General features: G+C 34.8%; 1 protein-coding gene across 3 annotated transcripts; it reads left to right on the top strand.

The window, feature by feature from the left end:
* Nucleotides 1-3,614: 3,614 nt before the first annotated feature.
* Nucleotides 3,615-54,350, top strand: LOC136041168 (integrator complex subunit 6-like). Of its 3 annotated transcripts, none has more exons than XM_065725696.1 (4): nucleotides 3,615-3,783; nucleotides 26,228-26,361; nucleotides 45,229-45,457; nucleotides 50,404-50,949. In XM_065725696.1, the coding sequence occupies exons 2-4, from the start codon at nucleotides 26,257-26,259 to the stop codon at nucleotides 50,463-50,465; spliced, it is 396 nt and encodes a 131-aa protein (XP_065581768.1). In that variant the 5' UTR covers nucleotides 3,615-3,783; nucleotides 26,228-26,256; the 3' UTR covers nucleotides 50,466-50,949. The 3 variants fall into 3 exon arrangements, with proteins under 3 accessions (XP_065581768.1, XP_065581769.1, XP_065581767.1); XM_065725697.1 differs by lacking the exon at nucleotides 50,404-50,949 and adding an exon at nucleotides 51,885-54,350 and having other exon boundaries at nucleotides 3,617-3,783; XM_065725695.1 differs by lacking the exon at nucleotides 50,404-50,949 and adding an exon at nucleotides 48,807-49,726 and having other exon boundaries at nucleotides 3,618-3,783.
* Nucleotides 54,351-72,089: the final 17,739 nt, after the last annotated feature.

A 72,089-nucleotide genomic window follows, 5' to 3' on the forward strand; every position in this document is an offset into this window, starting at 1 on the left:
TTAATTGTTGAAAAAAAGGTGGGACCCTTTAAAACCGAGTGACCTTAGTGAAAATTGCACCCTTAGATTCAGCATATCTTAGATCCCTACAGTAGAGGTGTTAAGCTCCTATATAAAACTAAATAAAAAGAAACAAGTTTTTTAACTAAAGGTAAGGAGTTACATTAAAACTTTTCGTATTTTGTTTAACGCAAAATAGTTCGTGTTGAACAAACCTAGCGCTATTATTAAAATAATATTTGCAAATATCAATCTAAATGTATATCAAACAGTTCGTGGTAACGAACTGTAAGTAAGTGTCAACGTAAGTAAACAAACAGTTCAGTGTAAGTAAGCAAACAGTTCGCGGTAACGAACTGTAAGTAGTTATAAGTAGTTATAAGTAGTTAATAAGTAGCAAGCGAAACCTTCAAAAGAATTGAATTTTTGTCCTTACTCAAAATATATAAATTTCACCAAGTTTAATAGCACCCACCAAAAGTTACGAGCCTGAGAAAACTTGCTTAATTGTTGAAAAAAGGGGGTACCCTTAAAAATTAAGTGACATGAATGAAAATAGCACCCTTAGATTCAGCATATCTGAGAAGCCTACTGTAGAGGTGTTAAGCTCTTATACAAAAATGTGGAATTTAGTTAGTTTTTTTTCCAGAAGCCAGATCACAGATGCGTGTTTATTTGTTTGTTTTCTTGCTTGTTCTTCCCATGTGTAATTGTATCGAGCAGTAATCCTAGAAGATCGAAAGAGGATTCCAAAAGAGGAGTGCCTTTTTTAAGTGACCAACAATATTTGAAGGCAGCTATCCCCCCTCCCACGTCCCATTTTCTCCAATGTCATCTTATCAAAATTGAGACTGCCATTTTGTTCAGCATAGCCAAGAGGTTTAACAAATATGTCTTTTAGGATGACTTGACCCCCCCACAGCCTCCAGGGGAAGGGCTCCAAGTTATGAACTTTGGCCATTTTGCATATAGTATTGGCTATTGGGGTTCATACATATATTTACAGGGATATTTTCTGGAGGAGGCGTTATGTAGGAGGATCTTTCCGTGGAGGAGTTTTGCGTGGGGGAAGGGAATTTTCCATTGAGGGGGAGCTGGATTGGCCTGCATTAATATAAAAAAAACGATAAGAAAGTGAATAAAAAAGTAAAAAGTTTTCAACTGAAATTAAAGAGCAACATTTAAACTTAAAAGAAACAGCTCTTCACATCAATCTTTATGCTAAAGTTTTTTTTCAAACTTTTAATTAAGATTATTATTTTAATTAAACGGCCCTTGTGTTTCATTAGTCATTCCTAATAGTTGAAACAAAGAGTCAAACTCTAACGAAAACCCCTTTATATATGTAATAATTTCTGTTTACAACAATTAATAATTCAAATAATTCAAACAATGTTTGCAAATATCAATCTGAATGTATAGCGAACCGTTCGTAGTAACAAACCCTAAGTAAGGATCGATGCGGTTCAATAGTAATCGAAACCTTCAAAAGAATTGAATTTTGATCATTCCTTCAACCCCCCTATGTTTTCTGTTTGTTTACCGTTTTATGTAACAAACAGTTTTTAATTGTCACTAAAGATGATGGTTACATAACAACGTCTACTAAAGAGGCAGGCGAAGTACTTTTCTAGAGGTGGTTTGGAAAAGATGATGTAAGTAGTGATACCCAATATCACACAAAATTAAGAAGCGTAGTTACAGGCGTCTTGACAATGGAAGACAATGATGAAATTAACATCACAGAAGAAGAATTAAAAGAAGTGATTAATAGCATGCGTCCTTTACATGCCCCCGGTCCAGATTGCATTGTTAGCCTAACTTAAACAAATAATATAAATGTTATAACACCATCACTATTAAAAATATTAAACACATGCATAACACTCCGGTATTTCCCGTCAGCCTGGAAAAAGGCAATTGTGATATTAATTCTAAGGAGAGGTAAAATAATAATCGTAGTCCCCAGTCTTACCGCCCAATTAGCTTGTTTTCAAATGTAGGGAAGGTCTTTGAACGTTGAATCATGTATCAACTTCATGACTTGGGCTTCTAGAACTGGATCTCGAGGAACCAGTTTGGGTTCATGAAAGGCCGTAAGACTTTGGGTGTTATATATAATCCTGTTATAAATACTGAAAAAAAAAGCAACATAAACTTCTCACGCTGTGCCTGTTTTTTGACATTCGAGGTGCATCTGACAACGCTTGGCACCCTGACTATCGTATAATAATGAGTTTTTTTCAAAAATTGAGAAATCCTATCCACAAGGTGGAATATTATCGCCATTTTTATGGAATAGTAATATTATTGACCTATTAGATTTAAATTTGCCCAAAAATTCTCACATTCAAGCTTATGCTTGCAACACTAAAAGTGATTTAGATTTTACAACATCTGAGGTTTTTCGAATCTTTGATCGTTGGGTGAGTAATAATAAATTAGTTTTCAATTCAAAGAAAACAGAAGCAGTTATTTACACTAGTATAAGAATATTTCCTAAGCCTGACCTTGTTTCTGATAGTAATGTAATTGAAATAAAAGAAAAAGCTAAATATTTGGGAGTTACCTTAGACAGGAAGTTATTCTGGACGGAACATATACAAAATTGGTGTGTGCAGCTAAATGTACTTGGGGACTAAAACATCTTGCTCTTAAAAAATTTTATCTGTCTGTTACAGAAAGCCTCATTCTATATGCAGTCCCTGCATATGGGGACCAACCCCCCCCCTAATTTGCAAATATATAACCCAAATTAGAAGTCCAATGTATGTTGTCACCCGTCACTTGTCTATTTGGCTATGAAACTGGTTTTTACAGATCTATAGATCATAATTCTTGAGTTTGTTCTGAATAATTATCAAGTATTAATGGCATTATTCACGTAGAGTAAATTTTCACCCAAAATTTAAAAGCTTTGTTATTTTTCAGTTGCCAAATCTTAAAAGATTTAAAAAATAATTAATGCGAGATCAGATGATATTTTATTGTGATGAGAACCAAGATGAATTCAGTTGAACTATAATTCACTGATATTCCACGTTCTAGAAAATTAGGTTATAGTTTTTAATAGTTTATCAGTGAAGTGACGTTTAATCTCTGTCAGAATGAGCAGGGGGACCAAACAGGCTGGCGACCAGCATCAGGCTGGCGACCTTGATATCATGAGGGTTTGCCAAGTTTGAGGATAATCAAATACAAGTAAAGAAAAGGAAATCAATTGGAAAGCCAATTTGGTGGTAAGGCTGTGAGGTGGTAAGGCGGCGAGGCTCACCATTTCAATAAGAAAATTTCCAGATAAGCACTTAAGCTTTTATTTGGATATTTTTTATAGTCAATCACGGAATTTTCCATGGAAATTCTGGAAATAAATTCCTTGAGGATGGCAAATGTTTTTTCTTAACACTGGTTTTCTTAATCCGTGTAATCTTTTATATTACAAGTTTTTTTTGTGGGGATATCAGCCAACTAATTTTATGTTGCTTTCATTTAGGGTGTTTATTTGGTTTTTCGCTAAAAGAATTTATCTTGGGGGAAGACTATGTTTCGGACTTTTTTTTGTGGATTGAATCCACAACTTTACATTGGTGTATCAATCTTGGAAAAGAACCCGGCGACACGTTGAAAACCTGATCTTAGATTATTTTATACTTAAGTTGTTCTGTCACAGACTTTTGTCAGGTGTAAATAATTTGATGCTAGTTGTTGTTGATTGTGATTTGTGATCCAGTCAAGAATCAGGATAACATTTTCAGCTGGTCAGAGGTGTCAGTTAAGAAAAAGGTCTTTATATAATCGCTGTATGATAAATAAAATGCATTAATAATTTCTTTCTTGTATTAATTTGCAGCCATATAAATTTACTCTATTAGATGGACGATATTTTTACAAACCGTTAATTTTGTGAAAAACTAAATTTGTTAATGTATTTGCTTTAGCATAAATTATCTACAAGGGACCAAGGTCCCATGTTAAGCCCTAGTTAAAAATGATAGGTAATTGATTGATAACAATTCTATCTTTTCTTTGGTTTTGGTGGCCATTTTTGGTTTGAATAGCCTCCTTCTAGCTAAGTTATTTATTAAGGGGTGCACCCCCATTAAAGTATACTATTTGTACCAATGAATAAAAATGAGAGGGAGGTGATAGTATTGAGAGTGCTTGTACAGGACATCGATTCTTGTTGATAGATGAGCATTGCCAAGTGTCGAAAACCATGTAGTGACAAAGATATGCCCAGGATTGCACAAAGCCTCCATTCAGCTATAGGTTGCACAGAATTTTTGCCGTCCGGATTGCAATCAGCTTGGTGTAGACTTGACAAAACGTATTAGTTCCTGACCTGAACTAGTCTGAAAGCAAAAACATTGCTTTTTTTTGAGGACGCAACTATTCTAACAACTTAAAATAATATGAAAGTTGCGACTTGGAACCTTTCAAATCTTAACATGACTATCGTGTTAAACTTTAAACTGGACAAATTCAAACGTTTTGGACTAGACTTGTTTAAAGTTTCAAAACCCTATTTCCTAGGAGTAGAAAAATTCAATTAAGTAATATGAATTTATTTACTCAGGCAGGAAGGATGGGGTACATAGGCAAAGAGAAGGGCTTATGATGAATTAGAAATCTTCTAAATATTGCTTTGGTTGGGAAGGTATTAATAGTAGAATTCTAGTTTTTCATTTTACCACTAAAATTTGCAATGTATCAGTCATAGTAGTGTATACTCCGGAAAATTTGGTGTGGGAAAATAAAAATGGCAACGGATAAAGACTGCTACAATTTTGAAGGTATAACAATCTATTACAATCTATTACTACTACTACCATTACTACAACTACTTTTATTACTACTAACAACTCGCTACGGCACAAAGCCACCTGAGGTCAATACAGATAATCACGCTCATCTTCCATCCCAATCTACTCAAAGCCTAACTCTGTACATCCTCCCAAGAAGTTCCCATTTCCTTTAAATCTTCCTTATACGATGTCTTCCCACCTCATTCTGGGATGACCTGCCTTTCGCTCGGAATGAAGTTGTGAGAAAAAATTTAAATGAAATTGAAAGTGCTTGGGAGAGTGTAAAAAGGGAAGCTTAAAATAGGTTGTGATGGAGAAGGAGTTAGTGAATCTGTTTCGGTCTCAGGTAGCTTAGCGCTGCAGTGACTTGCTAGTAGTTGTAGCAGTAGTATCAAAAACTCTACGATTAATGACTCAAACTTTTACACCCTAGTGCCTACCCCTCACTAGCTCCACCATTCCCCATGCATTACCAAACTCTACCAAGCCAATTTACGTTCTACCATAGCAATTGGAGCTCTGCCATGCTCTACTATTTATTACCATGGTCTACAAAATTATGGAGCTGAATCAAATGTCGCAATGTCTGAGAACAAATGGCTTTTCATAGGCAGCGCAATGGCGCTGCCCAAGTTAAAAGTGATGTGGGCACTATGTATAATTTATTCATTTATTTATCCATTTTTGTTGTTGCTTTTTTCTGACCAAGGCACTTCGTAGAAGGAGTTGTTGTAAAAACTTTGAAAGAAGCTCATTCGGTTGGAAATTGAAAATTCTTGGCCCTTTTAAAGAGTCAAAAATAATTAGAGGGCGACAGCCCCCCCCCCAAACCCAATTTTTTAGATAGTAATTACGTTTAGCATGGTTGAAAGGTCCAGTAATTATGGTTTTGGGGACGACAAGTCCCCGCGGCCGTCAGGACAAGAGCTTTAAGTTATACTATTTGCCCATTATTAACATATACATGACATACACAAATATATGATCAGAATTTCTAATGTCCCTTTTAAGAGCACATAATCAAATATGACACATGTACACAATAACATAAAACATATGTTGTACATAATCAGAATTTCTAGTGCCCTTTTTAAGAGTCAAAAGTGATCGGGGAGAAACTAGCCCTCCCCCTTCCCTCTACGTCCTCTTTTCCCCAGCTGCATCTGATAGAAATTTGAGATCGAAATTTTGTTCAAACTAGTCCATAAATTATATAATAAGGCCTTTGTGGTTGACACAACACCTCAGAGCCAGGGGGCAAGGATTGTAAGTTATATCCCTAGGGTATATAAGTTTTTTTTTATGGAAGGGATGGTTATACAAGCTTTAGAGGAGGCTCATTTGATTGGAAATTAAAAGCTGAGTTCTCTTTTAAGAGTCAAAAGTGATAGGGAGGGTAACTAGTCCCTTTTTCCGACGGCCTATTTTCCTCAAAAGTTTCTTATCAAAATTGTGAGATATCCATTTTGTTCAAAATAGTCAAATTACATATAGCAATGCCTCCACGGATGATACCCCCCCCCTAAGGCCCAGGGGCAATGAATGTAAGCTATTCCCTGCGGTCATATAAGGTTTAATCTAAGGGATGGTTGTATAGCTTTAGAGGAGGCTCATTTGATTGGAAATTAGAAGTTCTAGTGCCCTTTTAAGAGTAAAAAGTGATTGGAGGGCAGCCATCCCTCTCCCATCATGCCCTTCATTTTCCAAACCATATCTTGTACAAATAATTGCTCAAATAGGGATTAATCGTTTTACTACACAGTGAAAAACAATGACAAAAATTATGGATATTTCGATTACATACACACTGACCTGCACATGCAATCACCTGCAGATAAACACTAGTTCGTCTGCTAATCTGCTAAGAAAAGAAAATATTTCAGTTTGGTGTCTAGCCACAGCTCAACTATGCTCATGCTTTGTCTCATTGTCTCATGTTTTGTCACGCTAAGCTCGTGCTCAGCACAACGGCACTGCCCGAGTAAAAATCAATGTGTGCACAATGTATTATTTATTTATTCATTTATTTATTTGTTGTTGTTTTTTCTGACCAAGGCACTTCGTATAGGAGTTGTTTTAAAAACTTTGAAAGAAGCTCCTTCGGTTGGGAATTGACACTTCTTTGCCCTTTTTTAAGAGTCAAAAGTGATTACAGGCCGACCAGCCCCCCTCCCCTAACCCCAAAAATTTTTGAGATAGCCATTGCGTTCGGTATGGTTGAAAGGTATTGTTGTGATAATGGTATTGGGGACGACAATTCCCCGCAGCCTTCAGGACATGGTACTTTAAGTTATACTATTTGATCATTATTAACATATACATGAGATACACAAATACATAATCAGGATTTCCAATGTCATTTTTAAGAGCACATAATCAAATATGACACATGTACATAATAACGTAAACATATGTTGAACATAATCAGAATTTCTAGTTCCCTTTTAAGAGTCAAAAGTGATCGGAGAGAAACTATCCTCCACCCCATACCCTCTTTTCTCCAAATGCATCTGATAGAAGTTTGAGATTGAAATTTTGTTCAAACTAGCCCATAAATTATAAAATAAGGCCTTTGAGGTTGATATAACACCCCAGAGCCAGGCGGCAAGGATTAAAAGTTATACCCCTGGGGGATATAAGGTTTTTATGGAAGAGATGGTCATAAAAGCTTTAGAGGATACTCATTTGATTGGAAATTAAAACCTGAGTTCTCTCTTAAGAGTCAAAAGTCATAGGACGGCAACTAGTCCCTCTTTCCCAGGCCCTATTCTCCTCAAAGCATCTGATCGAAGTTTTGACATATTCATTTTGTTCAAAACAGTCCAAAGAACACATAACAATGTCTTCAGGGTTGATACACCCCCCCCTCTAGAGTCCAGAGGTAAGGGTTGTAAGCTATGCCCTGGGGTCATATAAGGTCTTATGGAAGAGTTGGTCCTATAAGGTCTAGAGGAGGCTTATTTGATTGGAAATTAGTAGTTTTAGTGCCTTTTTTAGAGTACAAAGTGATTGGAGGGCAGCCAGCCGCTTCAGTCCCTGCCCATTATTTCCTTTCAAACAGGGATAAACCTTTTACTAGACAGTGAAATTTACTAGACAGTGAGTTATTTCCAATGAACTGTTTCCCAGATGCAAGTGACGCAACATTCCAATGTCACGAGGGTAGGTATTTTCGAACCCGATGGTTATTACACAATTTAGACTAGACTAGTGAATTTATGGATTTTAATTCTTTCAATGCTAGAAAAAATATTTCTAAGAGTAGGTCTAGGTTTTTCCTAGCTTCCAATATGCCATAAGTAGTTAGGAGTAAGATAATAATTCATTGTACACAATAAAAAATATACAAATTAAATAAAATATATACAAGAATATGGTTTCCTTGTGAGAAATTCAGGAATGCTGGAGAAGAACCCTGTAAATAAAAATGATATTAATGATTTGCGCAAATGCAAATGATATTAAGAGAGCTATTTCGGTAAAGGGGGGTTACATTCTATTTGGCAATCTTGGTAATTACATTTTAATGGTCGGCAAACAACGGTGTTATCAACAGTTCGTGGTAACGAACTGTAGTAAGGAGCAATAAGTTTTGTACGGTTTTAAAATGTAGAGTTAAGAGAAAGAGTCAAACTTTAGCGTAAAGAGCGGGGCGTTGAGAAGGAAAAGCCCCTTTCATATACGGAGTAATTTCTGTTCGTTTTAAGTTTTAATGTCGCTCCTTACTTTCATTTAAAAAACTTGTTTTTTTATTTAATTGAAAACAGGGTTAGACATATTTTGCAATTGTTGGTATTTCTGCATTCCGATGATCCAATAGGCTATTGGATTTTCCAATCAGAATTGGGAAAATGGGATTTCCCAATATTGCATAATCTGGTGTGAAAGCTATAAAAGGCAAGGGTTTAAAGGTTATTGCATCAGTTACAGTTTTCTTACGATAAGAGAGTTTTCAGTGATTTATTATGGCAAGTGAAAATTTCAACAGTGGAAGTAGTCAGGGTTCTGGATTTTCAGAACCACCGGAAACAAAGATAAGATTTTCAATCAATGGTAGCAACACACAAACCAGTGTTGACTCACTAATCCAGAAATTTTTAGATGCTGACGATGATGATCTCTTCTTACAAGTCGATTTATATCAACCGGGTCCTTCTAATCAGTTTGGAGGGGCTCAATTTGAATTGAATGGTAGCGACACAAAAACCAGTGTCGACTCGCTAATCCAAAAATTTTTGGATGCTGTCGACGATGATCTCTTCTTACCAGTCGATTTAGATAAACTGGGTCCTTCCAATCAGTATGAAGGGGCTCACTTTGAATTGAAAGACCATGCCATTCGCAATTACTTAAGATCATATAGCTTTAAATGCAATTTTGCCTTAAAGACTCAAAGATCTGGCGAACTAGTCAATATTTTACGCCAAACTATCGGTGGAATAATACGGCAAGTTCAAGAAAAAGAACGTACTAGTGTAAGAGCTCAACTGGCAGTTAATGCAATTTTTAGCCAGGGAGATGAAGAGGATATGACTGTCCCTTTGCTTTCGTACAAGGAACGTTTTTATAGAGGTGGGGATATAGATACTGAAATTAATAAATGCATCACAAAAATCAACGAATCAACAGAGAAGTATACAGAAAATAGAAGCGGATATTATCTTACTGGGATCCAGAGTCTTGACATTCATATTGCGAAATTTTACGGATATTTTCACCTTTCTGTCGGCTGGAAAGGACCTCCAGTCCCCCAAGTCCTTGCTAGCAAAAGAGCAATTTTACAGATATAGTTCGAACAAGGATTGCAATGTTTCAAATGGCCAGGCTTGGCAGCAGGACATCACGTTTTAAAAGACAATTCCAGTTAGTCTAATTTACTAGAGTTAAATAGGAATGGGCTAGAAGGAAGTCATAGAAAACCCAGTATTTTTCCAACAGTTACATTTGACTGTTTTGTGGGAAAATGGCCAATCAGAATCAACGATATCTCAAAATGGGAGCAAGAAAACGCCTCTGCCTCAGTAGGGGTAGGTGTATTATATTATAATGAGCTAGAGAAAGCAATTTGTCCAATTCGTGCCCCATTTAATTTTAACGTAAAATATTATACCTATTTATTGTACGGAGAGTCGGAGGATTCCAACTACGCTCATTTTTGGCCTATCGTAAATCTACGCTGTTTTACTATCTTCAGAAATAATTGGCGTAACTCGATTCTATTGCCCATAATGCCTGTCACCAACAAGGACCAAGGATAAACTAAAAAACCATATCGAAGCCTGTTCTCGTCACGGTTCACAAACAGTGTCTTTGCCAAAGGGCGAAAAAGCAGTAGCCGAATTGAAGTATTTCTATGATAAAATGCCCTTTCAATTTAGGATTTTCGCATATGTTGAGTCAATCATCAAAAAAGTTGACGAACCTATTCGAAAAGGAGTAATTTCAAAGCACCAGCCAGCAGCGTACGGACTTGCCGTGAAAATTGGCAGTTTAAAGAAGAAAAGCAATCAGTTAACATGTTCAAAATTGAAACACCATTTTGGATGATTATTGCTGGCCCATCGACGTCGGGGAAAACTGTTTTCATATCTAAATTAATTCAAGAAAACAAAAAAGTATTTGAGAAGCCTCCAAGAGAAATTTACTATTGTTATCGATCATGGCAGACAATATATTATGAAATAAAAGAAGAAATTTCATATGTCCATTTTATTCAGAACTTCGAGATTCTTGAGAAGCTCAAAGCAAATTCCTTAATGATTTTCTATGACCTTGCAACGCACATGGAAAAGCACTTTGAAAAGTAGTTGGAATTATGGACATTCGAATCCCATCATATGAACATTTCAGTGATATTAGTATTACACAATCTTTTTCAACAAACAAACAGTATTCGAACAATAAGTTTAAATACAAATATATTTGTATTATTTCGACAAACACGAGGTCAATCCTCTAAATTTTCCAATAAGTCAAACGTATGAGAAACGATTTAACTGCAAGTTTCTGACCGCTAGCTGTGTTGAAACAAGGTTAATTTAAAAATCAAGGAGGCACACTCGTGCCTCTATAAAGAGGCGACACACGACAATGTTAAGCGATCTTCGGTTCCAGTGGTCGCAGAGGGATGGGGAGGGATGCATTTCGTAGCCCGAGCTCCAACTAAGAAACCTGCAAAATTTCATCCCCCTCCAACTTTTCCTTCATGGGGAAAATCTGGCCGAAAGTTTCGACCCGTCAACCCCAGCCCCCCTTTAACGTTGTCCGATCGGGCTGAAATTCACAAGTTAAGGTCCCCTAGGGCCCAGAAGCTTATCCGCGAAATTTCAGCTTGATCCGATAACTCCTTCCCTGTTTTCCAGAAACCACGCATAGCCACTTAAAATTCATTTACTTTTTTTTCCTAGACGCCTACAGGTCACATCCGACATCGGATCTGGGTGTACGAAGACTCATTCGATGCGGAATTCTCCGAGTAATTTTCCTGGAAAGTTTCGTAGGAAAATCTTAACCCCCCGAAAGTTTCGACCCTCCAACCCCCCCCCCTTTTAACGTTGTCCGATCGGGCTGAAATTCACAAGTTAAGGTCCCCTACGGCCCAGGAGCTTATCCGCGAAATTTCAGCTCGATCCGATAACTCCTTCCCTGTTTTCCAGAAACCACGCATTAGCTATTTAATTAACGGATTTCTCTCCATAAGAGCCCATGTTAATTTGAAATTTTTAAAAGTTATTGAGAAGTTATATTTACACACATGCAAGTTACTAGCTCAGTTGGTAGAGCGTGAGACTTTTAATCCTCGGGTCAACGGTTCAAGTCCCTTACGGGCGGTTTTTTTTCACAACATCAAAAAAATTTTGATAACACCTGGACAGCTTATCATTTGAGAGATAACAGAATATTAGCTTCTTATGAGCAAAAGAAACATTTCGGTCATTCTATCTATTTTTTTTTCTATTTTATACAATGATTTAAAAGCGGGGGGAGGGGGGGGGGTTCCTCTCCTAATTCCTGTACGAGGAGTACAGGAATTATTAAATTACATCCACCATGGATTGTAGAAAAACGTACAGAAATAATATGAAAAAAACTTTGTTTTCTTAAAGAGTTAAAGAGGCTGCGTCCCAAAGTCGAACCTTAAAACGTACAGGAATTAGAAGAGGCAGTGGGGGGGCTGCCGCCCCCCAAACCCCCAGCTTTTAAAGACTCTTTTGTACAGGTTTTTCTTGTGGGGGGACTTCATTGTTACTAATTACTAGTTTCGGCGCAATTGTTCTCCTGTCCTCTTGTGTTTAACATTTTTCGAAGTTATTCCATTATTCATTCATTTCAATTTTTTGTAAATTAAAAGAGGGCCTTTCCGAAGCCAAGAGCGGGGGGTTAGCAAAAAAACAAAAAACCTGTACAAAAGAGTCTTTAAAAGCTGGGGGTTTGGGGGGCGGCAGCCCCCCCACTGCCTCTTCTAATTCCTGTACGTTTTAAGGTTCGACTTTGGGACGCAGCCTCTTTAACTCTTTAAGAAAACGAAGTTTTTTTCATATTATAACGTATAAAAAACGATTTAAGCATTGCCCACAAGGTTCGACCGCTAGCTGCGTAGAATCCAGGTTGTTTTAAAACTGTATCGGGTCATACGTAATTTTTCCATTCTTTTAATTAGGAATACGTGAATAAGAAATAAAAATCAAGAGTAATGTGGGGTGAGGAAAAATGGGTAGAGAATGGAGGATCATTTAGTAATTATACTTCCTACCTACTTATGCCATATTGGAAGCTAGGAAAAGCCTTTGACCTACTGTTAGAAAAATTTTTCTAGCATTAAAAGAATTTAAATCCATAAATTTACCAGGCTAGTCTAAATTGTGTAATAACCACCAGGTTCGTAAATACCTACGCTTGCGACATTGGAATGTTGCGTCACTTGCACCTGGGAGATAGTTCATTGAACATTAACCTTGGGGAGGGGGCAGGGCTTGAAAAGCTTATCCTTGTCGTGTGAACTATTGCAGCCTATAGTACCTCCCGTAAAACCCCCTCCAGACAGTAAAAACCCACCCCCCGTAAATTTTCTTGCAGTCGATTCAGCCTGAAAATTCTGCTGTGTATGCTTTCATTTGAAAAAGACTAATTTTCAATCCTTTCCTCGATCACTTCGGACATCCTCACTTTCAGTCAAATTTGTTTCCTGGAATTCCAAATATGCTGAAAATAGTCCCAGGATAATTCTTCCGGAACCATCATTACTACAACACTGACTCGGCAAAGAGAAAGTAGAACAATTAAAAGAATTTTGAACAGGAATTCTTTCAAATTGCCCCAGGTAGCATTTCCCATGGAAAATACCACCCCCCCCACTACCAGAAATGTCCCTCTACAAGGAAAATTCTACCAAAGAAACCCGCCCCTTGCACCAAATCCCCCCCCCCAAAAAAAATGTATATTTCCCCATAACAAATACTATGCGTAAAGATTAGACAAATTTCATAGCTTACAGGCGTCTCCCCGTGGCTTTTGGGGTGTAGTTTTACTCCCCATAGTAATTATTACTATTTTTTTAGTATTTATGCTGACCAAAATGGCTATTTCAAAATTTTGATCAGTTAACTTTGGAAAAAAGGGACTAGTAGAATATTGTACAATTTCAAATTGTATTTTATGTTGATATACAATCGGTTTGTCAGAAAAGGCTTTAAATCTAATACATATTTAAGATACAAATTGTATATTTTTCCCAACAAAGATACTTAGGGATATGCGTCCGTTTTTCAGCTGTTTCTTCGAGTGATCATAACAGTAATATTTGTTTTAGGATGTCAAGATCGAGCTCATTCCAGTAAAATCTAAAGATTTAGTCATTTTTAAATAACAAAATGCCACAACAAATTTATAATTTTTTGCCCTTTTTACTCCTACAAAACAGTAAATTTGGATTAAAATTTAATACAAATAAGTCCAAACTGTTATCGAAGGTATTTTGAGATATACGATCAGTTTAAAACTATCAAACGCTTATATGGAGCATCTAAGTTTCAGGCCACATTAGTGGTTCAGTTGAATATTCATCTTCAAAATTTATGGAATCCATAAGGAAAATAATAAGCCTAAGCATTTTTTTCTATAAGTAACGAGCGACTCGGGCCAATAACAATCGAAAATAAAAAATGAAGTTTATCCATCAAAAGCTACGGGCCTGAGGAACTTCACCTTATTTTTGAAAAGGAGGAACCAGCATCAAAATGTCAAGTACATTAATATTCAGTATGTTGGACAGCACAAGTGTAGAAGTTTCAAACTTCTATTTTCTATGTAAAATATAGGATTTTGCACTTTTTGCTAGAAGAGATACTGGTTTTTATGTTTTCTTTTCCCCGGGCACAATCGCATCAAACCAAACCTAGAAGATTAGAATAGGGCTTGAATGATCGAGAATTACAAATTTTAGTGATGTCTGAGAGTAAGGTAAAAGATTGTAGGGTAGCTAGCTCCTAACCCTCTTTTTACACCTATAATAACATATCTAAATTTGACGAATTTCATCTTTGGGGAGGACTTGATCCCCTATAGTCCCTGAATAAGGAACTTCAAGTTATGTAGTTTGACCATCGTTCCCATATAGTATTTCTTATCGCAGAATATACAAAATTTTATCATGGAGAGGGGTGTTTTTGTGGGAAGGGGGATCTTTGGGTGGTATAAGGACCTTCCGTGGAAACGATTTTTATGACAAGCAGATTAAGAAGAAATTTCAATGGCAAATTTTACACAGAAAACGGGAAAGGATTTCTTGTCAAAATTTGAAAAATTATCAGAAAGTCAATCAATAAAAACAAAAGTTTTAAACTTAGACAAACAGAAGCCATTTAAAATATAAGTGGGGCTGCCGCTTTCTCAATCATTGCTCTTTAACCTTAGAAACGACGTATGAACGGAATATAGATAGAATTATCTATCAACAAATGAAATGACATCATTTTTATACAATCCTAAAAAGGGCTTATCCCACATTTGCCTCTCACTAACTCGGACTATCTGTCTTGGCTTTTTCTACAATTAGTCATGGCTTGATGCATGCCTGCGACAACTTGATTTTAATCCATTGAATTAAATTTCGATTGAAGTAGTAATATTTCAAAAAGATTGGTGTTTGCTTAGCCTAATTAGTTGCAGCCATTTAATTTTTTTAAATTAAAGAAATAATATTAAGAGACATTAAGTACGTGACAAAAAATTATATATTTTGTTGGTTTTTTGAAACATGTATTTTGGAACATTTAATTTGGCAGCCAAAAAAATATTAATTTGGAATTACCTTTTGAACAATAGGTTAGTTAAATTGAGAATGTATGGCATATAGGCTATTTCCATTGAATACTAAAAATTTTTTGTCAGATCTAAGTTTTATTTAAATACTGGGGATATAAAAAATATATTTCCTTTTTAATTCCCATTATGTGGCAAGAATTAAAACCCAAATATATGGAGAGAATTTCTTTGTTTCAACCTACTATTCGTAATCTGAATATGTTTTAAAAAAGTTAAAAATAAAAATAAAGAAAATATATATGACACAGAGATCGAATCATGCTGCAGGAATGCACTGTAGGGGCGACGCAGGGACCTTAGTAGTCAAGGAGCGTCGTTAATCTGATACAATACAAGAAAATATATATAAAAAAAACTTATAGATGGCAGCCTCTACAAAACATGAAACCAACTTTTTTTATTGAACAAATTTACTTTTGTCAAGATGGAAAATATACTAATTTTGTAGATATAAATACCTAATTTGATTGTCCCGTTTGAAGCTTCTTCTTTAACCTAATGAGCCAAAACTACAATAGAGATTTTCACATAATAAAAAGGCAAAAAAAAGAAACACCACAGCTTCATTAACTTATCAGAATCGGCAGCTAAGCAAAAGAAATCATTAAAAAACATGCAAGCTATAAAATTTCAGAGAATAGTTTGACACTACAATCCTTCAAAACGTTCAGCCATTATTACGCATTATTTCTTGCTTCATTCATTCTTTCCAGTAATCTTTTAGGGTCTTTATCAATCTCAATGTCCTGCCCTGTTATTAATTAATTGCTTAATAGTATAAAAGACTTTTCCAGAATCAAAATTTCTTGCAACTTGGCATCTAGAAACCTTGACTAGAGGCTCACATATTCTTCCGATTCTATACATGGACTAACATTTAGTATTTTTCCGCTACTTATATGAAAACTTTTTTAATAATAAAATTAATTTAAGCCCAAGTGAAAAGACTTTTTTAAGAAAAAATAATTGTAATGGAATTAGTGTGAAAAAAATCCCATGAACTGATTCTATTGCTCCTTGGCCCATGCAACGAACCTATAACTAGATAAAACAAATTAACTACTGAAGATTGCATATACTTGTACTTACGCAAGACAGAGCTTTAGCCGAAACCAAAACCATCTTCCCCGATAATATACATAATATTTTGCAGAAAGTTTCTTAAGCACCCCATAGACAACAAAGACTAAGCAGTAAAGTGATAATCTAAGTGTTCTATTTATTGTTGTTGTTTTTTTTCTACTAATGCACTTTGGCTTAAGGGCATATGGACAGAATATCTCATAAACCAGAAAATCATTTTTATTCTGGATAACGTAATATACAACTAATTTGAAATTTAGGAAAGTGTAATTTTAGTGAAACAGTAAGGACTGTCGCATTCTGAGATGATATAATGTCAGAGAAAAATTTAATACAGTAATGAATTAGCAAAATAAAAAAATTTCTTATGGCTATTTCTTATTATCTTTCTATCGAAGTTCCTCAATCAACATGTTTTAAGGCTTGTTCATATGTTTCCCAGACACTATACGGATCTCATTGAGGGAGGCTAACGCAAAATTACATTAATGTGTCATTAATACGAAAACGTAGTACAACTCAATAACCATTTTGTAGCCGCTTAAGCTTTTTTTCCTCCCGGTTCCATCTTAAGTCTAATCAGCAGTTTTATTGGTCGCTTCTAATTGTTTGCTATGGTTATCTCAGGACCATTATAACATTATGTAGGTTAGAATCCCAGCTTAAAGCTTCACCAAACAAAGTGTTTCAAAGTAAATTAAAGGTCTTTTTCAGATGAAAGCACTACAAGGAGAATTTTTCAAGTGGATTCATCGGGATAAAATTTTAAGGCGGGATTTTCAGAGTGGATAGAATTGTCCGTAGTTAATTTTAAGGGAAGGGGTAGTTTACATGAGAGAACTTTTCCATTACAAGCTTCCCGTGAACGAAGTGAATTTTTCACGAAGGGAAGACCAGATTTATCGGTATTAACTGCAAAATTTTCAGAAACTCAATAAAAAAAAATTTGACTGAAAGTAAGGAGTAGCCCTAAAATTAAAACAGTGGGAAATTATTCCATATATGAGGGAGTTTGACTATTTGTCTCAACTTTTTAAGAGCAACTCCTGAAACCCAAAGGATATTTTATTAGAATAAAAAAACTCTTCTAAAAGGACTAAGAAAACTAGCATAAATAGCATTGTATCGAGGAGCAAGGTAAAGAGCAAAGTATTACCCTCAAACAGTTCAAGGAATAGACAGTTCATAGAATAAAAATAGGCACCCACCACAAATTGAATCTTTGATTCAATCAGTAATTTAAAAGTTTCAGAATCAATGAAAGATTCAATCAATGAAATAAATTATTTTTGAAAAAAGATTCAAACAGTACAATGTATTGTACTGTTTCGACGACCAAACTTGTAGAACTAGGAACAATTATGTGAACAATTTAGAGAGCATTAGCTGGAATAAATATATTATTCCATTTATTAAATCCATCCATTTATTAAATCTATTCGAAGATTTAATCGACTACGAGTTTTGGGGAGAGGGTAACTTCAAAATTATAATTGCTGTTTACGTTAAACATCATTGCATATACCTTACAATACATTTAGGCTGTATTGTTTGCGTCAATAAGCCACTTATTCCGACCTACTCCGTCAAATATATACAATGTAACTTTTTAGGTCTTTGATAGACGATAACAATGGACGTAGTAGACGGTTCTTATTGAATTACTATATAATCAATAGAAAAATTCGTGAATCTAAAAGAAAGATATTTTCCTAGGCTCGTAGATGCTTTGTCAACATTCATTAAATCTATTCGAAGATTTAATCGACTACGAGTACTGGGGAGAGGGTAACTTCAAAATTATAATTGCTGTTTACGTTAAACATCATTACATATACCTTACAATACATTTAGGCTGCTTTGTTTGACGTCAATAAGCCACTTACTCCAACCTATTCCACCAAATATATACAATGATACTTCTTAGGCCTTTGATAGACGATAACAATAGACGAAACAGACGGTTCTTATTGAATTACTATATAATCAATAGCAAAAATTCGTGAATCTAAAAGAAAGATATTTTTCTAGGCTCGTAGATGCTTTGTCTTATAGTCATACCCATTGGCTGAAGCCCTCAATTTCCTATATGACTTTGGTGTCATGAGTTTTTAGTTTATGCAGCTCGTATAATGTGAGATATTGTTGCTAGTGCTCACCAACATTCTATTTATGTGGAGACTGATTGGACGAAATAAGTTAAACAATGCAATTTTAACACCATTAGTAAAACTTGAATGTTCATTGTCAGAATTCTTGATTTACTACGCATGTAAATCTATAAATGTAGAAGACATATCTAAGAAATAATCTTCATTGGAAAAAAATTGAAAATGAATTGATGGGTATCCTTGTGTGGTAAATATATTATTTGAGTCTGGGTAAAGAAATCTGTTTTTGATCTAACAATTTTCTTCCCTGGTTTTCTTCTTCTTCTTTGATAAGAGTGATATCTTTTGTGTCTGACCTGAGCAAGGACTAATAGGTGATGGAGTGTTTTTGGACCTTTTTTAACTTATTCCATTTTGTTGAAATTTCAATCACTTGCCAAGAATACAAAAGAAAATTCAATCACTTGTATTCTCGAGAATAGAAAATCTGCGGCAGTCGTTACAATATATGTTTTATCCAATGGTATTGCAGAGCAAGACAACTTAGCAAACCAACTGCCAAGACCACAGCCCAACATTGATTAGTGACCTTAGTAATAGCTTCTAACATTACCCATTTGTCTTTGACCAAGAATAGCAGCAGAGTACTTTATATTAGGACAAATGAATGTCATTTCATCTTATACAACTTACTATTTAATGGGTTAATACTGACTTCTAATCACAGCTATAGCTTTTGTCATTCCTAAAGGATTACCCAATTCAGCTCCTAATGTTAGTAGGCGGAGTTCCAAATAGGAAATGTATGGAGGGATATAGTTAAGATGCCTTATATTGTAATGATGAATCTGATCTTCACTGGTTGTTTGTTCAAGAACAAGTAGGAGAGGAGTAAAACCATTACCATCTCTCAATGTTTCGACGAATTAAGCGTAAAGTAATATATGATTTTCTGGGGAGAAACCTAGTGGGTAGTGAGAAAATATGACACGGTCCATGCCACTAGTATTTCAAGCCCCTCTACCATTGATTATATTCTGTTTAGAACAAAGAACATCTTTCAAAATGTCATTGAAGATAAACCTCTCATTGCCAATGGTATGAACTAATGTTGATCTTGCCCTGTTCCATTGGATAGTTGAATTTAAAGACATCGTCTTTACGATCGGCGATTCTTTTATTGTTAGCAAGAAACAAATAATTCATGCAACCAAATTCCTTGTATGGTGATATGAAGAAGGGATATTCACTCGAGTTCATTCTTTCTATCAAATCCGTGCCAACGAGTGACCAATCATGTTGTCTAAGTTTAATGTCATGTGTACGATCTTTTATCAGGATATCATATGTATTTTTGAGTGAAGTTGACTAGGGCAACCTCATACTGACCATCAAATTTGATGGTAGGAGAGAGTTTTGTCTAAGAATCACTTGTTTTATTCAAATAATTGTAGAGTGGATTAGAGACATTAGACAAGGATATAACATATAAATCATTGAGCATTACTTATGTCTTCAACTGCTACCCAAGAACAAAAATTAGACTTATATCCTTGCCAACAAACAAGCGACTGTCTCTTGCCATTGTATGTAAGAATCTTTAACATATTTTCAATTTGTTAAATCTGATTTTTATTTTCAACTTTTTGAGGTTCACCATCGTAAAAACCACCAAGAATGTCTTCATTTTTTGGTGTGTCGTACACTATAAATTTCAGGTTTAGTGTCTAAGATTTTTTACACTTAAAAAACTTCAGTGGATGATAAGCAATTCTCTTTTTCAAAATTTTAGTAGTCCTATTAATTCAAACAATATCATTGGTATTGACTATTCTTTACAACCTTTCATTGAAATGTGGTTCAAGAAAAGTTTCAAGTGTGTTATGTTTTTTTTGATGAATTTCCAGAGGTTTAACATTTGACAGAGATCGACGGGGATGTTCATTATTAATTTGCAAGGTTTTATCAACATCTCGAATAAAAACAGAATTGTTTTTCAATGTACAATATCCTGAAATTAAAAGTCGAATAATTCGACCAATGTAAGTTCTATAGGACTGTGATTCTGACAGAGCATTGTACTATATTTGAACAATACCTTCTCTACGCGTGGACTAACAAAATTACTAGACCGATCCGTTTGAATTTTCCTATAGTCTTGATTAAGAATACTTTCTCTAGCTTTAGCAACTCCAACACCTGTCAACTGTAATCAAATTTTGTAATTCAAAATCATAATCAAATTTTTCGGTAAACCACAAAAAACTATTGCTGCAGTGTTCGGCAAGAGTCATATGACAAAATAAAGGCTATTGCACCAGACACAAAAGTAATGCTGGGACTTGATGTGTTCAACATTATTGAACCAAACTTTTCGTGGATTATTAATGATTTAGTCGAATCAATTGAACAATGCTCTTAGTAAATGGTACAATTGCTTACTGTCCGCTCAAAATACGAGCAGAGTATTGTATCTCTAGCTCAAGACAATCCGTGCACATTTCTCTGGAAAACGTCTAATAAATTCTCTTCGTTTTTCGGAAAGCCCAAGCCTAAGAACCATACATGATCACAGTCATCGCTGTAGCTTCCAATATTCTAATAATGGTTCACAGGCTTATTTCCGTTGTCTTCTAAAAAAAAAATCAACTGTGAAAATACATATCAGGTGTTGGCTATTCTAAATTTTACATCTTAACTGCACCCATCATCTTTCCTAATAATTAGTTTATAAAACTTTTTCCCCAAATAAGTTTTTCAAAGATAAATAGCCAAAAGAGCTCCATTAGATCAACAATGAGCAAAAACAAAATCGAATAGTCTACCAAGCGTTAAACTACCACGGGTCACCAGCAACAAGCAAATGAAAGCCAAAACGAGCAAAAAGTACAATAAACAATCGAGAGCTCAAAACGAGCAGAAATTAACATGAGTAGAGTTGACAGCCCCTGTTTCATCTCAGGACCAGAACTTCATTTGCCATTTATTGAAATTTGAAATGCATTTTAAACGTTTCAGTTGTTGTTTTAATTTCTACTCCTTTTGGGTTTCATTTATTTATTTATGGTGATTTGTGGTAGTTTAGTAGATTACACGATTTTGCTTCTGCTCATTTTTGGTTTAATGGAGTTCTTTACTTTGAATATTTTGAGGAAAAAGTTTTTAAAATGAATATCTGTTCATTTTTTTTATTGACATAGTCTTTTTCGTGGAAAAAAAAAATATTTTGTCTTTTTGGTTTTTTCGGTAAGAAATCAAAGTTTAGCTTGCTATTGGTATGTTGGAGAACCTTTTTCAACAATTTTTAACGACTTTCACACTTTTGAAAATTTTGACACAAATAGTGTTGTTCAATTTAGTTTTATAACTCCTCTAGTTGACCTGAAAAAAACTTAATATCATACCCAAAAAAATATATCGTAGTTGTAGTAGCATTAGTAAAAACAGGACTGGTAGTAATATGAGTTGTGGCATGTACACATTGTATTTTGTTAATTCATTTTCGCCTTCAACCTTCTCTGAAAGCTCCAACTTAACACCCAAATTCATTCTTGAGATGTGTCCTTTTGACGATCTGCATGCACATATGGTGTTTTGATTTAGTTCAAATTCCCTTCAATAATCAGCGAAATTTTCACCTTCATACACGTAGCCTTAATTGTACTAGAATCATAGTAGTACTGGTAGTTGTAGGAACTGTAGTAACAGAGGTACTAATAGCAGTAGTAGCAGTTACCTATTGCCTTCCGTCCAATTGAACATCCAATCGTGATGCCCCAGAGGTTTACTCCTGATATGGTAAGCTGTTCCCAAAATATTGCTGAAAGGTCAATGTCAGTAATCTGTATGCACATAATGTGTTTTGATTTAGTTCAATTTTCCCTTAAACACTTCCTCAGATGCTTATTTCAATATCTTAAGCCTTGGTATTAGTGCACGCTAAAAAAGTAGCAGTTTTAGTGGTAGTAATGGTAGCAGTAGCAGTAGTGGTGGTGATAGTAGCAGTAGCACTGGTAGTCGTAGTAGTAGTAGTAGTGTTCAAATATTGCCTTTTGGTCCGTTGATCATCTCCCTTACCATTTCGTCAAAGTTCCAAAGTACTACACTCAGTCATTCCTCAATTACGACCTTTTGATAACCCATACACACATAACGTGTTTTATTTAGTTCTGTACTCCCCTCAACATTCTCTGAAAGGCACATCTGAATGCCCTTTGTCTTTTTGGAAAGTAAAAGTCAAACAAGCCAAGTCAAAAGTATATACTATGTGCAAACAATGAATGAATTGTCTAATTTATAGCTCTTGCCCCGAAGGGTATAGGGGATTTGGTATCCCCAAAGGCATAATTACTGGACCTTTCGACAATGCCAAAGAAAATAGATGTCTCAAAATTTTGATTGAATGTTTGTTTTGGAAAATGATTGGCATTGTGGAGGAAAGGTTTGCTCTCAAATCACTTTTCACTTTTGAAAAGAGAATTATGACTCCCAATTTAAAATCAAATGACTCCTATCCAAAGTTCGTACGGCCACCCATTCTATAGAAACCTTATATCACCCCTGGCATATAAGATACCACTACTACTATGATACTAGTACAATTGAGGCTAAACGTGTGAAGGTAAAAATTTGAGACAGTATTAAGGGAAAATCGGAACTAAATCGCAACGCACTATGTGCATGCAGATTGCCAAAAGGCCGTATCTCAAGAATGATTTCAAATATTAAGTAGGAACTTTCAGAGAACGATTAAAGGCGAAGATCAATTGACCCAAAGACAATATATGCACGTTATTAGTACTAGAACTTCTACATTTGCTACTTCTGCTCCTTCAACTACTACTAACCTAACTAACTTCAACTTGAACTAACCTAATATTACTGCTGCTACTACTCTTACTTATGCTGCTACTACTAATACTACTAAAGTTAAGGCTACTACCATCACTTCTACTGCTACTGCTAAAGCTAAGTGTATGAAAGAGAAAATTTTTGGGAATATCAAAACAGTGCTAAAACTAATGCTACTGCTAGTACTACAACTATTGCTACTATGCAAGCTAAGAGTATGAAGATGAAACTTTCAAGGAATGTTTAAGCGGATGTTGAACTTAATTAAAACAAATGAGTATATAGATTGTCTAAAGAGTGCAACAGCAATATCTCAGGAACGGCTTACATTATTAAGTTGGATCTTTCAAGGTACTTTTTGGTAGATTTTGAACTAACCAGAAGGCATAATGTGTATGTTCCTAGTACGACTACAATTATTGCTGTAACTAATGACGCTAAGAATGTTCAGGTAAGACTTTTAGGAAAAATTTAGAGGGAGTTTCAATTACACGAAAAAACAATATGAATAAAGTTTTTTCTAAAGGACATGTAAATGATTTGGCAGCCGCCACAGCTCAATATCATTGGTGAAAATTTGAGAGAATTTAGAGGGAAACGTGAACTAAATTAAAACACAATATGTGTGAGCAGATTGTCGAAACGGCACATCTCAGGAATGGATTAGGGCATTAAGTTGGAGCTTTCAGGAAATGCTAAAAGAGGAATATCAGTTGACCTAAAGGTGATATTTACACAATTACTACTATTATTACTAGTACTGCTACTTCAACTAATATTACCACTACTACTATTTTCACTAATACCTTTTCGAATACTGCTTCTGTAGTGAGTACTACCAAAATAAGGATAGTGTAAATTTGAGTAAATGTTGAGGGGAAATTTGAACTAAATCAGAAATTATATGTGCACAAAAGTTGTCAAAAGGGGGTATCAGCAATATATATGGAGCGAGATACCTTATCAAGCTAGGGCATCAAAAGTGGATGTTAAACTGGCCAAAAGGCAGCCATCATTTGAATATCATTTTAACTTTTTTTTGTGACCAAATACTGTGTTGGTTAATGCTATATTGTTAGACCTACACAAATTTAGCAGTATATAACTGTTCTTTTTTTCTCTACCAAATTTACCTATCCTAGGATAACGTTTCTCCCTATTTCTACCAACCTGGGCATTAAGATCTCATAATTTAAATGCCATATTTCCACCTGGAAACCTGACTATTTGTTCCTGTAGCTGTAAGTAAAAGTCCTTTGAGTCTCTACTATGTCTATCAGTCGGCTCTACAAGGGAATATACTACTATAACTGATACCCTGTACTTTTTAGTTTTAAAATGAGTAACTACAATTTTATTATTGATACCTTCCCAACCTGAACAAGACCCTGCAGCTTTCTTATTCATCATGGGCCCTACTGCCTGCCTATGAACCCCATCCCTTTTGTCTGAGTAAATAAATTCTATATCACCTGATTTCATGTTTCGTGCCCCTGGGATATGAGATTCTGAAACTCCCAGTTTGTCGTCAAACAAAATATCAATACGAAAGTTGAATCTTAACGTCCTCTAAGTTATAATTTTATCTCATAAAATAATCAGAATTAATGTGCCTCAGGAAAAGCAATATTTCCAAAATCAGTGCAGGCTGGGGAATGCCAAACCCTCTCAGGTCTACACAAAATGCTTAAGCCGGCTTTGAACCGGATAGCAATAGGTCCCTGGGACCTCGAGTATGAACGGAGTTATTGTGCAATCCTGGATGCATCATCGTCACAACAGGATTTTATACGCTTGGCGATACTCTTCTGTCAACAAGATTCGAAATCCTGCCCAAGAAATCTCAAGCCTAATACTTTCTACTCACTACATATTAATGTCTATAAATATTATGCTACTAAGGGAAGACAGCTCATAATAGAAACTTAGCTACGAAGAGGTTTTGTCCACCCAAAAAAGCAGAACAAAACAAAAAACAGAAGTTGAATTATCTAATATTTAGAATCATCTGCAAATACTGTTTCTTTTACCAGGCTATGATTTTCTCAAGGGGCAAAACTTCTCAAGGTCACTCTGCTGCGCTCTTTGCAGTCATAGTTCCTGTTAGGGAAACTTGTGAAATACCCACCCCGATGCCAATATAAAGCCACGCAAGTAGGACACCCCTTAGTGGTTTTTTCACAGCTTCGTCTACTAAATCCAAGAAACTCCGTAAAAGTCATAAGACAAATAAACAAATGCCACACAATAAATTGTGAAATGCTAAATTTGAATGACTAAATCTCAGCTTGATTTGTCAAGAATGCAATTAAATTGGCTTTTGGGTGTTTTCCGTGCTGCAAATTTTAATTTTTCAGTGAGAAACCCAAAGCTTCTCAAGCTGCGTAACAATCATTTGTGTCTTAGGTTTTGCTGCAATATCTGAAAATTGCGCAATTTTTTGTATATGTTATTGTGAATGTCCAAAATAGGAAAATGTCGATATTCACCGGTGATTATCCAAGATTCTTTTTTTTCTCCATGCATTTAGTGAGCTTTATGAGTCAGCCTTGTTAGTTTTATGCAATGTTTGATGGTGACAGGTTAGATTTCGTTTTTAACCCATTTCTGAGATTTAAAACCTAACTTTAACTTTTAACATCAAACCTTGCATTAGATTGAGAAAGCTAGCTGGCAAAGCTGATAAAACTCAAGCAGTGAAAAAGGAAATTTGGACGTTCACCGGTGAATATTGACATTAACCAGATTTTGGACATTCACAATGACAAATAGATGAACTCTGCCGGCATAAACCTTTACTATACATGAACCAATTTTCCGTAGATAAATTGTACCAACATAACGCTGTACAATACACAGTGTCTTTGTAATTCAATTTTCGAGAACCTTTTGCCTTCATGCATGACCTTGCCGTGGTTCTTTGTTGGAGGGTAGTGACCGCTTTGCCATGTTTGTGTACTGCACCTTAGGTTTTGTATTTATTAAAATATCAATCCTGTTTCCGAATTAAAAGGTCTAATCCAGATTTATATAAATATATGTTTTTTTCTTCAGACTCATCTTGTAATTTGCCTATAAATCAAATGGGAAATCACCAAGAATATCTAAAGAAGCTATCTCCCCCTTTAAGAGAGATTGAGCCGAGATCAAAACAATACTACAGTTTCGGGAACCCTTTTAAGACCAAGGTAAGTACCTCGGGTCAACATTTTGAAATTTATTCTTCTTGTTACAACTGGGTAATTAAAAAATCTTGTGAATAATTGATATTTATATATATATACTAGCTGTTGGGGTGGCGCTTCGCGCCACCCCAACACCTAGTTGGTGGGGGCGCTTCGCGCCCCCCCCAAGCCCCCCCGCGCGCGTAAGTCGTTACGCGCCATAATAGTTACGCGCCATTGTAGTTGTGTCCCTATGTCCCACCTGTGAATATAGATATATATATATATATATGGTTTTAACTACGTAAAACTTGCGAATATACAACATTCTTTGCTGTCCCATTGTCTTTGCATATAAATAGATTGTCAGGTTATCCCCCTGTTTCCCCCGGTGTCCCCGTTGTAGTTGTGTCCCTGTGTCCCGGTCGTCATTTATATTCCCTGTGTCCCGGGTCCCGGTCATCATTTGTATCCCGGTGTCCCGGTCTGTATATACATTCGTTTTTTAGTTTTGTTTTTCTCCTTTATTTTTTTCCTTTTTTTTTCTTTTTTAGCTTATTTAGATTTTTAGATTTTTTAGTTTTTTTTATTAGTTTTTAGTTTTTATTTCTTTTTAGTTTTTTTGTCCCGGTCGTCATTTATATCCCCCTGTTTCCCCCGGTGTCCCCGTTGTAGTTGTGTCCCTGTGTCCCGGTCGTTATTTATATTCCCTGTGTCCCGGTCGTCATTTGTATCCCGGTGTACCGGTCTGTATATACATTCGTTTTTTAGTTTTGTTTTTCTCCTTTATTTTTTTCCTTTTTTTTTCTTTTTTAGTTTATTTAGATTTTTAGATTTTTTAGTTTTTTTATTAGTTTTTAGTTTTTTTTTCTTTTTAGTTTTTTTGTAGTTTTTACCTTCTTTTTAGTTTTGTTAATTTTTTTTTTTACTTGTGTCCTGGTCGTCATTTATACTCCCTGTGTCCCGGTGCTTTGTTGATTGCTAATCGAACATTCCTTTTGTCCTGGTCGCTTTTTCTTTGAGTGTCGTCATTTATTTTTTTCTTTTTTAGTTCTTTTAGTTTTTACCTTTTTTAGTTTTTTTTTAGTTTTTAGTTTTTTTAGTTTTTTACCTTTTTTTAGTTTTTTTAGTTTTTTAGCTTTTTTATTTTTTTTATTAGTTTTTAGTTTTTTTTGTAGTTTTTGCCTTTTTTTAGTTTTTTCAGTTTTGACGTCACCTAATCCAGTTTTTTCAGGTGACGTCACCTGACACATCCATCCACACATCCATCCACACATCCACAGACAGACAACTTATTTTTATATATATAGATATATATATATATATATATATATGTTTTTAACTACGTAAAACTTGCGAATATACAACATTCTTTGCTGTCCCATTGTCTGTGCATATAAATAGATTGTCAGGTTTACCGACTCTTGAACATGCAACATATAATGGTCCATGGGAAAACAATCCGTATTCAGATCTATACCTCATGATTCTAATGATTGCCCTTGAGCTTTGTTGATGGTGATTGCTAATCGACCATTCCCTGAGTCGCCATCGTCATTTATATATCCCCCTGTGCACCCCGGCGTCCCCTTTGTAGTTATGTCCCTGTGTCCCGGTCGTCATTTATATTCCCTGTGTCCCGGTCGTCATTTGTGTCCCGGTGTTCCAGTCTGTGATTTCTCTTTGAGTGTCCCGGGTGTCATTTATATTCCTTGTGTCCCGGTGTCCCGGTCGTCATTTATATCCCCCTATGCCCCCCGGCGTCCCCATTGTAGTTGTGTCCCTGTGTCCCGGTCGTCATTTATATTCCCTGTGTCCCGGTCGTCATTTGTATCCCGGTGTCCCGGTCTGTATATACATTCGTTTTTTAGTTTTGTTTTTCTCCTTTATTTTTTTCCTTTTTTCTTTTTTTTCTTTTTTAGTTTATTTAGATTTTTAGATTTTTTAGTTTTTTTATTAGTTTTTAGTTTTTTTGTAGTTTTTACCATTTTTTTAGTTTTTTTAGTTTTTTTTTTTTTACTTATGTCCTTGTCGTCATTTATACTCCCTGTGTCCCGGTCGTCATTTGTGTCTCGGTGCTTTGTTGATTGCTAATTTATATTATATTTATATTTATATTTTTTATATTTATTAAAATTTTTTTAGTTTTCTTTTTCTCTTATTTTTCAGTTTTTTCCTTTTTTTTAGTTTTTTCTTTTTTAGTTTTTAGTTTTTTTTTGTTTTTTACCTTTTTTTAGTTTTTTTAGTTTTTTTAGTTTTTTAGCTTTTTTAGTTTTTTTTATTAGTTTTTAGTTTTTTTGTAGTTTTTGCCTTTTTTTAGTTTTTTCAGTTTTTTTTTTAGTTTTTTATTGGTTTTTACCTTTATTTTAGCTTATTTTTCAGTTTTTTCCTTTTTTTTAGTTTTTTTTAGTTTTTAGTTTTTTTAGTTTTTTACCTTTTTTTAGTTTTTTTAGTTTTTTTAGTTTTTTAGCTTTTTTATTTTTTTTATTAGTTTTTAGTTTTTTTTGTAGTTTTTGCCTTTTTTTTAGTTTTTTTAGTTTTTTAGCTTTTTTATTAGTTTTTAGTTTTTTTTGTAGTTTTTGCCTTTTTTTAGTTTTTTTAGTTTTTTAGCTTTTTTATTTTTTTTATTAGTTTTTAGTTTTTTTTGTAGTTTTTGCCTTTTTTTAGTTTTTTCAGTTTTGACGTCACCTGATCCAGTTTTTTCAGGTGACGTCACCTGATCCATCCACAGACAGACAGACAGACAACTTATTTTTATATATATAGATATATATATATATATAGATATATATATATATATATATATATATATATATATATATATATATATATATATATATATATATATATATATATGTTTTTAACTACGTAAAACTTGCGAATATACAACATTCTTTGCTGTCCCATTGTCTGTGCATATAAATAGATTGTCAGGTTTACCGACTTTTTAGTTTTTTTAGTTTTTTAGCTTTTTTACTTTTTTTATTAGTTTTTAGTTTTTTTTTGTAGTTTTTGCCTTTTTTTAGTTTTTTCAGTTTTTTTTTTAGTTTTTTATTGGTTTTTACCTTTATAGTTTTTTTAGTTTTTTAGCTTTTTTATTTTTTTTATTAGTTTTTAGTTTTTTTTTGTAGTTTTTGCCTTTTTTTAGTTTTTTCAGTTTTGACGTCACCTAATCCAGTTTTTTCAGGTGACGTCACCTGACACATCCATCCATCCATCCACAGACAGACAACTTATTTTTATATATATAGATATATATTATATATATATAATATATATATATATTATTATATATAATATATGAATATAATATATATATATATATATATATATATATATATATATTTATATATATATATATATATATATATATATCCCATTGTCTTTGCATATAAATAGATTGTCAGGTTTACCGACTCTTGAACATGCAACATATAATGGTCCATGGGAAAACAATCTGTATTCAGATCTATACCTCATGATTCTAATGATTGCCCTTGAGCTTTGTTGATGGTGATTGCTAATCGACCATTCCCTGTCCCGGTGTCCCGGTCGTCATTTACATCCCCCTGTTTCCTCCGGTGTCCCCGTTGTAGTTGTGTCCCTGTGTCCCGGTCGTCATTTATATTCCCTGTGTCCCGGTCGTCATTTGTATCCCGGTGTCCCGGTCTGTATATACATTCGTTTTTTAGTTTTGTTTTTCTCCTTTATTTTTTTCCTTTTTTTTTCTTTTTTAGCTTATTTAGATTTTTAGATTTTTTAGTTTTTTTATTAGTTTTTAGTTTTTTTTTCTTTTTAGTTTTTTTGTCCCGGTCGTCATTTATATCCCCCTGTTTCCCCCGGTGTCCCCGTTGTAGTTGTGTCCCTGTGTCCCGGTCGTCATTTATATTCCCTCTGTCCCGGTCGTCATTTGTATCCCGGTGTACCGGTCTGTATATACATTCGTTTTTTAGTTTTGTTTTTCTCCTTTATTTTTTTCCTTTTTTTTTCTTTTTAGTTTTTTTGTAGTTTTTACCTTCTTTTTAGTTTTGTTAATTTTTTTTTTTACTTGTGTCCTGGTCGTCATTTATACTCCCTATGTCCCGGTGCTTTGTTGATTGCTAATCGAACATTCCTTTTGTCCTGGTCGCTTTCTCTTTGAGTGTCGTCATTTATTTTTTTCTTTTTTAGTTCTTTTAGTTTTTACCTTTTTTAGTTTTTTTTAGTTTTTTAGATGAAAATTTTTTTTAGTTTTTTCCTTTTTTTCTTTTTAGTTTTTTATTGGTTTTTACCTTTATGTTAGCTTATTTTTCAGTTTTTTCCTTTTTTTATTAGTTTTTAGTTTTTTTGTAGTTTTTGCCTTTTTTTAGTTTTTTCAGTTTTTTTTTAGTTTTTTATTGGTTTTTACCTTTATTTTAGCTTATTTTTCAGTTTTTTCCTTTTTTTTATTTTTTTTTAGTTTTTAGTTTTTTTAGTTTTTTACCTTTTTTTAGTTTTTTTAGTTTTTTTAGTTTTTTAGCTTTTTTATTTTTTTTATTAGTTTTTAGTTTTTTTTGTAGTTTTTGCCTTTTTTTTAGTTTTTTTAGTTTTTTAGCTTTTTTATTAGTTTTTAGTTTTTTTTGTAGTTTTTGCCTTTTTTTAGTTTGACAACTTATTTTTATATATATAGATAGTTTTTTTTTTTACTTATGTCCTGGTCGTCATTTATACTCCCTGTGTCCCGGTGCTTTGTTGATTGCTAATCGAACATTCCTTTTGTCCTGGTCGCTTTCTCTTTGAGTGTCGTCATTTATTAGTTTTTTCCTTTTTTTCTTTTTAGTTTTTTATTGGTTTTTACCTTTATTTTAGCTTATTTTTCAGTTTTTTCCTTTTTTTTAGTTTTTTTTTATTTTTTAGTTTTTTTAGTTTTTTACCTTTTTTTAGTTTTTTTAGTTTTTTTAGTTTTTTAGCTTTTTTACTTTTTTTATTAGTTTTTAGTTTTTTTTTGTAGTTTTTGCCTTTTTTTAGTTTTTTCAGTTTTTTTTTTAGTTTTTTATTGGTTTTTACCTTTATAGTTTTTTTAGTTTTTTAGCTTTTTTATTTTTTTTATTAGTTTTTAGTTTTTTTTGTAGTTTTTGCCTTTTTTTAGTTTTTTCAGTTTTGACGTCACCTAATCCAGTTTTTTCAGGTGACGTCACCTGACACATCCATCCATCCATCCATCCATCCATCCATCCACAGACAACTTATTTTTATATATATAGATATATATATATATATATATATATATATATATATATATATATATATCTATATATATAAAAATAAGTTGTCTGTCTGTCTGTGGGTCTGTGGATCTGTGGATTAGGTGACGTCATGTTTCGGCTGACGTCATGAAATTAGTTGCCGTCATTTTTGTTATGACGATGCTTACTATATTGTAAAACACATTAATTTGGTTAATAATATACCATTTAAAACACCAAAATGAACATGCTGGAGTAGTCACTCGGTGAGAGAGGGTGTCAGAACGGAGAATGAAGGTCCCAGGTTCAAATCCTGGTTAGGCTAAAAAAGGTAAAAAACTAAAAACTAAAAAAAAAACTGAAAAAACTAAAAAAAGGCAAAAACTACAAAAAAAAACTAAAAACTAATAAAAAAATAAAAAAGCCGAAAAACTAAAAAAACTAAAGAAACTAAAAAAAGGAAAAAACTTAAAAAACTAAAAACTACAAAAAACTAAAAAAAAGGAAAAATGAAAAATAGAAGAGAAAAAGAATACTAATAAAATTAAAAATAAAAATAAAAAAAAATAAAAAAGATAAAAAGCTAAAAAAAAGGTAAAAACCAATAAAAACTAAAAAGAAAAAAAGGTAAAAAACTAAAAAAAAAAAAATCATCTAAAAAACTAAAAAAAACTAAAAAACGTAAAAACTAAAAGAACTAAAAAAGTAAAAAAAAAACTAAAAAAAGGAAAAAACTGAAAAATAAGCGGTATATAAAACAGGGGGATATAAATGACGACCGGGACACCGGGACATAAGGAATATAAATGAATCAGAAAATACAACTCATGTTTCCAAATGACGTCGTTTGGAGCCCAAATTGAAAATCCAGATCAATTTATGTCTACTTTCAAAGTAAAAGGGCAAATTTATCATAGAGCAGGGTCTCTTCTACAATTCTCAGGCGAGAATCATAAATTTTTACAATTGTACTTCATCAGTGATAGAAATTCTGAATTGAATGCACGTTGCGAAATTTCTCCCAACATTGAAAGGACAATCGTTTCCCAATTACAACATCTTTTCCACGAAAATAATAATTTAGTGCGTCTATTCAAAACAGCCATCGATTTGATGCCTACTTATACGCGTAAAATTGTTATTTCCGCTGACAAAATGCCTCCTGGCCAACATGTGCGTAGATACAATGCTCCAACTATCGACGAAGTGGCCATCGTTATGGTCGGTGATCAGTTTTTACCTCGAGATATTATTCTCAGGGTTTCCACCACACGTGCTACAACTAAAAATAGGCCTACCAATAATACTTTTAAGAAATATAAACCCACCAAAGCTTTGCTATGGCACTCGACCTGCCGTAAAAAAAACAATGGAAAACCTAATAGAGGCCACAATCTTGACAGGGCCTTTTGAGGGCGAGGCTGTTCTTATTCCTCGCATTCCCAAGATTCCAACGGATCTGCCTTTCCAATTTAAAAGATTGCAATTCCCAATTCGATTAGCATTTGCAATCACCATTAACAAAGCTCAAGGTCAATCATTAGAAAAATGTGGTATAGATCTTAATACTGATTGTTTTTCCCATTGACAATTGTACGTTGCATGTTCGAGGGTCGGTAAACCTGACAATCTATTTATATGCAGCGACAATTGGACAGCGAAGAATGTTGTATATTCGCAAGTTTTACGCAGTTAATTTGTATTTTATCTATCTATCTATCTATCTATCTATATAAAAACGAGTTGTATGTATGCATGTTTGTTTGTTTGTAAAAAGAGCGTTTGCATATGATGTCATTATTAGTACATACGGCTTTGTATATGCAGAGACAATGGGAAAGCCAAGAATGTTGTATATTCGCAATTTTTACGTAGTTTAACTCCTGCAGACGAAATGAATGCTTGCCTAAAAAATTCTAATTTATAGGCACACGTAAAAATATTAAAATTAACTACAAATATGCGTGTCCGATTGCAAAACGATGACTCTGGTCAAACAGTAGACTCAATTTCAGGACGTATACAACTACCTGCTGATTTCTGTAATTTAGTGACGTCCAAAAATGAATTGATTGAAAAAGTATTTCCGAATATTCTAAAAAATTATAAAAATAATAAATGGCTAAGTGAAAGAGCGATTCTCGCACCCAAAAATATAGACGTCCACGAAATCAACAATATTGTTTTGAACAAGATTCGAGACCAGGCAGTCCTTTACAAGTCAGTCGACACAGTTTTGGAACCAAATGAAGCGGTTAATTATCCATCTGAATTTTTAAATTCCATAGATCCTTCAGGGTTTCCACCACACGTGCTACAACTAAAAATAGGCGTACCAATAATACTTTTAAGAAATATCAACCCACCAAAGCTTTGCAATGGCACGCGACTTGCCGTAAAAAAAAACAATGGAAAACCTAATAGAGGCCACAATCTTGACAGGGCCTTATGAGGGTGAGGCTGTTCTTATTCCTCGCATTCCCATGATTCCAACGGATCTGCTTTTTCAATTTAAAAGATTGCAATTCCCAATTCGATTAGTATTTGCAATCACCATTAACAAAGCTCAAGGTCAATCATTAGAAAAATGCGGTATAGATCTTAATCCTGATTGTTTTTCCCATGGACAATTGTACGTTGCATGTTCGAGGGTCGGTAAACCTGACAATGTATTTATATGCAGCGACAATTGGACAGCGAAGAATGTTGTTTATTCGCAAGTTTTACGCAGTTAATTTGTATTGTATCTATCTATATAAAACCGAGTTATGTGGATGCATGTTTGTTTGTTTGTAAAAAGAGCGTTTGTATATGACGTCATTATTAGTACATACGGCTTTGCATATGCACAGACAATGGGAAAGCCAAGAATGTTGTTTATTCGCAATTTTTGCGTAGTTTGAAACACATATATAAATCTATCTATATTCACAGGTGGGACACAGGGACACAACTACAATGGCGCATAACTAATATGGCGCGTAACGACTTACGCGCGCGGGGGGGGCTTGGAGGGGCGCGAAGCGCCCCACCAACTAGGTGTTGGGGTCCAACACTAGCGCCCCACCCCAACTGCTAGTATATATATATATATATATATATATATATATATATATATATATATATATATATATATATATATATATATATATATACATATATTCAGCAGCAGCAATAAATTTAAACAGCTAGAGATAAATATGTCAGGGTCAGGGTTTTATGGCCTAGAATTTACATGGCTATATCTATAATATCTAAAATAAAACTATTTTTAATGCTGTTTTGCCAATTTTAAAAAGATCTTGACTTTAAAGTCATCTATTATATCTACCCCCCCCCCCCACATAATTATGTGCTAAATGTAAGTCTGTCTTTGATTAGAAACTCTGGCTGGTCCCTTAAAGAAATATGAGAAACCCCACTTAGTGAGCCAAGTTTGGCTGTAAATAGCTGTAATTCTGGCTATAATCTTGGCTATAGTCTGAGTAAGGACTGCTATGCTACTTGTATTTTTATACAATTGAAGTGGATTTTCTTAGAAGCGAATCTGTAGACGGTTCTTAGAAGGCTCCAGGAGAAGACTTGAGCTGATGAAACCTTGTCAACCCTTATGGAAAATAACTAATGTTTTAACTAATGTTTATTTAAATTATTTTTGAAAGACCCGAGGGAGCTCCTACATCTCAGTTCTTTTAGAAGCATGTTTCACACTTTAGCACATGCTGCATCCGGGGAAAAATCTGCACGTACTGTTGGAGTTCGTCTCACTTGAATGTCAAATGCAGAGCGCGTGTTTCGATTATGTTGTTTAGATATCAACCAAAACTGATTGTGGAAGGAAGATGGAAGTAAACCGGATAAAAATTTAAAAACAAAAACTGAGCACGACAGACGGTAAAGGGAGCCAAGGGACAGATAGTCGTCTACACTTCCAATAATTTTCAATGCATGCTTGTGGATTGAGTCAAGTCTCTTCAGGTGTGATTTGAAGGTTGACTGTCAAATTATGGCACAATACTGCAGGTGAGGTTTCAGAAGTCCATTGTAAAGTAGACGAAGGGTTTCTTGAGGAAATACGTGCTTTAGTTTCCTGATGATGCCAAGATTGCGAGAGAGTTTCAGCTCCACAGCCTGGATGTGTTTTAGAAAGGAGATGTTTTCTTCCAGGAGTACACCTAGATACCTCGCAAAACCCGTTTCTGGCTGCCTAATCATTCCTCTAGAAGTCATAATTCCAGTTATTTCTGGATGAATAATTCCAATTCTTGAAAAGAATAGCACACACGATTTGTCGACATTTATTACAAATCGATTTGCATTCATCCAGACGTACGTTTCTTCTAAGACAATCTCTAGTTTTCTCTGGAATGACGTCATGCCAGAGTCCCGGGAGGCCAAGTATCGTTGGTGAATGCCAGCAGCTCACTAGAGTCGTTGTCATTATTTGAAGTGTCTTCACCACACCAGAGTTTGCAGCACCTTGAGGTCCTGAAATTTGGGTTCAGAACACGACTTAGGTCATTCACATGAATCAGAAAAACAGTAGATCAAAGATCGATCCCTGTGGCACACCAAAATTTACCATTATATCGTTCAACGGACCTTCTATGCGCCGATTGCTAAGGTAGGAATAAAACCATTTCAGTGCCTCTCCTCTAACGCCGATCTTTTCTAGTTTACCTAGTAGAGTTCCATGATCCATACTGTGGAATGTGTTTTTGATATCAAGTAAAATAGCAGCTGGCAAAAGTCCCAGGTCAAGAGCTTTGTTGATAAATAAGCTCAGTGACGTCAGCGCATCTTCAGTTGAATGTCCTAGTCTGAATCCAAATTGACGTTGATTGACGAATCCCTTCGCTTTGAAAAAAGTGTAAAGTTGATTCTTAATAGGTTTTTCCAAGACTTTGGAAAATACCGCGAGAATTGAGATGGGTCATTTTGAGGGCCATCTTTATGGAGAGGTACTATTCGTGGTTTCTTGAGGAGTGATTGAAATATCCCCTTCCACAATGAGAGGTTTATCAAATGTGTAAACGGTTGTAATACAGAAGGCAACACTGCTTTCATCACTTTCGTATGAACGTGGTCGAATTCGGACGCAGATGTACCTCTCAAATTTTTGACAATCGTTGAGATGTCGAGGGGAGTTACGAGTATGGCTGCCATTGACTTAACACACGCTGGACCTAGAAAATCCTTGTATGATTGTGCTTGGGATGTTACTGTGTTCCTGGCTTTCTCTCCAAAGCTGGCGGAGCAAGTTCAAAGTGCTTTCGGAACTTTGGTTCGCTCAGTAAAGTTTCTCCCATCAACAGTAATTTTGGAGGGTAATTCAGGTTTTCGGTCGTTGGGTCGTAACAGTGAATTAATTGTCTTCCAAACTTTCCTTCCATCCTTACCACTTTCAGCGAGTTTTGCGTTAAAATAGTCTTTTTTGGCTTTTCTGAGAATTGATTGGAGGCATTTCGTATAAGATTCATTGATTTTTAGGCTAGCTATACTTGGTCGGCTACGGTATTCAGCCCAAAACTTTTTCTTCTTATTAATACATCTGAGTAAACTCTCAGTAACCCACGGATAAAATGGTGTATTTTTTCTCCCGACTTTAGCTGATTTTTCTTTAAAATAATGTGCTTTGTATAAAGTTGTAAACGTATTATAGAATACTTCGAAACCTTCGTTCAAATCTTCTTTTTCCAGAACACTATTTCATGTAATTTTCTCCAGTTCATCATTTTATGACCTTAAATTCTCTTCACGTAGGTCAGTAATCGGTACGTCTGCTCTTATTCTCGAAAATGATCTTTGATGTCTCGAAGACAGTGTATAAGAGGAAATGATCCGACATATCACTGACGATGACTGAAGCTGAGAGTGGAGATAAAGTCGAAAAAATATTGTCTATTGGAGAATGAGTATTTTCTGTAACTCTTGTCGGGATAGTGATTGACGGATAGAGGGTAGATCCAGACGTGAGCGTGAGGAGGTCTTTGGTGCTACTTGTAAGGGGAAGGGCCAGATTGATATTGAAATCGCCCATAAAGACCATATCATGATTGTTTCTCCGGCAGCTTGAGTGTGTCCGATAATACATCCTTAAAAGAAGAAATAGAGCCTGATGGGGGTCGATAAATTTCTCCGATGATTACCTTTCTTCGTGAAGGAAGCGACATTTCAAGGAAAAGTGATTGAAATACACCCTCCACGTTCCGAGTCATTTGGTTATTTATATAAACTAGGTATTCACTCTTTGTGTAGATTGCCAATCCTCCTCGTTTCGTATCTTTTCTATGTATAAAATTCGATGTGTACCCGGGGATATTTAACAGGCTATCATTCTGTCTCGTCCGGAATGTTTCGCAAAGTCCAAGAACATCAGGCTGTACTTGCCAACACATAGTCATTACATCTGTCAGTGACGGCCATAATCCTTAACAATTCAGTTGAATTGCACTGAGCTGAGATTTGGAGCATCCTTGGGGCATATTTATTATTTGAGTATATTTAGTTCGAGGAAACTTACTACTACTAAACAAACAATAATCTGTTTCATTACTTATTACTCGATCAAAAATTTCTTCCAAATTCAAAAACAATTTTACTAGCTGTTCTAACCTATTCTGAGCTATGGGCAAGGCATTGCACCCAGAGGACAAGGAATGGGATCTCAAAACTTACCTAAATCTTTCGGAGGAGTGCGGTCGTATCTTGAAACGAAGTGAAGAGCCGTGAGAAAAGTGTCCGTGAGCCGAAAGAAACACCCGAATGAATTTCTTCCAAACTACAATAGTAAACTAATGCAAACAAATGTTAGTTATTTTATAAAAAAAAGTTAGGTTATATGATGTCACTTAAGCAGGACACCCCTTGGTGTTTTTTTTTTCACAGCTTCGTCTACTAAATCCAAGGAACTCCGTAAAAGTCAGAAGACAAATAAACAAATGCCACGCAATAAATTGTGAAATGCTAAATTTGAATGACTCTAAATCTCAGCCTGATTTGTCAAGAATGCAACTAAATTGGCTTTTGGGTGTTTTCCGTGCTGCAAATTTTAATTTTTCAGTGAGAAACCCAAAGCTTCTTAAGCTGCGTAACAATCATTTGTGTCGTAGGTCTTGCTGCAGTTGCTGAAAATTGCGCAATTTTTTGTATATGTTACTGTGAATGTCCAAAATAGGAAAATGTCGATATTCACCGATGATTATCCAAGATTCCTTTTTTTTTACTCCATCCATTTAGTCAGCTTTACCAGTCAGCCTTGTTAGTTTTATGCAATGTTTGATGGTGACGGGTTAGATTTCGCTTTTAGCCCATTTCTGAGATTTATAACCTAACTTGAACTTTTAACATCAAACCTTGCATAAGACTGACTAAGCTAGCAGGCAAAGCTGATTAAACTCAAGCAGTGAAAAAGAAATTTTGGACGTTCACCGGTGAATATTGACATTAACCAAATTTCGGACATTCACATTGACAAATAGATGAACTCTGCCGACATAAGCCTTTCTAAACATGAAACAGTTTTCCGTAGGTAAATTGTACCAACATAACGCTGTACAATACACAGTTTCTTTGTAATTCAATTTTTGAGAACCTTTTGCCTTCACGTATGACCTTGCCGTGGTTCTTTGTTGGAGGGTAGTGACTGCTGCGCCATGTTTGTGTACTGCACCTTAGGTTTTGTATTTATTAAGAAATTAATCCTGTTTTCAAATTAAAAGGTCTAATCCAGATTTAAATCTATATATGTTTTTTTTCCAGACTCATCTTGTAATTTGCCTATAAATCAAATGGGAAATTACCAAGAATATCTAAAGAAGCTATCTCCCCCTTTAAGAGAGATTGAGCCGAGATCCAAACAATACTACAGTTTTGGGAACCCTTTTAAGACCTAGGTAATTACCTAAGGACAACATTTTGAAATTTCTTCTTCTTGTTATAACTGGGTAATTAACAAATCTTGTCAAAAATTGATATATATATATATATATATATATATATATATATATATATATATATATATGTATATCCAGCAGTAGCAATAAATTTAAAAAGCTAGAGATAAATATGCCAGGGTTTGATGGCCTAGAATTTACAGGGCTATATCTATAATATCTAAAATAAAACTATTTTTAATGCTGTTTTGCCAACTTTAAAAGAATCTTGACTATAAAGTTATCTATTATATCTTACCCCCCCATAATTATATACTAAATGTAAGTCTGTTTTTGAATAGAAACTCTGGCTGGTCCCTTAAAGAAAAATGAGAAACCCCACTTAGTAAGCCTAGTTTGGCTGTAAATAGCTGTAATTCTGGCTATAATCTTTAGTCTGAGTAAGGACTGCTATGCTACTTGTATTTTTAATACAATTGAAGTGGATTTTCTCAGTAGCGAATCTGTAATAGGTTCTTAGAAGGCTCCAGGAGAAGACATGAGCTGATGAAACCTTGTCAACCCTTATGGAAAATAGAAAATACATAGTAGGCATGATGGTTCATGAGTTCCTCGACGATCTAACTATCTCTGGTTTCTTTTTTTTTGCTAAACATTGTAATTGTAAGTGCAGACAGACGATAAAACGATTTACGAGTTGTTGTTTTTTTTATCTTCTATAAGAATTTTATAAGGCTTTGATTTGTTTGTTTTCGTTTTTGGATCCAACTTCTATTTAAGGTTTATTTTCCCCATCTCACCTGCAGGTAGCACCTACTGGCAAGGCCTTATCCAGGGGGATAGGGGGTTTAACCCCCCCCCAAAATAGTATGACCAACTCGTAAAAATGTAATAAAAATGAACATAAACAAATTTATATGCGTTTTGAAGTCATTTTGTACCCCCCCCCCAAAGAAAAAAAATCTTTTTGACCCCTCCCCCCAGAAAAAAAGATCCTGGATACGTCCCTGCTTGTTGGTAACGTACTTTTGTAGATATTAAATAAAAAAACAAGTTTTTTCAACTGAAAGTAGGGAGCGACATTAAAACTTAAAACGAACCAAAAATACTTCGCATACGAAAGGGGCTGCTTCCTTATCAACGCCCCGCTCTTTACGCTAAAGTTTGACTCTTTCTCTCAATTCTTCTTCTTAAAACAGTAAAAAACTTTAGCGTAAAGAGCGGGGCGTTGATGAGGAAGCAGCCCCTTTCATATACGAAGTAATTTCTGTTCGTTTTAAGTTATAATGTCGCTCCTTACTTTCAGTTGAAAAAACTTGTTTTTTTTAATTTAATTTCTGAATGTTTTTGAATCAATGTATGTTTTGATTTCGGCTCTCCGCAGAGGAATAATTAAAACGAAATTTGCATATTTTTTTTTTTTTTTTGGCTAAATGGCTTTCTCATAATTTTGATCAAATGATATTGAGAAAAAAAGAGCGGGGGAGGAAGCCTAGTTGCCCACCAATTTTTGGTTAATTAAAAAGGCAACTGGAACTTTTAATTTTTTACGAATCTTTTTATTAGTAAAGATATACGTAACTTATAAATAAGCTTACGTAAAGAATTTTTTATTCTCATGTTTTTATTACACATATGAGAGGGTTCGCCCCCTCGTCAGTACCTCTCTCTTTACACTAAATCTTAAATTTTGTCCCAATTCGTTAAGAATGACCCCTGAATCACAAAAGCCGTAGAATAAATAGTTGACATTACTAAAAATACTTTAGCCTAAAGAGTGAGGTATTAGGAGGAGGTGAGCCCCTCATATGGGTAATAATTTTTGTTCGTTTTAAGTTTTAATGCTGCTCCTTACTTCCAGCTGAAAAAAAAAACTTTTTCATATTTTTCTTTTAAATAATGTTAGTAAATCCTGCGCTCCCTTCATGGAAATTTTCTTCCTGCAAATTCCTCAATGGAAAGTTCCCCAGTATCCACCTCTTCTCAAGCCCTTCCCCAACCAAAAAATCCTCCTGAAAACGCCTGTACACTTCCCAATAACCATTACTATATGTAAGCACTGGTCAAAGTTTGTAACTTGTAGCCCCTCCCACGGGGACTGTGGAGGAGTAAGTCGTCTCCAGAGACATAGTTATAAGGTTTTTCGACTACTTTGAATAAAATGGCTATCTCAGAATTTTGATCCGTTGACTTTGGGAAAATAATTAGCGTGGGAGGGGGCCTAGGTGCCCTCCTATTTTTTTGGCTACTTGAAAAGGGCACTATGACTTTTCATTTCCGTTAGAATGAGCCCTCTTACAACATTCTAGGACAGCTGAGTCGATACGATCACCCCTGGGAAAAAAACAACAAAAAAACAAAAAAATAAAAACGCATCCGTGATCTGCCTTCTGGAAAAAAATACAAAATTCCACATTTTTGTAGATAGGAGCTTGAAACTTCTACAGTAGGGTTCTCTGATACGCTGAATCTGATTCAGCGTATTTAGGGGGTGTTTCCTCCTATTTTCTAAAATAACGCAAATTTTCTCAGGCTCGTAACTTTTGATGCGTAAGACTAAACTTGATGAAACTTAAAAATTTAAAATCAACATTAAAATGCAATTCTTTTGAAGCAGCTATTGGTATCAAAATTTCATTTTTTAGAGTTTGGTTTCTATTGAGGCGGGTCGCTCCTTACCACGTTCGTTACCACGAACTGTTTGACACGGGCAGATTTTTTTTCCTTCTGAGTCCATTTTATTTAAAACTATAGAAAAGTGATGTCCAACTAAAATTTGTTGGAATATCGATTTTTAGCTTTTGAAGCAATCTATTTAGTTTGCCTCGGCAACTTTAAAATTTTTGAATCAACCAATCATGTTATAATTTATTAACTACATGTTTGAAAGAATCGAATTTACGAGGAAGAAATCAGTTATAAATATTTGTTGGGTATTAGACATTGTTTGTTTCAAACCTATTGATTTCAAAAAACAGAATTCATGGGAGTTTGAGCAGTTTTTTTAATACAGTTATGAAAAAGTAAAAGCTACGAAAAAAAAAATTCCTTTACGATAAGGCAATAAGCTGATAGACTGGAGGCACTGTCATGTCATGTACATTACTTAGTCTATTTTCTTGATCAATGAAATTAGGAATCTCGGTTTTTGATAATTTATGTTTATTGGGCACCGAAATTGCTGCGTAAGCCTTAAATCCGAAAAAGTTCAACCTTGGTGCCGAAGAACCAACTTCAATTTTGCCGTCTGGAAACTTCGTTATGTCCATCAAGATTTGTATCTTGAATGACAATAGCAACTATCTTGTACTTTGTCGTTGTGTAAGGATTTGCGTCTTGATTTCCCCGAGACGTTTCTGGCTGATTTTCCGTGCATACAAGAAATGTATTTTTCATTTCATAGATATTCTACAATTTCTTTTCCTTTTAATAGAGAATAAAAGGGTTCAAATTAAGATCTAATATTTTGGATTGCTAATTAAAGTTTAAGTGGTATTTGAATATAAAGTCGTAATTTCTGATTAGCCTTAATTTTGTGCTATTAGTCTCTAATATTTTCTATGCTAAAGAATTTGTCCTAGATGGGAAGGAGAATTTTCAACCGTTCTGATTGAAATCACTTGTATAGTTAATTGATCTGTTAGGGGGGGTAAAGCCATGCTGAACCCCTTTGTTTTCGCTTGCCCTAAATAAAGTCTTTAAAGGTATCTTAACTGTAAAAATTATTTTTGGCTGTAGATGGGACTTGCCTTTATTTTATTGCATGAACTGAATTAAATTGTTACTTCTTTCTTCAGCCAAGTAAACTTACAAAAAGAGATAGAAAATACAAGTAATGCTGGGGTATGATATAAGACAAAGCTCTCAATATTTTTTGGCCCCTCTCTCCCCCACTTTGGTCAACCTCAGATGCAAGCCCCTTCATATTAAAAATTTAATAATCATTCATAATTAAGTAAATTTAATGGTGGTTTATCGGTGAAAGTTACTAAGCTAATGGTTGGTATGGGGGTGGGTAATTTGTGAGCCCCCTTTATGCTACTAGTCATCCGACACAATCATGAATAGATCCCATTATTAGGATAAATACAGGTTATCTAGGCTAGGTCTTTGCTGTGGTGAGAGACAGCAAAAGTGTTCTTGATTGATACAAGCTCTTGATTGGTTTGTCTTAAATTGACAACCGTAGAATTCCACGGTAGCCTGCCGGAGGAGTGACCAAAAATTAAATGTATTTTTCTTAAATATTCGAGGGAAGTACGGTCAAGGAGATTTTCCATTAGTAATTTTAAACTACAGACCTTTATAGTCTTAGCACTAGCAGGCTTTGAAGTTTTACAGTTTGGGCCATCACCTGCTTTAAACCTTTGCAGCTTACTTATGCCTGGATCTTCAGGGATAAGCAAATCCGATTGGTTTTAAATAAAGTTCAGGAAGAAGTGAGCGTCTCTGAAATTCATGGTTCTCCTTTCTTATTGGTCCAAAGATCTTGCTTCGTAAGTTTTAAACCGATCGGGAGGGGGGGGAATCTGTCATTATTTTTACTGAAGTTTTGGTGATGGTGTGTTATATTGGAGGAGTACAAGCACACTAAGTGCCACTAATCATACAGACTGAGAGTTATTTTATTATTCTGGATGAAAAAGAATTTATTTACCTATATTTCTGCTAAAAAGGTAGATGGCAGTGCTGAGGAGACTAAGAGCCTTTTTTGGTCTTCCAATGATTTAAATTGTAAGATCACCCATAATTCTACTTCAAACCATAAACTAAGAAGTAGTTTTAATTTTATATTATTGTTGAAATAAAAAGACAGAAGTGATAAGAAAAAAGCTAAGAAATTGGATTTCATATAAATAAAAGTATACTGCTACTAACAACTCACCGCAGCACCAAGCCGTCTGAAGCTAATATAGCTATGCACGCTGCTCCTCCATCCCAAGGCCTCCATTTTTACACCCTCCCATGATTTTAGCATTTCCTTTAAATCTTTCTTTATGACATCCTTCCAACACAACCACGGACGACCTGCTTTCCGTTTAGTCCTTGACAGTTGGCTGAGAAGGACAGTCTTCGGCAATCTGTGTTCCTGTATTATCAGAACGGGCCCTGGTCATAAAGCCAGTAGAAGACTTGAATGTAGAAGACCTGGTAGATAGTAGAAGACTTGAGTGAAATATAAAAAAGCCTTGTGACTTATACCCCTATACTTTATTTATTTATTATGAATTTTTTAATCTTATTGATGTACTTGGTTATTTTCTTATGAGATTTAGAAACCAAATTTTGGCAAGCATAAATAAGAGTAAGCCAAGTTGATCGGATCCCCTCCCCTCTCCTCTGTTTTGAGTATAAAATTTAGTTCACTTCTTATCCACAGTGCTACATTAACAGTTGAACACATAACCAAAGGATTTATTTGTTTTTTGCCATTAATTTACAGAAGAGTAAAAATGAGATTTCGATGTTTTCTTTTTCTTGAATTTTTTAAGGTTTTGAGACAGGTCTGACAACTATGGCGTATAGTTGAATAAGTGGCTTCAACTTGACATTGAAAATAAAGTTGCGTTGCCTAATTTTTGAGATAATATTATTTGTTTTTTCTCGTCCTAATCAGCATCAGTTAGTCCTATTTTTTATTATTCAAATTCTCTCCATTATTATGCTCAGTGGATTGAGTTTTTGGGGCGATTTATTTGATCACCCTTTGTTTGAGGCACGATGACACGTATACTGTAATTTAATTAATTATATTGCTATAATTTATTCCTACTTCTTTTTGCTCTTAAAAGGGTTTCATTGATGAAGCTGACACTGCTGACAAATTTGAAAGCGAAAAAAATAGAGGCATAGAAAAGACCTTAGAGGCTGTCACCACTTCTCAGATGACTCGAAAGACTGGAATCAAACGTGGTCCTCTACCAAAAGACTTCGTTTATAAAAAGAAATTTTTCACCATTGATAGAAAGTACGGAGGATTTGAAACTGATGACGCTAAGAAATTTCACCGTTGCAATACAGGTATTATTATTATTATTATTTATTGAAATCCCGTCTTCGTACAAAAATGAAATGAGCACTATATAACTTGCTTTTTATGGCACTTGGTATTAAACAAGTGACATATAGCAATCGCGAATTCTTTCGGTCTGTCTGTCTGTCGGTCTCGATTTTACTACTTTAGGCACTTCCAGGGAAGCTAGGACGATGAAATTTGGCAGGCGTATCAGGGCCCAGACCAGATTAAATTAGAAATAGTCATTTTACCGATTTGACCATCTGGGGGGGGGCCAGTTATCGCGGAAAAATAGAAAAAATTATGTATTTTTAACTTACGAACGGTTGATCAGATCTTAATGAAATTTGATGTTTGGAAGGATGTCGTGTCTTATTATTTATTGAAATCCCGTCTTCATACAAAAACGAAATGAGCACTATATAACTTGCTTTTTATGGCACTTGGTATTAACCAAGTGACATATAGCAATCGCAAATTCTGTCGGTCTGTCTGTCTGTCTGTCTGTCGGTCCCAGTTTTACTACTTTAGGCACTTCCAGGTAAGCTAGGACGATGAAACTTGGCAGTCGTATCAGGGACCGGACTAGATTAAACTAGAAATAGTCGGTTACCCGATTTGACCGTCTGGGGGGGGGGAGGAGTGGGGGGCTGGTTCTTGCGGAAAAATAGAACAAATTACGTATTTTTAACTTACGAACAGTTGATCAGATCTTAATGAAATTTGATGTTTGGAAGGATGTTGTGTCTCAGAGCTGTTATTTTGAATCCCAACTGGATCTGGTGACATTGGGGGGGGGGGAGTTGAGAGGGGGAACCTAAAATCTTGGAAAACACTTAGAGTGGAGGGGTCGGGATGAAACTTGGCGGGAAAAATAAGCACAAGTCCCAGATACATGATTGACATAACCGGAACGGATTTCTCTTTGGGGTAGTTGGGGGGGGGGGGGGGTAGTTCTGAAAAATTAGAAAAATGAGGTATTTTTAACTTACGAACGGGTGATTGGATCTCAATAAAATTTGATATTTAGAAGGTTATCGTGTCTCAAAGCTCTTATTTTGAATCCCAACCGGATCTGGTGACATTGGGGGGAGTTTGTCGGGGGGGGGGTGTGGAACCTAAAATTATGAAAAACGCTTATATTGGAGGGATCGGGATGAAACTTGGTGGGAAAAATAATAATGAGTCATAGATACGTGATTGACATAAATGGAACCGATCCGCTCTATTGGGGGGGGGGTTGTTAATTCAGAAAAATTAGAAAAAATGAGGTATTTTTAACTTACGAACGGGTGATTGGATCTCAATAAGATTTGATATTTAGAAGGATATCGTGTCTCAAAGCTCATATTTATTTTCCAACCGGATCTGGTGACATTGGGGGGAGTTTGGGGGAGAACCAAAAATCCTGGAAAACGCTTAGATTGGAGGGATCGGGATGAAACTTGGTGGGAAAAATAAGAAGGAGTGGTGATTGATATAATTGGAACCGATCCACTCTACTGGGGGGGGGGGTTAATTCGGAAAAATTAGAAAAAATGATGTATTTTTAACTTACGAAGGAGTGATCGGATCTTCCTAAAACTTCATATTCAGACCTTGTAACTCAGATCTCTTATTTTGAATATCAACCGGATCCAGCGTCATTGGAGGGGGGCAGTTGGGGGGGGGGACCCAGGAAAAAGGAGACATACGCCATAAATGGAATAATTTTGAATTCAATTGGAATATTTTGAAATTAATTTACACAACTGAAAACAGGATTAAAAAGTTGACTTAGAATATGTTTCTTTTTATCTACATTGGTCTCATTCTTCAGATGGACCGCAGCCAATATACTTTTTTCTATTTTTCGGTTCTTCTTAAAAGCTACGAAAACGGCTTTTAATGTCGGACTTTTAATTATCACAGTCAAGATCTTTCTCTAAAGATCCAGACAAAGGTTATGATAGAAACAAGAATAATACACTTATCTACAAAATAGGTAATGCAGATTATTTGAGTATCCTAGGAAGAAATATTGCAGAAGTAAATTAATTTCTAGAAATATTGAGATTCCAGGGTTTAAATGTCAGTGTTAAGAGGAGTAAGTTCCATAAATTAGAATTAAGAATGATTATTAGAAACCGTAGAAATATACCAGAGTTATTAGTAAGATAAGTGAACGACATGAAGGATTGAATTTCCAAGGAGCGAATATCACAGCTGAAAAACATACCTAGTGTAATTAATCTTAATACGTATTAAATACAGAGTATATAATCTTAATACAAAGCATATATCTACATTTTCTTTATTTGTTTCTATTAAAAAATTTTCTCAATTTTTCTTTGTGTGACGTCTGGTTTCTTGAATTGCTTGCTGTGCCTTCTGATGAAAAAGAAATCTCTGTTTCTGAAATGACTTTAATCATTCAAAACTGTGTATAAATGAAACGTCAATAAACAGGACAACCAGAACGAACGTATGGTATAATTTTAGAAACTCACTCTTTCCCGGTTTTCTGATTTCCTTGAAAACCTTCAGTCTGATTTCTTGATTATGAAGCATAGCTTGCTGAATAGGCTTAAACTTGCTTCTCGAAAGATTCGCTAACGTACTAAGCTGGTTACTTTCTTGCTCATGGATAACGCTTAATGTTATGCTGCTGAAGTTTTGACAAGATATGTTTCCTGAAGTGACTTGATTGGCAGATGGCTTCAAACCTGAAAGCATATTTTTATTTGTCTTTTCAGAAAATTCCACATTTGTGCACGAATTTTGGTTTATTTACAAAAAATACTTTGTTTAATTCTCGCTTATCATTTTCTGTACTTACAAACTTATTCTAGTTCTTTCAAAAGGAGATACATTTTCTTTTTATCGGTTGTCTTTCTTTTTTGGTTGTCTTTCTTTTTTGGTTTTCTTTCTTTACCCTTTTCAAAATGGTAGGAGGAGGCTATTTCTATATGAGTCTCGTGGCTGATAGATTCCATGGAATGGCAAAATATACATAAATAATTTACTTCTGTATTTCTTGCTTTACTGACTAAATTTAATTTTCCTAATAGAGTGAAGGCAATTACAGTTGACAATGTGAATTGTCAATTATTTTTTACTTCCAAAGTCATAATTGCGGTCACAAAGACGGATTGAATGATAAGGTGTCTTTTAAATATAAACTGCTTTTAAAATTTGCTAATTTTGCATAAACTACGCAATTCTGTTATAATTTAAAGTTTTTTTTTTGGTAATATGACACTTACGTAGGCAGCCCGTAAGAAAATCTTTTATAACCAGACTTTCAAATATAGGTAAGATAATCTTTTTCTGCCGAAAGTGTTCTGAGCGAACTCAAAATTATTCTATTTTCAGTGTATGGCTCCTTTTTCCGTGACAACAAGGAAGACAAATGCCACTACAACTCCATAAGATAATCCTCTTCTATCAAAACTGGCACATCTCTAATTTTATTTCAACCAAAATGGCATACGTTGTTCTTTTAATTATCACAGCTGATTTATAAGAACGGTCTGTTTAAGTAAAAAAAAATCATTGCTCACTTTTATTCATAGTCACGACGTACCTACAACCAATTTAGTTACCTACCTTAGCCGAATTAGTAATAATTTTAAACATAGCATTAGTCATATCTACGTAATCATCTGATAAACTATATAAGACTAGGACACTGACGCTGTTCTATCTATGGAATCATACACTTTTACATACAACTCTAGAATAAATGGTAATAAGTATATAAAATGGGTATAGCATAGTATGGTATAAGGTATATAAAAAAGGTATAGAAAATGGATATGGGAATAATAAATGGGTATGGTGATTAATGCACTTCTAATTGATAATTAAAGCACGACATATGCTCTACGCATCCTTGTGACATCCTAAGGGAACACTATTCATATTAAGATATTTACTTCTTAATAAAATTGAGCTGATGTTTTTATAAACCTGTTTATATACCCATACCCTTTATTCCAGAGTTTTATGAACAAACGTTTGATTCAATCGACAGAACAGCGTTAGAACAGCGTCCTAACCGTATATGGTTAACCAGACGATTGAGTAGTTATGCCTGGCGCTACGTTTAAAATAAATACTGCTTTGGCTTTGGTTGGTAACTAAATTAGATGTAGGTACATCGTGGATACGATTGTAGCTGTCGTGGATATGAGTATAGCTGATACTTATAAGTGGATCTATTTAAAATTTTGCTAAATGAATTGGTATTTCCTTCAAAAAAAAATTGCATTATAGGCATTATATTACCTCTATATCATGTACATACTATTGGTACCTCAGCCTCATTGTGCTTAAATCAGTTTAATCCCTTATATTGCTTCTCTGTAAAAAAAAGAAGTTAAAGTTTATTTTCTTCTAAGCCATTTAAAGCCTTTTTCCTGCTTTCAGTGTTGTTTCCTACAGTGTTGGTATGACAGCTTGGAATGCCTTCTACATGTTTACTAGGCCTAATGTCTATCGTCTATATTTCTACATACCCTACTTTAAATTTATATGATACTCAGGGTGACACGACACGCTCATTGAAAGTTGTTGTTACAAATTTCTCTAACTAGCCTAAATTAGATGTGAATAGAATCCCTAGCTACTAAAAGAAGCAGAAAATGGAAGCGACATATCTCAAAATTCCATGGATAAATTGATAGATGAATTTATTTAACAATTCAGAAGTAAATTTAAACAATAAAAACACGCACACTGTCATGAAGGCTCTAAGGACGGGAATGTAGATAGGCCTGTATTAAGAAGGAGCAAGTTGTAGCCAAGCACGTATTAATCATAACGTAATTATGATAGACAAAATAACCTAACCTCCACTCTCCACTAGCCTAATGTTGAATTATTTCAGTCCCTAATTATCTATGTGTAGACAATAAATCCGAAAAAAGCGGAGCTTTGTATGGCCTATTTGTTTATTCCTTCGTTTCAGGTAAGATCAATGGGCTAGATGGTGACAAATATTCAAGCAGTGGACTAATAGTTGCAGACTAGCTTTTGGCCTCTAAATTGACCATTTTCGTTACTCCATTATTAAACAAAGAAAAAAAAAAGCAATTGGACAAAATTTCTTTTTCTTTTGCTTGAGTAAAAAGTGAATGACGGGTTCCAGAAACCAAAGCACAACTACGATTAGATTTGGTGCTTCATTACAAAAAAAGATCAATCAGAAAGTCACAAGACCTTCCCTGAGAATGAGTGTTCAATCTACTTAATACAGATTTTGTGGTTAGAACGAAAAATATGCACTTAAACAGCTCAACTAAACAGTTTATTTTTTTGGTTTCTCGAGAAAAAAGAGCTATACAAAAAAAAAATAGCTATCGAACACAACCTCTGTTTTCTGAGTTAACCGTTTCTGTTTTTAAATTTAAATGCACTTTTTTCTGTCCCTCTGTTTTGTTTTTTTTTTACAAGAAACAGAGAAACTCTCATGATGTGGTGCATTTTTTTCTCTATCTCGTGATTTCACCACAAGAACTTTCAGTTTTAGTTTGTTTCAAGACCCTGATAAAGAAAGACGCATCTGTGACCCTATACAATATCATATATCTTGAGGCAGGAGCGTGAAACCTCTATTTCGTGTCCCTCAATCATGTTGAATGGCCTGTGTAATCTTCCTGAAGATCTTACCTCTTTGAAGGATGTCCTTTCTCTTTTTTCTGAATAAAAACAAAAATGTATTTAGTCTATTACCTTTGGACAAACTCGAAACTACAAAATTGTAGGATTTTGTGTATTTGGATCAGTAAAAGCCTTAGATACTTGTGTTTATATATTGTAAAAATTTCCTATTTAAAAGTCTCGGTTAAAATTGGCTTGGGTCATTTTATACCTAACAGTTCATTGCCATGTACTTTTTGAACAGTTTATTTTTTTTCAAAAATAATTGGATTTTTGTGTCTGTCCTATTTTATATTTTCCAAACTACCATGAGTCCTTTGGAAATTTTTACATTATCCAAAACATGAATGAAGGTCGAAAATTTCTCTAAAAATTAAATTTTTGGTGTGAAGTGTAATACCTCGTGTGAAGTTCAATGCACTACAACAGGTGGGTGAACATCCTGCATAATTATAAATTATTATTACTTTCACGGCGTAGGTAATTTTGAAGACCACACTGCCTTTTCAAGACGATAAATAATTGTTCGAATGTCGATATATCCTTTGATTAGACAATGAACAAAACAATAAAAAAATATACTAGATATTTGTGATCACATGTACAGTGATCATCATCAGCAGAAATACTAAAAAGAAATACATCAGCAGAATTTAAGTATTCCTGCTGATGACTATCACTGTACATGAGATGAAAATATCTAGTATATTTTTTTATTGTTGTTTTTCACTGTCTAATAAAAGGATTTATCCCTATTCGAACTGTTACTTATAGTTTTCTCTCTTTTAGACTTCAGTCTGATATTAAGCCATTTGAAGGATTTGAAAGGTTCATAAGTCACTCAAAAAGCTCTTCTGGATCAGATTACATACGAACCAAGAAGATTCAAGAGACAAGACCTGATTCTGCTGGTTCGCAAAACATCTATTCTCTAAGCATTAAATTTATTACCTTTTGCTAATGTTTTTGACTAATAAACTAAAAGACATATCAGGTGGGAACTGCCGTTCATAAAAACCTTAATAAGGACCCAGGCTCAATTTTTATTAACAATAATACAATTATTCGGTGACCTCCGAATAAACAAGCGGTTGAACTCTGCCTGTTTGTGGTGCACAATGCGTGTATTGCAGTAGCCAGTGCCAAGCCTGGACAAAGGAGGAGGGTCGGGCAATGGACTCGCAATCTGTTTCGAGGAACCATGGGATAACTCTGGAGAAAAATTTTCCTGCAACTCTTCTCCTTTCCTGCAACTTCTTGGATCCGAATCACCATTGACGATGACGAACACTTGACCCCGGACGCGTGTCTTGACAGCAACTAATATCCTGAAATTTTGATTCTGGAATGTTCGGACAGTATTGCAACTGTCGAAAACTGAACAAGTACTCCATGAGATGAGAAATTTTCAGTTAGATATCTTGGCATTATCCGTAGTAAAATGGACTGGATCGGGAAAGAAACAACTCGACAATCAATGCGCGAATATCTACAGTGGTCCTGAAATTAGGCTCAAAAAAGCATTTGCAGCCATGATGACAAGGGAAACCTCAAGATCTCTCTTAAAATGGACCCTCATATCATCAAGAATACTCGTTGCACGTTTCTTGGGTCGCCAAGCAAAACTCTCTGTATTATTCTGCTATGCTCCCACAAACTTCGTAGAGATCGAGTGTAAAGTAGAATTCTACCAAACTCTACAGTTAGTAGTAAACAGCATTCTGAAACTAGATACAAATTGTATACTTGGAGATCTTAATACCGTCGTTCGGAATGATTAATCGTATTGTCCGCAGACACTCGGTTGACACGGCATGGCTATTCAAAATGAAAATGGAACTATGGTGATTGACTTTGCTATAGCTAATGACCTGGTGATAGGTGGTAGCCTCTTTCCTCACAGAGACGTTCACAAGTATAGATGGACCTTCCCTAATGTTTCAGTCAGAAACCAGATCGAACACTGACTTGTTAGCCACAAGTTCCGCTCAAATATACAAGATGTGAGAGCATACAGAGGTACTGCCGTTGTACTAATCATCTAACTCTCCCTTAAACTCAGGAGGATTGAGGAAAAGGTTTCAAATTTAAAACCTCTATATGATTCGAAAAGTTCCAAAAGCAGATGATTAGGCAGGAATTCGTCATTGAACTCAAGAACAATTTTGAAGCACTCTCTTTCGATGAATAAGACGATCAAGAAGGGATATGGGGACAAATAAAGAACATCTACACTCGAGTCAGCGCAAAGTAATCTTAGGTACGGCAAGGAATCTAAGGACCAGTGGCTATAGGACCGCAGCTGGAATCTGATAGAAGAAAGGAGAATTGCCAATTTACAACTCCTCTCATCCCACGACACAAACTAGATCTAAAGAAACGAGACTTACAGGCTGATCGACAAATCTGTCAAGAAGAGTGGGAGTGAAGATAAACGCCACTTCAACGAAGTGAAGGCCGTAAAAGCTGACGAAGCTGCAAAGAATCGAGATAGCATGTCGGCTTACAAGATCATCTGATCATCGGGAAGAGGAAAGCCAGTTACGGTTTGGCGAAGGATGAGAATGGCGTGCTGAGAACCGGATCCGAAAGGAAGAAGGAAATTTAGGCGATACACTTCGACAAAATTCTAAACAGGCTACACCAAGAAGAGCCTATTTCTGTCCTCAAAACCTCAAGGATACTGCTGGGCATCACCACCGGGCCTCCTTCCGAAGATGAAATATTAAAAGCAGCTAAAAAACTGAAAAATTTTAGGTCACTAGATGACGACTGTATCACAGCCAAAATGCTGAAATGTTCTATAACCACCCTTGTCCTCCATTGGAAGGACTTCTTCAAAATCATCTGGTCAACAGCCAAAGTACCCTCAGACTGGCGTCCTAGCGCACTTGTAAAGAGGTGACAGAAGGGTGACACTACCTTATGCAATAACTGACGCGGTATTAGCCTACTTGCCATCCCTGGTAAACTGCTGTCCCACATTATTCGAGCCCGCATTCAATGCCACCTAGACGAATGTCTCCGCAACGAATAATATGGCTTTTGCCCAAACTGCTCTTGTACCAACCTGATTTTCACCATGCGAATGCTCACAGAGGAGAGCTACGAGTGGCGCAACAAGCTATATATGATCTTCATTGATTTCGAGAGGGCCTTCAACTCTTTGTATCATCAGTCACTTTGGAAGCTTCTGTGTCATTACTGTATCCCTGGCATCATAGTTAAGCTTATTATGACAATATACAAGGATACAACCAGCTGTGTGAGGACTTCAGAGGGGAAATCACGTAAATTCCCAGTAGTCTCTGGAGAGAAACAAGTCTGTGTCTCATCACCACTACTGTTCGCTTTGGTCATCGACTATATATTGCGGAGCATTTAGTAAACTGTCCCAAACCTAAATGTTTGCCAGCTCAGCAACCTAAATGTTTCTGATGAAATTGCAATACTTTAAACCTGCAAAATATGACTCCAGAAATTACTCTCGAATATTCAACAAAAGCAGGTGGATTCTGGCCTAATGTCAGTGCCAGTAAAACCAAAGGAATGGTGACAAGCGACTCACATATGGAAATCAAATGCAGCGACAACGCTATAGAACATGTAGTCAAATTCAAACACCTTGGCAAAACCATCGAAAACACAGGATCCATAGCCAAAGAAGTCATTGCCTGGATTGGTGAGGCTAACAGCACTTTCAACTGGCTTAATAAAGTATGAAAATTGAGTACTTTTTCACTTCAGCTCAAACTCTGCCTGCTCAACAGTAACATCCTGCCTGTCCTCCTCTACGCATTGGAAACTTGGCATCTCAAACAAGGCCAAGAGAGAAGAATTTATTCCTTTGAGAACGCTTGTCTTCGGAGCCTGCTTGATATTCACTGGATCCAGAAAGCCACAAATGCATATATAACGGACATTGCGGGCCAGCCATCCCTCATCGAAACCATACGAAGACGTGGATGAAGCTACATAGGCCCCGTACTGCGCCTGAAGGACACCAGAATCCGTAAGCAAACATTCTCTTGGCTACCCGAAGGCACCCGCCGTGGAGGACGATCCAAAAACATGCTCTGTCGTACCTTCAACAGCGACCTCCGTCACCTTCATGCCTCTCTACAACCAGAGCGGGAAGCCTTTATCGCTGCCGCCAGTTACAGAAGCGATTGGAGACTCTTCTTAGATGCCTTTGGTGCCTCTGGAGGCACAGGAAGGTCTATGGTATTGTATTCGGTGACCAGTTTTAATTTTGACAATTTTTTGATATAAAATATTCCACAATTACAACCAGTTTGCAATGAGATATGTGCTGTTTCAAAATCAACAAGTTTTATCTAATATATCAGTTTTATAATGATGAATTACGCTAGAAGGAATAAGCTATTTTTCGAATGCCGATTCCTCCATTTGATATCCATTTTATTGCACACAACGTTTGGAAATGATATCAATGGACAATCTTGCACAAAAAAAAATGTTATGCACAGATCCATACAGATCCTTAGCTGCAATTTAGGTGTTGCTCACTTATTGCGATGGCAAACGGCTAAGTGTTTACTCACCTTCCTGAAAATTTTATCTTTGGGGAAAAGGGGCACGGGAGGGGGCTAGTTACCCCAACCTTTCTGGTCAATTAAAGAGGGCGCTAGAACTTACAATAGTTACCTAACCTTTACTCATCAAAAGTTAGGACCCTGAGAATATTTGCCTAGTTTTAGGTATCTCCACAATAGTTAAAAAACAGAATTTAGCGTAAGAGAAAAACCCTGTTGCAGAGGCTTCAATTTTAGATTTTTTAAAAAGTTCGTGGTATCGAACCGTAGGATCGATTCGACCCAGTAGCACCTAAAACTCAAAAAAGGAATTTTGATGACAATTAATGCATCAAAATGATTGACTTTTCGTGCTTCTAAATATATAAGAATCATTAAGATTAATGTTACCCATCAAAAGCTGCGAGCCTGAGAAAATTTGTTTGATTTTGAAGAAGGGAGGAAAGACCCCCAAAAAGTCAAGAGATCTTAGTTAATATCCCTTCATTATATCAAAGAACCATGTAGTGGCTGTTTCAATCTCCTATCTACAAAAATGTGGAACTTTTTTTCAGAAATACAATTATAAATATATATTTATTTTTGTTTTTGTTTTTTTTTTCTCAGGGCTCATCACATTTAACCAATGGCCCTGGAAGACCGGGAGATGCTTCAGTAAAATGAATATTATAAGTTCTAGTGCCCTCTTTAAGTGACCAGAAAGGTTAGGGTAACTAGCCAAGTAAGCTGTTTCACTAGCACCTTCTAGTGAAATAGTTTACTCATATTTTGAGAAAAGATTAATTCAGCTTTGTGAAGTCCTTGTTATATTTGTTTAGAAATAAGACGGATTTCTCGGCAAGAGTGCTACATAAGCAAAAGCATGGAAGCAGGAAACACAGCCCAACGTCCTTTGTATTTAGTTTTAAAGAAATAATGTTTATTTCTCACTAAAATAGATATCGGTACTATTGGAGTAACAAATCAAAAATTAGATCTGCTTGTGGTTAGCAATATATTTGATCGTGAAAGAACCGCATATTTGCCGGTGAATGATAGAAAAAGACTAGTTGAAATTACTACATTGAAGAAGTCGCATAAGAGTAGATATCTGCTCTCTGTGTTGAACATTTCAAATCTACGACTTAGGAATTCTATTCTAAGCAATGTACGCTGGGAAATTCATTAAAATTATTTCTGACCTTTGTTTGACTTAACCGTAGGCAATGTTGAAGTGCCACATACAATCTGGAAACAAAATAAGTACCATCGACGAATCTTCTGTGCCCTGTCAAAGAAGAAAAATAGTTAAAACGGAAAAGAAAACATCTGGTTCAGAAGAAGAGGGTTTTTCACGCTTCTATTACTGATAATTGCCCCTCTTGTTAGTAATCTTCTTCTTCTTTGGACATAAGAACAGCATTGGCTAAACTATATAAATCGACTGCAATTGACTTGGCTCCATCACCACAGCAAATCTTTGAGTGTAATCTTACAGATTTCACTAAGGTTGATAGCACACTCCATGATCATAAACTTGAGTTTTCAAACGGCACTTCGTCGTGTTGACAAGCAAAACCGTACAGGATCAAACCCATCAGTGTTGTGAACCTGGTTGATAAGGAAAAGTTGTACTTGCAAAGCAATACCACTAATCACCTTAACCAATAACACCTCCAATTTCATTGATTTGATAACAGATCTTGTCCCTTATTGTCCAAAAACATATCCACCAATCTCCCAAATTATTTGAGCACCTCAAGCTTTTGTAATGCGCTCTAGTTAACACAAAAGCTTTCAAACAACTAATGCAAAGCAAACATGTCAATTTGACAGGAGATAAAAACGAAAAGAAAAACTTTAAAACATTGTCTACAAGTACATTTAAATCAAGTTTCACCAGTAATGATCGAACTCTCAACAGTCAGAATAGTAGACAATCTGGTCAATATTACAAAAAGGTAGTGGATGCTGTACGAATTTACGCGCAAAATTACTAAGATTCTGAAGTTTTTCTACGCAGATATTCATGAGGTGGGAAGTGCAAGTGCACCCAGAACACTTCCCCGTGCCTCAAACAGCTAATGGTGTGTAACAAAAAACTATCAACAAAATGAACTTAGCTACGTTCTTTATTGAAATTGTAAGCTTCGCGGTAATTATCGCTAAAAAAAACTAAGGCATTTTACCCCTTGCAAATTATGCAAGCAGCTCTTTTGACTTTAGATGATTTGTAGCGACGACACAATACACCGCATAAATATATCCCATTTACACTCAATTTCTTTAGTCACTATGTTCCTATGTCATCTCATTGAAAACTAATCCTTTGCGGGGAGCTTCCAATTGCTCTAGACTTGATGTTTGTTGATGGAGAGGTGTACTGTAAAATTCAGATGGATCGGAGGGGTGAATTTATCAATCCATGTGTAACGAAAGTTTTGCTGATAAACAATAAAGATTTGTATCATAATCACAGTCCAGTTCAGGCTTCATTCCCCGAGTTATTGATCAGAACCACTCGCCTTGTCTTTTTCAGATATCGCACATTCAAGAACACCTTCTGTATTCGTGATTTAGATGTTTTTATGGAAACATATAATGAACGATCTCATCGATTCATGTTGAAGCGTTCACCCATGGAATTTCATCATAGTGAAAATATAGGTGGCATTTTCTTTGACCAACGAAAAAGAAATAGCGCAAAAAGTTAAAGTCCTCTGCGGGAGATGTAGTTAGAATTAAATGTACAAGCAATACTTTTGAAAAGGGTAATTATATGGTCAACTGAACCTTTTAAAGTATGGAAAATTCTGTAGAGTGTACCGATGACCTACCGAATGTGAGACACAAAAGACAATGAGATATTACGGAGAGTTTATGTCTCTGAAATGTAAAATATTAAAGACCGTCGATTGTATTTAGTTGAAAAGATATTAAAACTCGAATGTGGGGAGGTGAGAAACAGTTGTTGGTTCCCCGGCTTAGGTGCAACTCTGAATATGATTCTTGGATTTTTACTGAAGATGCACAGAATGTCCACTTCCACTTTCTACTCCAGTGGAATTGTGCATCAATTAATACAATGAAACTAGTGGACTTATCTGATTACATAACACAGAATAATATTAATATTGTGTGACTTGAAGAAACTAATCTACATAGACTAAAAAAGATTACCCTGCCTGGTTATAAGTGCTATCGTAAAGATAGGGGTACAAACAGGAAAGGCGGTGGGGTCGCAATTTTTATAGGTAGTAATATTATCCATTTCCCTTTGCTTACAGTTTGCTACGATTTTGAAATAAATGTGATTGTAGTATCTGTCAAGTTAAATAAGGGTAAATATATAAAAATCAAATCCTTTTATAGCTCAGCCTAAGTAAAACAAACAACTTTTCAGGTATATTCTAATGTAATATTTAATATATAGAGTTGGTTAGGTTTTTAATATAATGCGTTCTGGGGGGTCTGCTTTCCGTAACTCTCTGTTGCAGTTTCCATAATTTTGTTACTAGAATCTCGTATTTTAGTATATTTCATTATGATTACCCTAATTTCACTTTTTGCGAATGGTTGCTACAATACATAAGTACTCTTTTTTTATTAAACCCAAAACCGTGTCAAATAGTTATAAGCCGTAATCAGAGATGTACCCAAAGTGTAGTTATTCATTGAGCTTACATTCATTAATTTTTTTCTTGTTGGTAAACTGCCTAATATACCCGGATAAATTCTGAGTAAGACAAAGGATTACACAATAGAAATCGTCCAATGTCATATAAGCCCGAAGCAACTACCGTCCAATAGCGTGTTTCCACAGAACTGTAACAGGAAACAAAGAGAAACCTTTTGTAGCCTAAACAAGGCTGTTGAACTGGTTGTAAAATAGGATCACTGTCGATAACCATATGCCCAAGTCTGAGATCTTCCATTTATCCTTTAATTAAAAGGTAAAATTGATTAACAAAATTGACACTAATGTTGATGTAATCTCCAGACATGGGAATTTGTTAACGAATAATACGCAATTTAGACATTCCTCTCCACCCTAAAATTTTTACAGAAAACAGTAAGTAGATGTAGATTAGAACCTATTGGAAATAGAGTAGATTAGAAATTTAGAGCAAACTTTACACTGGACTTTACCCCTTTACACTGGAATCCGCATCTAACGTAAGTCAGATCTCTGGTCCTACCTTTAATGTACACAAACCCACCTAGAACGTAACCCCTTGGAAGGGTTGAAGTCAACTGACACAAAGAAAGATAGAAGAAGAAAGGGAAGGTCTAGTCAAAGTTAAAAGTGGTAGCCTGACCAACAACTGATGGAGTCGGTAAAGAAGAGAAATAATTTCTCTTATAATAATTTCTACGATAATTATTTTATAAAAATTATCTGTATTGCCAAGAGCTACAAGATTATAGCTATTACAGCAATGACCCCACGCTCCAGGTATACCATTTTTCTAAGGCATATTAAAATCAAAAACAAATTATCTTGTCAACTACAGCACATTTAACAAAACAGCAGACTGAGATCTATTTTTCGGTCTGACGTCCTTTGAGTATTTGGGAACTGTAAACGGTACTATACATGGTACTTACCGTAGTGCATGCAAAGCTCTGAATTTATTGGAGAATGACCAACACTGGGATAGCTGCACCAATGATGCGTACGAAATGTCAACTCCAAGTCAAACTCGTGCATTGTTTGGAATGATACTAACAACTTGCTCTCCTTCAGCTTCTACAGAGTTATGGGAGAAATATAAATAGAAAATAGCCGAGGATATACTCCATTGTAAACGGTTAGAGACGTCAGATATGACCTATGATTTTACATCAGAAATTCATAACTACACTTTAGTTATTGTTGAAGATTTGTGCGTATGTATGGTAAACAAACCTCTTCAGGATTTGGGAATGCCTTCACCAAATCGTAGCGCTACTGTTTCGACATGTGTAGAATTGGATCGTGAACAAACTTACAACACGAGTGATCTATTGTCGTATGTACAAAATAATATTTAAAAGTTAACGTATGACCAAAAAGACATTTGTGATAAGATAATGCTTTGTGTAGATAACAACGTTGGAGAAATCTTCTTTTTGGACGCGCCAAGAGGTACTGGTAAGACTTTTGTGATAAAATTGATTCTGGCATCAATTCGACCAAAAATGACATAGTGTTGGCAATTGCGTTGTCCAGAGTAGCCGCAACATTGCTGCCTGGTGGAAGAACTGCTCATTCCGCTTTGAGATTTTCTCTGAATTTGCATTCTACAGAAACTCCCAGGTGCAATATTTCCAAATCATCTGAGATGGGTAAAGTATTGCAGCAATGTCAACTTATTATTTGAGACGAGTGCACAATGGCACACAAAAAATCACTCGAGGCTCTGAATCAATCATTGAGAGATTTTCGAGGAAATTTGAAACCCTTTGGCAGCATATTAATATTGCTTGCGGGAGATTTCAGGCAAACATTACCTATAATACCTAGATCAACCCCTGCGGACGAAATGAATGCTTGCCTGAAAAATTCTTATTTATAGGCTCACGAAAAGACATTAAAATTAACAATAAATATGCGTGTCCAATTCCAAAACAATGACTCTGGTGAAATATTTTCAGATCAATTGCTGGCAATGTGAAACAGAAAGCTCTCAGTAGACTCAAATTCAGGACGTATACAACCGCCTGCTGAACTCTGTAATTTAGTGACGTCCAAAAATGAATTGGTTGAAAAGGTATTTCCGAATATTCTAACCAATTATAAAAATCATAAATGGCTCACTGAACGAGCCATTTCGGTAGCCAAGAAGAAAGACGTGCACGAAAGTAATTCGTGCACGTATATAAATATATATCTATATATATAAAAATAAGTTGTCTGTCTGTCTGTCTGTGGATCAGGTGACGTCATGTTTCTGTGTCGGCTGACGTCATGTTTTCAACTGACGAAATTACAGACCGGGACATCGGGACACAAATGACGACCGGGACACCGGCACATAGGGAATATAAATGACGACACTCAAAGAGAAAGCGACCGGGACAAAAGGAATGTTCGATTAGCAATCACCATCAACAAAGCACAAAGCATATCTATACTAGCTGTTGGGGTGGCGCTTCGCGCCACCCCAACACCTAGTTGGTGGGGGCGCTTCGCGCCCCCCCCAAGCCCCCCCGCGCGCGTAAGTCGTTACGCGCCATATTAGTTACGCGCCATATTAGTTACGCGCCATTGTAGTTGTGTCCCTGTGTCCCACCTGTGAATATAGATAGATTTATATATGTGTTTCAAACTACGTAAAAATTGCGAATATACAACATTCTTGGCTTTCCCATTGTCTGTCCATATACAAAGCCGTATGTACTAATAATGACGTCATATGCAAACGTTCTTTTTACAAACAAACAAACATACATACACACAACTCAAGAAGCATTCATGTTGATTGGGGTGAACGGTGTAGAGTCTTCCTATCGTGGTATCTTTGAAGATGGTAGGTTGGCCGTCGACTGACTTACCCTGTTTTCGACGTTCAAATACTTTATTTTTAGTATTCCACGTGTAATACGAAGGCACTTCAGTATACAGCAGTTTTTTCGCAAAAGAATCATTTTTGCAAAGCGAAAAAAAAGCTGTTAATGTTGTATCCGGTGGATTCAGGACTCTTTGTTGCACGTTGGTTTCCGTGAAATAAACACGTTGACCATTCTGTAAATGTACCGCTAAGTGAACAACAGCTGGACTACGTTCATGTATCGGAAATGAAAGAATTCGCCAAACAGCTTCATTACTGCTTATGTATCTTCCAGCCTGATATTCTACGATTTCATCGAAATCTTTGATTTCGGACTGCAAGCCAAAAACTGCCATGTCACTGCCTTTGTTGACGTATTTACATATATATTTTATTGCCTTTACGGAGTTACAGTATTCAACGTTTATATGTGCATTAAATGTTTTGGATAATAAAAGGGAATATGGAACAACCCACTGGTTATCTACTTCGATGGTGGTACCGTTACGCTTCTTTATTATTGCTGTTTTACCGCCATCTTCAGTAGATCTTCTTCTATATTGTGGGTAACCATCATTGCCAGTAATTGTTGTGGGTACTAAAAGTCGAGGATATTGCTTTGTGCACCTTCCTTTGGCCATGCATGGTGAATTTTCGTTCAGTGCACCGCAAGGTCCATGTATCATATTTTTTACAATAATATCATGTAACCCCTTATCGACATTTTTATCAGGTATTTCAGCGGAAATCACATCATCAATTTCGTTTGAAGTAATTTTTTTATGTAGCCAGATTAGTATATGTGCGTGGGGCAAACCTCGTTTTTGCCATTCCACTGAGTACATCCAGCATCGCACTGACCCAAACACTTCATGTTTTACAAGGTAGTTTATCAGTGATTTCAACTTTTGCCGGAAGACACGTGCCGTAATGTCATGCCTATGAACCGCCGATTGTCCTTGAAGTAAAAGCTGCAGTATCTCGTCCCAAGATTGATTACATGTAAATGTAATAAATAAATCTGGACGACCATAGAGACGAACATACGCAATAGCATCTTGAGCATATTCATGCATATGACGTGGACTGCCAGCATATGACGAAGGTAAAATTGTTAATCTTCCAACGTTTGTGGTATTACCGTCATTTATAACTGCATCTCGCAAATGAATGTATTGTTCAGAGCGGAGCTTGGTCTGATTCAGGCGGATATATAGCAAACGTTCTGATTCAATTTTTGCATACATATCCACGACAAATTGGTGAAACAATTCACGGCATTTTAAAACATAATTTTCTTCATCCTGCCGAATCATTAGTCTATAGGAATAATAATGCATTGCACTGCATTTCTTATTCATTTCTTTGTTAGTGGCTGGATTCATCAATTTAATATTAAAGTGATAGCCGTCGGCTCCATCCCAAAAAATGATAGGATATTGTAGGGCATCGTAGCATCGATGAGTTTCAGCAATTCTTAACAACTGGGCGTTTCGCTTATGTAGAATAATATCTCGAGGTAAAAACTGATCACCGACCATAACGATTGCCACTTCGTCGATAGTCGGAGCATTGTATCTACGCACATGTTGGCCAGGAGGCGTTTTGTCAGCGGAAATAACAATTTTATGAGTATCAGTAGGCATCAAATCGATGGCTGTTTTGAACAGACGCACTAAATTATTATCTTCTCGGAAAATATGTTGCAATTGGGAAACGATTGTCCTTTCAACGTTGGGAGAAATTTCGCAACGTGCATTCAATTCAGAATTTCTATCACTGATGAAGTACAATTGTAAAAATTTATGATTCTCGCCTAATAATGGTAGAAGGGACCCTGCTTTATGATAAATTTGCCCTTTTACTTTGAAAGTAGACATAAATTGATCTGGATTTTCGATTTGGGCTCCAAACGACGTCATTTGGAAACATGAGTTGTATTGTCTGATTTTTGACAAAAAACGCTTAGATTCTGACGTAGTTCCAGTAAGGAAAGTCTTCAATGGCTCTGGTGGTGCAGCCAATAGAGGAAGTTTAACTTTTCCTGAGGCGCAACACATTCCCATTGTTTCACCATTGAATTTCAAGGCCTTGCAATAGGGACAAATTTTAGACATTGTCCCGATTTGAACACAGCTACTCAAGCTATAATCATCGACTGGGTTGTACCTGAATGCCAGGCGATAACTTTCAGATTGCTCTGATTCCTCGGCACGCTTTCTTTTCTTACTTTCTCTATCAGCAGCAAGCCTGATTTCCTGCTGGTCTTTTGATTCCTCGGCACGCCTTCTTTTTTCACATTCTCTTTTAGCAGCAAGTCTGCTTCTGCGTTGCTCTGGTAGTTCCTCGGCATGCTTTCTTTTTTCACTTTCTCTTTTAGCAGCAAGTCTGCTTTCGCGTTGCTCTGGTAGTTCCTCGGCATGCTTTCTTTTTTCACATTCTCTTTTAGCAGCAAGTCTGCTTCTGCGTTGCTCTGGTAGTTCCTCGGCATGCTTTCTTTTTTCACATTCTCTTTTAGCAGCAAGTCTGCTTCTGCGTTGCTCTGGTAGTTCCTCGGCATGCTTTCTTTTTTCACTTTCTCTTTTAGCAGCAAGTCTGCTTTCGCGTTGCTCTGGTAGTTCCTCGGCACGCTTTCTTTTCTGACTTTCTCTATCACCAGCAAGTTTTCTGGCATAGACTCTTTGAGCATCTTCATCAGTCATTATAAACTTAAGCTTTAATAGAATTCTACACGAACATCCGTCTTATATAACTTGAATGACGTCACGCCTTCAAAGCAAAAATGATGCCTTCAAAGCAAAAATGATGGCAGCTAATTTCATGACGTCAGCCGAAACATGACGGCGAACATATGTCTTATATAACTTGAATGACGTCACCTTCAAAGCAAAAATGACGGCAACTAATTTCATGACGTCAGCCGAAACATGACGTCACCTGACACATCCATCCACACATCCACAGACAACTTATTTTTATATATATAGATAGATAGATAGATAGATATATAAAAATAAGTTGTCTGTCTGTGGATGGATCAGGTGACGTCACCTGAAAAAAACTGGATCAGGTGACGTCAAAACTGAAAAAACTAAAAAAAGGCAAAAACTACAAAAAAAAACTAAAAACTAATAAAAAAAATAAAAAAGCTAAAAAACTAAAAAAACTAAAAAAAGGCAAAAACTACAAAAAAAACTAAAAACTAATAAAAAAGCTAAAAAACTAAAAAAACTAAAAAAAGGCAAAAACTACAAAAAACTAAAAACTAATAAAAAAAATAAAAAAGCTAAAAAACTAAAAAAACTAAAAAAAGGTAAAAAACTAAAAAAACTAAAAACTAAAAAAAACTAAAAAAAAGGAAAAAACTGAAAAATAAGCTAAAATAAAGGTAAAAACCAATAAAAAACTAAAAAAAAACTGAAAAAACTAAAAAAAGGCAAAAACTACAAAAAAACTAAAAACTAATAAAAAAAGTAAAAAAGCTAAAAAACTAAAAAAACTAAAAAAAACTAAAAAAAGGTAAAAAACTAAAAAAAAATAAAAAATAAAAAAAAACTAAAAAAAGGAAAAAACTGAAAAATAAGCTAAAATAAAGGTAAAAACCAATAAACAACTAAAAAGAAAAAAAGGAAAAAACTAAAAAAAACTAAAAAAGGTAAAAACTAAAAGAACTAAAAAAGAAAAAAATAAATGACGACACTCAAAGAGAAAGCGACCAGGACAAAAGGAATGTTCGATTAGCAATCAACAAAGCACCGGGACACAGGGAGTATAAATGACGACCAGGACATAAGTAAAAAAAAAACTAACAAAACTAAAAAGAAAGTAAAAACTACAAAAAAACTAAAAAGAAAAAAACTAAAAAAAGGCAAAAACTACAAAAAAAACTAAAAACTAATAAAAAAGCTAAAAAACTAAAAAAACTAAAAAAAGGCAAAAACTACAAAAAAAACTAAAAACTAATAAAAAAAATAAAAAAGCTAAAAAACTAAAAAAACTAAAAAAACTAAAAAAAGGTAAAAAACTAAAAAAACTAAAAACTAAAAAAAACTAAAAAAAAGGAAAAAACTGAAAAATAAGCTAAAATAAAGGCAAAAACTACAAAAAAAACTAAAAACTAATAAAAAAAATAAAAAAGCTAAAAAACTAAAAAAACTAAAAAAAGGCAAAAACTACAAAAAAAACTAAAAACTAATAAAAAAGCTAAAAAACTAAAAAAACTAAAAAAAGGCAAAAACTACAAAAAACTAAAAACTAATAAAAAAAATAAAAAAGCTAAAAAACTAAAAAAACTAAAAAAAAGGTAAAAAACTAAAAAAACTAAAAACTAAAAAAAAACTAAAAAAAGGAAAAAACTGAAAAATAAGCTAAAATAAAGGTAAAAACCAATAAAAAACTAAAAAAAAACTGAAAAAACTAAAAAAAGGCAAAAACTACAAAAAAACTAAAAACTAATAAAAAAGTAAAAAATCTAAAAAACTAAAAAAACTAAAAAAAACTAAAAAAAGGTAAAAAACTAAAAAAAATAAAAATAAAAAAAAACTAAAAAAAGGAAAAAACTGAAAAATAAGCTAAAATAAAGGTAAAAGCCAATAAAAAACTAAAAAGAAAAAAAAGAAAAAACTAAAAAAAATTTTCATCTAAAAAACTAAAAAAAACTAAAAAAGGTAAAAACTAAAAGAACTAAAAAAGAAAAAAATAAATGACGACACTCAAAGAGAAAGCGACCAGGACAAAAGGAATGTTCGATTAGCAATCAACAAAGCACCGGGACACAGGGAGTATAAATGACGACCAGGACATAAGTAAAAAAAAAACTAACAAAACTAAAAATAAAGTAAAAACTACAAAAAAACTAAAAAGAAAAAAACTAAAAAAAGGCAAAAACTACAAAAAAAACTAAAACTAATAAAAAAGCTAAAAAACTAAAAAAACTAAAAAAAGGCAAAAACTACAAAAAAAACTAAAAACTAATAAAAAAAATAAAAAAGCTAAAAAACTAAAAAAACTAAAAAAACTAAAAAAAGGTAAAAAACTAAAAAAACTAAAAACTAAAAAAAACTAAAAAAAGGAAAAAACTGAAAAATAAGCTAAAATAAAGGTAAAAACCAATAAAAAACTAAAAAAAAAACTGAAAAAACTAAAAAAAGGCAAAAACTACAAAAAAAACTAAAATCTAATAAAAAAAGTAAAAAAGCTAAAAAACTAAAAAAAATAAAAAAACTAAAAAAAGGTAAAAAACTAAAAAAACTAAAAAATAAAAAAAAACTAAAAAAAAGGAAAAAACTGAAAAATAAGCTAAAATAAAGGTAAAAACCAATAAAAAACTAAAAAGAAAAAAAGGAAAAAACTAAAAAAAAATTTCATCTAAAAAACTAAAAAAAACTAAAAAAGGTAAAAACTAAAAGAACTAAAAAAGAAAAAAATAAATGACGAGACAAAAGGAATGTTCGATTAGCAATCAACAAAGCACCGGGACACAGGGAGTATAAATGACGACCAGGACATAAGTAAAAAAAAAACTAACAAAACTAAAAAGAAGGTAAAAACTACAAAAAAACTAAAAACTAATAAAAAAACTAAAAAATCTAAAAATCTAAATAAACTAAAAAAGAAAAAAAAAGGAAACAAATAAAGGAGAAAAACAAAACTAAAAAACGAATGTATATACAGACCGGGACACCGGGATACAAATGACGACCGGGACACAGGGAATATAAATGACGACCGGGACACAGGGACACAACTACAACGGGGACACCGGGGGAAACAGGGGGATATAAATGACGACCGGGACACCGGGACAGGGAATGGTCGATTAGCAATCACCATCAACAAAGCTCAAGGGCAATCATTAGAATCATGAGGTATAGATCTGAATACAGATTGTTTTCCCATGGACCATTATATGTTGCATGTTCAAGAGTCGGTAAACCTGACAATCTATTTATATGCAAAGACAATGGGACAGCAAAGAATGTTGTATATTCGCAAGTTTTACGTAGTTAAAACCATATATATATATATATATATATATATATATATATATATATATATATATATATATCTATCTATATTCACAGGTGGGACATAGGGACACAACTACAATGGCGCGTAACTATTATGGCGCGTAACGACTTACGCGCGCGGGGGGGCTTGGGGGGGGCGCGAAGCGCCCCTACCAACTAGGTGTTGGGGTGGCGCGAAGCACCACCCCAACAGCTAGTATATATATATATATATATATATATATATATATATATATATATATATATATATATATATATATAAATATATATATATATATATATATATATATATATATATATATATATATATATATATATATATATATATATATATATATATATATATATATATATATATATATATATATATATATATATATATATATATATATATATATATATATATATATATATATATATATATATATATATATATATATATATATATATATATATATATATATATATATACTAGCTGTTGGGGTGGCGCTTTGTGCCACCCCAACACCTAGTTGGTGGGAGCGCTTCACGCAACCCCCCAAGCCCACCCGCGTGCATAAGTCGTTACGCGCCATATTAGTTACGCGCCATTGTAGTTGTGTCCCTGTGTCCCACCTGTGAATATAGATAGATATATACATATATATATTTTTTACTACGTATAACTTGCGAATATAGAACATTCTTGGCTATTCCATTGTCTGTGCATATAAATAAATTGTCAGGTTTACCGACTCTTGAACATGCAACATATAATTGTCCCTGGGAAAAACAATCTGTATTCAGATCTATACCTCATTATTCTAATGATTGCCCTTGAGCTTTGTTGATGGTGATTGCTAATCGAACATTCTTTGTGTCCCCGACGTCATTTATATATCCCCCTGTGCCCCCCGGCGTCCCCGTTGTTGTTGTTTCCCTGTGTCCCGGTCGTCATTTGTGTCCCGGTGCTTTGTTGATGGTGATTGCTAATCGAACATTCCCTGTGTCCCCGTCGTCATTTATATATCCCCCTGTGCCCCCCGACGTCCCCGTTGTTGTTGTTTCCCTTTGTCCCGGTCGTCATTTGTGTCCCATTGTCCCAGTCTGTAATTTATCTTTGAGTGTTGCGGTCGTCATTTATATTCCCTGTGTCCCGGTGTCCCGGTCGTCATTTTTGTCCCGGTCGTCATTTGTGTTCCAGTGTCCCGATCTGTAATTTCTCTTTGAGTGTCCTGGTCGTAATTTATATTCCCTGTGTCCCGGTCGTTATTTGTATCCCGGTGCTTTGTTGATGGTGATTGCTAATCAAACATTCCTTGTGTCCCAGTCGCTTTCTCTTTGAGTGTCCCGGTTGTCATTTATATTCCCTATGTCCTTTTGTCCCGGTCTTCATTTGTGTCCCGATGTCTCGGTCTGTAATTTCGTCAGTCGACAAACATGACGTCAGTCGACACACAAACATGACGTCACTCGACAGACACACACACACACACAGACAACTTATTTTTATATATATCTATATATATAAAAATAAGTTGTCTGTGGATGGATGGATGGATGGATGTGTCAGGTGACGTCACCTGAAAAAACTGGATCAGGTGACGTCAAAACTGAAAAAACTAAAAAAAGGCAAAAACTACAAAAAAAACTAAAAACTAATAAAAAAAATAAAAAAGCTAAAAAACTAAAAAAACTATAAAGGTAAAAACCAATAAAAAACTAAAAAAAAAACTGAAAAAACTAAAAAAAGGCAAAAACTACAAAAAAAACTAAAAACTAATAAAAAAAGTAAAAAAGCTAAAAAACTAAAAAAACTAAAAAAAGGTAAAAAACTAAAAAAAATAAAAAATAAAAAAAACTAAAAAAAAGGAAAAAACTGAAAAATAAGCTAAAATAAAGGTAAAAACCAATAAAAAACTAAAAAAAAAAGGAAAAAACTAATAAATGACGACACTCAAAGAGAAAAAAAAGGCAAAAACTACAAAAAAAACTAAAAACTAATAAAAAAAATAAAAAAGCTAAAAAACTAAAAAAACTAAAAAAAGGCAAAAACTACAAAAAAAACTAAAAACTAATAAAAAAGCTAAAAACTAAAAAAACTAAAAAAAAGGCAAAAACTACAAAAAAACTAAAAACTAATAAAAAAAATAAAAAAGCTAAAAAACTAAAAAAAAACTAAAAAAACTAAAAAAAGGTAAAAAACTAAAAAAACTAAAAACTAAAAAAACTAAAAAAGGTAAAAACTAAAAGAACTAAAAAAGAAAAAAATAAATGACGACACTCAAAGAGAAAGCGACCAGGACAAAAGGAATGTTCGATTAGCAATCAACAAAGCACCGGGACACAGGGAGTATAAATGACGACCCGGGGGAAACAGGGGGATATAAATGACGACCGGGACAAAAAAACTAAAAAGAAAAAAAAAACTAAAAACTAATAAAAAAACTAAAAAATCTAAAAATCTAAATAAGCTAAAAAAGAAAAAAAAAGGAAAAAAAAAAAGGAGAAAAACAAAACTAAAAAACGAATGTATATACAGACCGGGACACCGGGATACAAATGACGACCGGGACCCGGGACACAGGGAATATAAATGACGACCGGGACACAGGGACACAACTCCGGTACACCGGGATACAAATGACGACCGGGACACAGGGAATATAAATGACGACCGGGACACAGGGACACAACTACAACGGGGACACCGGGGGAAACAGGGGGATATAAATGACGACCGGGACAAAAAAACTAAAAAGAAAAAAAAACTAAAAACTAATAAAAAAACTAAAAAATCTAAAAATCTAAATAAGCTAAAAAAGAAAAAAAAAGGAAAAAAATAAAGGAGAAAAACAAAACTAAAAAACGAATGTATATACAGACCGGGACACCGGGATACAAATGACGACCGGGACCCGGGACACAGGGAATATAAATGACGACCGGGACACAGGGACACAACTACAACGGGGACACCGGGGGAAACAGGGGGATGTAAATGACGACCGGGACACCGGGACAGGGAATGGTCGATTAGCAATCACCATCAACAAAGCTCAAGGGCAATCATTAGAATCATGAGGTATAGATCTGAATACAGATTGTTTTCCCATGGACCATTATATGTTGCATGTTCAAGAGTCGGTAAACCTGACAATCTATTTATATGCAAAGACAATGGGACAGCAAAGAATGTTGTATATTCGCAAGTTTTACGTAGTTAAAACCATATATATATATCTATCTATATTCACAGGTGGGACATAGGGACACAACTACAATGGCGCGTAACTATTATGGCGCGTAACGACTTACGCGCGCGGGGGGGCTTGGGGGGGGCGCGAAGCGCCCCCACCAACTAGGTGTTGGGGTGGCGCGAAGCGCCACCCCAACAGCTAGTAGATAAATATATATATATATCTATATATATAAAAATAAGTTGTCTGTGTGTGGATCTGTGGATCAGGTGACGTCACCTGAAAAAACTGGATCAGGTGACGTCAAAACTGAAAAAACTAAAAAAAGGCAAAAACTACAAAAAAAACTAAAAACTAATAAAAAAAATAAAAAGCCAAAAAACTAAAAAAACTAAAAAAAGGCAAAAACTACAAAAAAACTAAAAACTAATAAAAAAGCTAAAAAACTAAAAAAACTAAAAAAAGGCAAAAACTACAAAAAAAACTAAAAACTAATAAAAAAATAAAAAAGCTAAAAAACTAAAAAAACTAAAAAAACTAAAAAAAGGTAAAAAACTAAAAAAAAAAAAAAAACTAAAAAAAACTAAAAAAAAGGAAAAAACTGAAAAATAAGCTAAAATAAAGGTAAAAACCAATAAAAAACTAAAAAAAAAACTGAAAAAACTAAAAAAAGGCAAAAACTACAAAAAAACTAAAAACTAATAAAAAAAGTAAAAAA

The sequence above is a fragment of the Artemia franciscana genome, unplaced genomic scaffold (assembly GCF_032884065.1).
Source record: "Artemia franciscana unplaced genomic scaffold, ASM3288406v1 PGA_scaffold_1178, whole genome shotgun sequence".
NCBI classification, from domain to species: Eukaryota; Metazoa; Arthropoda; class Branchiopoda; order Anostraca; family Artemiidae; genus Artemia; species Artemia franciscana.

What these genes read in the sequence shown, in the direction of transcription:
- LOC136041168 (XM_065725696.1), top strand. Translation starts at nt 26,257, where the DNA reads ATGGGAAATCACCAAGAATATCTAAAGAAGCTATCTCCCCCTTTAAGA. An exon ending in GGAACCCTTTTAAGACCAAG is followed by an intron (nt 26,362 to 45,228) that starts GTAAGTACCTCG and finishes TGCTCTTAAAAG; the next exon opens with GGTTTCATTGATGAAGCTGA. An exon ending in ATTTCACCGTTGCAATACAG is followed by an intron (nt 45,458 to 50,403) that starts GTATTATTATTA and finishes CCTTCGTTTCAG; the next exon opens with GTAAGATCAATGGGCTAGAT.